The 56,069-nt window shown below is 41.1% G+C and overlaps 1 protein-coding gene and 1 long non-coding RNA gene across 19 annotated transcripts; both read left to right on the top strand.

Annotated features, from left to right (window-relative positions):
• The first annotated feature begins 1,052 nt into the window (after nucleotides 1-1,052).
• LOC109889238 (serine/threonine-protein phosphatase 6 regulatory subunit 3) lies at nucleotides 1,053-26,864 on the top strand. Of its 18 annotated transcripts, none has more exons than XM_031822653.1 (26): nucleotides 1,972-2,163; nucleotides 13,186-13,350; nucleotides 13,479-13,712; nucleotides 13,931-14,117; nucleotides 14,238-14,375; nucleotides 14,461-14,526; nucleotides 14,611-14,723; nucleotides 14,843-14,956; nucleotides 15,543-15,672; nucleotides 16,045-16,197; nucleotides 16,433-16,591; nucleotides 16,670-16,734; nucleotides 16,937-17,052; nucleotides 20,065-20,150; nucleotides 20,300-20,386; nucleotides 20,713-20,759; nucleotides 21,277-21,331; nucleotides 21,639-21,769; nucleotides 21,902-22,023; nucleotides 22,170-22,365; nucleotides 23,415-23,512; nucleotides 23,604-23,778; nucleotides 24,100-24,117; nucleotides 25,137-25,256; nucleotides 25,504-25,596; nucleotides 25,714-26,864. In XM_031822653.1, exons 3-26 carry the CDS (start codon nucleotides 13,486-13,488, stop codon nucleotides 25,763-25,765), a joined length of 2,748 nt encoding a protein of 915 aa, XP_031678513.1. In that variant the 5' UTR covers nucleotides 1,972-2,163; nucleotides 13,186-13,350; nucleotides 13,479-13,485; the 3' UTR covers nucleotides 25,766-26,864. The 18 variants fall into 18 exon arrangements, with proteins under 18 accessions (XP_031678516.1, XP_031678508.1, XP_031678509.1 ...); XM_031822651.1 differs by having other exon boundaries at nucleotides 22,155-22,365; XM_031822647.1 differs by having other exon boundaries at nucleotides 20,680-20,759; nucleotides 22,155-22,365.
• Nucleotides 26,865-29,285: 2,421 nt separating this feature from the next.
• Nucleotides 29,286-55,814, top strand: LOC116373970 (uncharacterized). The gene is made up of 3 exons (XR_004209672.1): nucleotides 29,286-29,519; nucleotides 54,769-55,136; nucleotides 55,300-55,814. It is a non-coding gene; the product is annotated as an uncharacterized LOC116373970 (long non-coding RNA).
• Nucleotides 55,815-56,069: the final 255 nt, after the last annotated feature.

Raw genomic sequence — 56,069 nt, 5'->3', positions numbered from 1 at the left:
CTCTGCTTGCACTGAACCCAAGAGAAGTGACACAATTTCCCTAGTTAATATTGCCCGCTAACATGGATTTCTTTGAACTAAATATGCAGGTTTAAAAATATACTTATGTATTGATTTTAAGAAAGGTATTGATGTTTTTGGTTAGGTACATTGGTGCAACGACAGTGCTGTTTTGCAAATGCGCTTGTTAAATCATCACCCGTTAGGCGAAGTAGGCTGTGATTCGATGATAAATTAACAGTGTTAACTGTTAACTCCTCCCAAGTGTTAACTCCTCCCACATTGATTATTTGCAACGCAGGACAAGCTAGCAATACCATCAACCATATGTAGTTAACTAGTGATTATGTTAAGATGTATTGTTTTTTTAATACGATACGTTTAATGCTAGCTAGCAACTTACTTTGGCTCCTTGCTGCACTCGTATAACAGGTAGTCAGCCTGCCACGCAGTCTCCTCGTGGAGTGCAATGTAATCGGCATCCAAAACTGCCGATTAATTGGGCGACCTCTACTCTTTACCTACGTGTTCTGGCTTTGGCCCAACCCATCGGTTTCTGGACCAATCAGACCCCCTGAGTGTGTTCAGATTCAGTGACAGGTTGGGGAGTTACTCAGATCCAGACTCACTGCCAGAGAAGAAACTAGTGTCTGTGTGCATGTAGTATCATTTGCCCGGAGCAAGGAGTCTAAGTATCCTTTATGTTACCAATTCATAACGCTGAGTGGAAATCTTATGCTAGAGTGAACCACAGACCATAACCACAGGAGGCACTTATATGCAAGACATCCTGTAATTGATACAATTGTGTGTGTCCCACTCAAAGCAAGGCCTATTGTGTGTTCGAAGAGTGTTCCAACATAAGGGCGTGCTAAACTATAGTTTAGTTTAACGTTGTAGATAAGTTACCAAAACAAATCCATCTATCTTTACCTCTGCAATGTGTTGAGAAAAAGTCCCGCTATTCCCTGCAGCTGCGTCCAATTTTGGCGAGAGTGAAACCTCCTTGTTAGCTAGTTTATTAGTTAACATTTCAAACAGGTTGCCTGGGTCCAATAAGCAACTAAGGCATTATAACTTGAAGAACGGTAAGGAGTCGTATACCAGTTAACGTTAATACTATAGCGAATTGGTTAGGTTACTAACGTTAACTCATCTGATGTTGTGCTGTCTGACTTTATTAGCCAGCTAATTTTCACAATAAACTCAAATATTTGATCAGTTAAGTTGGCTAATGTTGCTCAACATTTCTCTGGCTAGCTAACGGATAATTCGATCCAGCTAGCAAGATACTTAACAATGCTAACAATACTTGTTCCACCACACGTTCTCCCTCACCTAAAACGTTCTATTTGCCAGTTGTTTTTACACTTCATCACCTTCTCACCAACCTCTTCGTTATCGTTCAGGGGCCTGTAGCTGGCAAACTGACGGCTTTCCGCTGTCTTTCCAGAGTGCACGCTGATACTGTAACTATGTGAACGATTGGCTGAGCCTTGGGAACAGCCAGTATTGCTCCAAACGCGTATCACTCGTTCGTTTACAGCCAGTAGTGATTCAAAGCCTCTTCCCCCAAAACTTTTCTCATCGGATGTACACGAATCACATAGGTCATCGATTTTTTTATTTTATTAAAAACGGCACATTTCGCCGAAAGGTGACTAGTTTACATCCCTGCAGTCCAGCTCCAAAACGTAAGAAATCACTTTTCACTCAGTGTTAACTCCTCCCACATAATCGAATCCCTTCCTTGTTTTTTCACGCGTTCCACCCTCCTCTATCTGCGGAAAATGGGAGTTTCTCGACGCAACAATGTTTTTTACCGCAAAGGAGTGGACAGTATGCAGTGTACAGTACCAAATCACAAGACTGAACTCGCTTGAAGTAGGTCTAATTGGCGTAATTCATAGCCAATAGAGCGCCACCAGTATGTTTGATTGACAGGTAGATACTTCAGTTGCGGTGGGGGAAGGGGTCGTTGAAGTTGATGGAACCGCCATCTTGAAAAGTGCCCTCTGATGGTCTACCTTTTCGCGCCTGTCAGAATCACTTGTAAACATTATTTTTTTTTCTTAGGATTCGAATGTTCCTCGCTTTTAACACTTTAGGCTAATGGATCAATAAGCTACATGCCGGGGACTCGCCATATACCGCTGTTTATCGGTACGTACTTGCTTGCTATTCCATTCAGTTCTGAGGAGACACGAACAGCACTGGACCAGCTAACTCGCTAACCGGAGCAACACTAACTTTAGCATTTTCCCTTTAGCTCCCGGTAACGTTGCTACACCGATGTATTTCACTTGTTGTATCTTGTAGTCAATAGTTAAGGTAAGTTAGTGTTATGTAGGACTGAAAGTCGACTGGGGTCGATTGAAATACACAATATTGTTAGCAAACGTTAGCCGTATTTTAGTGTTCGACACCGTTTGGTTTGGCCTGTGCTCTGGTTAGGGTACTTCCGAAAATGCTAACGTTAGCTAACCAGAGTTAGCTAGCTAGTTTGCATGTTATCCAACAGTGTTTATACCTCTTTCCTCTTTACAGATGTTGGTATGTTTTAGCTAACTAAAGTAGATACCATAGTCAAGTCTTCCAAAAGAACAACCTTGTTGACACCTATGTTACCTAGCTAGCTAACCAATATCCGGCTAGGTGGGTAACATTAATGTTTGTTGGCTAGTTAGCGTTTGCTTTTCGGGTAAATATGCTTTGAAGTAGTTAGCTAGATAACTAGTTAGTAGTTTGGAGATACCGGGAAAACACTTTGTATTTTGCTAACTTGTTGTTTTGTTCTCAAAATCCAGTTAGCCAACTTGGCTAGCTAGCTATCAATTAGCGGTCTATTGATGTTTTGTATGTAGCTAGCTAAGTCGTCTTTGAATAGTTTTAAGATTCTCCAAGTCACGCGAAGTATTGCATTTAGCTAGTTCAGTTTCTGATCCCAATAGTTAACGTTACATAACCAGCTAGCTAATTCCAGCTTGTCCTGATATATCTCTATATTAGTTAAGTTACCTAGCTTGATAGCAGACACTGAACAGCAATTAGCCCCACTTGTTAGGGAAAACAGCAATGTAACGTATATGTAGCCCTTTGCTCTGGGCAATGTATTACACTTGGCAAACAAAAGTAAGCCTATAGCAAAACACATTACCTAGGTTAGATGACACGTTCTAGTTTAGTTTACATGGAACAGTAGCTACAGGTTGTACACCTGATAATGTGTCCATATTGGGCGTTACAGGAAAGCCCCATACAATAGTTTATTCCTTCTAGATTCTGTGGGGGGGGGACAGAACAGAACTGGGGGACAGAACAGAACTGGGAACGAAAGTGACCTATATTGTTCTGGAACAGAACTGCTATTTGGGGCGGCAGGGTAGCCTAGTGGTTAGAGAGTTGGACTAGTAACCGGAAGGTTGCAAGTTCAAACCCCCGAGCTGACCCTGACCCGTTCTGCCCCTGAACAGGCAGTTAAGTTAACCCACTGTTCCTAGGCCGTCATTGAAAATAAGAATTTGTTTTTAACTGACTTGCCTAGTTAAATAAAAGTTTTAAAAAATATATTAAACCATGGGAACACAAACAAATTAAACAAAATGCTTACGCAAAGCACTCCCCCCTGTCAATCATTAACTTCTTCCAGTGTCTGGCTGCCAATTGAAAGTCTTTAGCTGTGTTTGCAGCTTGTAGGCTACCTGCCCCTTCCTCTGAGGTAGCTGATGTTAACTGATGTTATTCAGATAATGGGAAGAGGTTTTTAATTAGACAATGTATTAACTTTTTGAATGCTAGCTAGGGATACTATAGTTATCACATTTCACATTGGCCTCGTTAACCACAAAAAGGTAAGATGTGGTTTTATCTCTGGTGCCGCTCTGCACACACAAGCTTGTTAGATAGCTAGCTCTGGTACAAAATTAAGACAACTGAAGTTCAAAGACATTCAAAGTTCCTCCATAGAAGCCGCTCCTCTGTTGGTATAATTCTGTGGGCTTTATTAAGTGTGTCATCACAAGATGCCCAGTGCTTCAAGCCCAGCCTCATTCATCCTCTCACTCTCTCTCCACTTGCAAAATTTCAGTTTCATCTCGCACCCTACACTTACTTGTCTGTCCATCATCCATGTAAACAACTTACTGAGCTATAGCTTGCGTGCTCCATAGCAAGCTGCTCTATCTGCTCTATAGAACCGAAATTCTTGGAAAGGTCATTTTTCACCTGCAATTGTAGACAGACATTTCAAAGATACTTCCTTAGTTCTCGATTCATTGAAAAAAAAGTATTTCCAAGGACAGGTTAGTTGAAAAATCTATGATGGATGTTTGTATGGGGCATTCCTGTAACGCCCAGTAATGGACACCAACCATCTTTGTACACCAATCTGTAGCCAATGAAACTAAATATGTTTCCTTTGGTAACCCCTAAGGTTAAGTTTTACACTTGTCACTGGAATAGGTATACATGGATGTTTGACTGAGTATACATTGTTTTGTACAGTTATGATTTTATTTGACATATTGCATGTTTTTGTTTTCACCCACTGGGGATTGGCTATCCAGTATTCTTTGAGTGTCCTGTCTTTTTCAACTGGGACTGATGGGGTTATCCCTTAAATATGCACCATGCAGAAATCACTCTGTCATTTCCTGGTTGCTAAAATTCTAATAGTTTGCCTAGTTTAAGTTTGTAGAGAATCATTGTACCATCTAAACCCCTGTGAAATATAGTTTTCATATTCAGCTGTTTGAAGTTGGTGTACAAAACCCAAAAGTAAAAGATGCAAAAATGAAACTTCAGCATAGAAATAGTACACATATCTTTCATTCCCGTTGAAAGCAAGTCTAAGAGGTGGTAGATCTGTTAGAACTCACCTTTCTATGTGAATTTGGTGTGGTCCCCCACAAAGTTACACATTGTAGCTTTAAATTATGCAAATTGGAATTAAGTGCTCTCATAAGCCTTCTCAGTAGCTGCTGTTTTCCAAGGAGAGCAAACACTTTTGCCATACCAGAGGGCTACTACAAAGCAGGATCAATAAGTTAGCCAGCTAACTTTGATAAATAATCTGGTTCATCAATAGTGCTACACAGGATTTTTTTGGTGGGGGGTTGCATTGTAACAATATATCTGGCGATAATAGTAGAATTATAGTGTTTAACAGTATTACTTACCTGCCAGTGTTGTGATATTTCACCTATTTATTTCTCCTGCCGGCATGGCATCTGTCAAAATACTAAAGCTGGTTTGACTAGCTGTTTTATCTAGTGGGAATCGCTGTCATTTCCTGGTTGCTAAAATTCTATGCTGTTCGCTCAATTTCAGTTTGAGAAAAGAAGCACTGACTAGTGTAGGGAATCATTGTACCATCTAAATCGCTGTGAAATATATTTTCACTTACCAAAAATAGCTGGTTTTACAGCTCTTTGAAGCTGGTGGACCAAAACCGAAAGTAAAAGGCTCAAGTGTGAGTTCAGCCTTTTACTTTTGGTCTATCAACTAGATAGTACAATGAATATCACAGCCAACCACAACACTGGCAGGTAAGTAATACTGTGCAACACTATTTTTGTTCAGTATAAGTTGAACTTTAAGGTGCTAGACTGGAATTTAAAAAAGGTTTACATTGTAATTTTAGAAAATGTCCAGAATATATATCTGGCGCTAACAGTGGAAAGATAAACTCAACATGCAATAATTTTACAGAGTTACAGTTCATATGAGGAAATCAATAAATTTAAATAAATTCATTTGGCCCTAAACAATGGATTTCCCATGATCAGGAATACAGATCTGCATATGGTCGTCACTTCCTGAAAAAAAATGGGCCTCAGGATCTCGTCACTTTATTGTTGTGTATTGAAATTGCCATCGATAAAATGCAGTTGTGTTCGTTGTCCATAGCTTATGCCTGCCAGTACCATAACACCACCGCCACCATGGGGCACTCCGCTCGCCCACACAACGCCATACATGGGTCTGCAGTTGGAAGGCCGGTTGGATGTATTGCCGAATTCTCCAAAATGACGTTGGAGGAGGCTTATGGTAGAGAAAGTTACATTAAGTTCTCTGGCAACAGTTCCTGCAGTCAGCGTGCCAATTCCACGCTCCCTCAAAACCTGAGACATCTGTGGCATTGTGTTGTGACAAAACTGCACATTTTAGTGTCCTTTTATTGTCCCCAGCACAATGTGCACATGCGTAATGATCATGCTGTTTAGTCAGCTTCTTGCTATGCACCATGCCTATTTTAAGTTTATCTTTCTAAAATGTAGAAAGTTATTTCAGAATATTAAGGAAACTTAGCCAGCTAACTCATTTATCCTTTGTAATATACCCCTCTGGCCATGGTTAGAATTAAGGATGCACAAAATATCGGTGAACAATTTTTTGGAATCGGCCGACATTAGCTAAAAATGCCAACATTGGTATTGGGCCGGTGTCTAGTTTAACACCGATGTCAAAGCTGACGTGCATACCTATAGTGGGGAGAACAAGTATTTGATACACTGCCGATTTTGCAGGTTTTACTACTTACAAAGCATGTAGAGGTCTAACTTTTTATCATGGGTACATTTCAACTGTGAGAGACGGAATCTAAAACAAAAATCCAGAAAATAGCATTGTATGATTAAGTAATTAATTTGCATTTTATTGCATGACATAAGTATTTGATCACCTACCAACCAGTAAGAATTCCGGCTCTCACAGACCTCGCAGACCTGTTCGTTTTCCTTTAAAGAATCCCTCCTGTTCTCCACTCATTCCCTGTATTAACTGCACCTGTTTGAACTTGTTACCTTTACAAAAGACACCTGTCCACACTCTCAATCAGACTCCAATCTCACCACAATGGCCAAGACCAGAGAGCTGTGTAGACCTGCACAAGGCTGGGATGGGCTACAGGACAATAGGCAAGCAGCTTGATGAAAAGGCAACAACTGTTGGCGCAATTATTAGAAAATTGAAGAAGTTCAAGATGACGGTCAATCACCCTCGGTCTGGGGCTCCATGCAAGATCTCACCTTGTGGGGAATCAATGATCATGAGGAAGGTGAGGGATCAGCCCAGAACTACACGGCAGGACCTGGTAAATGACCTGAAGAGAGCTGGGACCACAGTCTCAAAGAAAACCATTACTAACACATTACGCCGTCATGGATTAAAATCCTGCAGCGCACGCAAGGTCCCCCTGCTCAAGCCAACGCATGTCCAGGCCCATCTGAAGTTTGCCAATGACCATCTGGATGATCCAGAGGAGGAATGGGAGAAGGTCATGTGGTCTGAGACAAAAATAGAGCTTTTTGGTCTAAACTCCACTCGCTGTGTTTGGAGGAAGAAGGATTAGTACAACCCCAAGAACACCATCCCAACTGTGAAGCATGGTGGTGGAAACAACATTCTTTGGGGATGATTTTTTACAAAGGGGACAGGATGACTGCACCGTATTGAGGGGAGGATGGATGGTGCCATGTATCGCAAGATCTTGGCCAACAACCTGCTTCCCTCAGTAAGAGCATTGAAGATGGGTCGTGGCTGGGTCTTCCAGCATGACAACGACCCGAAACACACATCCAGGGCAACTAAGGAGTGGCTCCGTAAGAAGCATCTCAAGGTCCTGGAGTGGCCTAGCCAGTCTCCAGACCTGAACCCAATAGAAAATCTTTGGAGTGAGCTGAAAATCCGTATTGCCCAGCGACAGCCCCGAAACCTGAAGGATATGGAGGAGTGTACAGGAAACGTATGATCTCTGTAATTGCAAACAAAGGTTTCTGTATCAAATCTTATGTCATGCAATAAAATGCAAATTATTTACTTAAAAATCATACAATGTGATTTTCTGGATTTTTGTTTTAGATTCCGTCTCTCACAGTTGAAGTGTACCTATGATAAACATTACAGACCTCTACATGCTTTGTAAGTAGGAAACACTGCCGATTTTGCAGGTTATCAAATACGTGTTCTCCCCACTGTATATGACGTAATGACATCACGTAAAAGTTTGCGCTACACGTGCAACCCAGCATTCCTAACATAGCAGACATTGTGGGCTATGTGGATCGAGCAGTCAACAAGTAGAGCAGTCATTTGAAAGAGTACGACATATTCAGCGAGACAACTCAAAGGCGAAATCCATCAAGAGCATGGAATTCATTGCCTTTGACGATTAACCGTTCTCTGTCATGGGGGATGTTTGCTTTCGTGACTGGTCGAGCACCGGTACGCACTACCAAGTGCGCTATTTTTCAGATATTGCCCTACCGGAGTTGCACAGTAATAGCGTCACTGCTATTAGCTTCACGACATACTATGGAATGCCATTTTGGGTCTTTGCGTGTCAAAAAAAGAAACCCGTCAAATTGCGCAATTTGACGGGTATCTTTTTTGACACGCAAAGACCCAAAATGGCATTCCATAGTATGTGCGTACCGGTGCTCGACCAGTCACGAAAGCGTGTCAAAAAAGATACCCGTCAAATTGCGCAATTTGACGGGTTAAATAAGCTTTAGCTTATTTTGAGGGCTAACGGCGTAGTCCACTATTGTGGCTAATCCTTATTGTGGCTAGCTTCACATAGATGGGTCCAACCACCATTAATCATATAAGAACTGTCTTAAAAATTTAAAAAATTATTATTATTATTTTCGATGATGAGACCTAGCTATATACTGAAACAGATTGACGTTTTGCTACGGTTGAAGTCAAAGTTTACATGCACCTTATCATTTAAATACATTTATACTCAGTTTTCACAATTCCTGACATTTAATCCCAGTAAAAATTCCCTGTCTTAGGTCAGATAGGATCACCACTTTATTTTAAGAATGTGAAATGTCAGAATATTAGTAGAGTGATTTATTTCAGCTTTTATTTCTTTCATCACATTCCCAGTGGGTAAGAAGTTTACAAACATTCAATTAGTATTTGGTAGCGTTGCCTTTCGATTGTTTAATTTGGGTCAAATGTTTCGGGTAGCATTCCACAAGCTTCCCACAATAAATTGGGTGAATTTTGGCCCATTACTCCTGACAGAGCTGGTGTAACGGAGTCAGGTTTGTAGGCCTCCTTACTCTCACACGCTTTTTCAGTTCTGCCCACAAATTTTCTATGGGATTTAGGTCAGGGCTTTGTGATGGCTACTCCAATACCTTGACTGTGTTGTCCTTAAGCCATTTTGACAGAACTATGGAAGTATGCTTGGGTTCATTGTCCGGTTGGAAGACCCATTTGCGAACAAGCTTTAACTTCTTGACTGATGTCTTGATGTTTCTTCAATATATCTACATCATTTTCCTCCCTCATGATGCCGTCTATTTTGTGAAGTGCACCAGTCCCTCCTGCAGCAAAGGACCCCCAAAACATGATGCTGCCACCCCTGTGCTTCACGGTTGGGGTGGTGTTCTTTGGCTTGCAAGCCTCTCCCTTTTCCCTCCAAACATAACTATGGTCATTATGACCCAACAGTTCTATTTTTGTTTCATCAGACCAGAAGACAAAAAGTATAATCTTTATCCCCATGTGCATTTGCAAACCGTAGTCTGGCTTTTTTATGGCGGTTCTGGAACAGTGGTTTCTTCTTTTCTGAATGGTATTTCAGGTTCTGTCTATTTATAGGACTCGTTTTACTGTGGATACTTTTGTACCTGTTTCCTCCATCGTCTTCACAACATCCTTTGCTGCTGTTCTGGGATTGATTTGCACTTTTCGCACCAATGTACATTAATTTCTAGGAGACAGAACGCTTGTCCTTCCTGAGCGGTATGCCGGCTGCGTGGTCCCATGGTGTTTATACTTGCGTATTATTGTTTGTACAGATGAACGTGGTACCTTCAGGCATTTGGAAATTACTCCCAAGGATGAACCATCCTTGTTGAGGTGTACAATTTTCTTCTGAGGTCTTAGCTGATTTCTTTTGATTTTCCCATGATGTAAGGAAAAGAGGCGCTGAGTTTGAAGCTAGGCCTTGAAATACATTCACAGGTACACCTCCAATTGACTCAAATTATGTCAATTAGCCTATCAGAAGCTTCTAAAGCCATGACACAATTTTCTGGAATTTTCCAAGCTGTTTAACGTCTTGAAGCTACCCATCCCTTTAGCGGGATAATTTTCATCAACAAGCGCTGAATTTGCATACCGTTACATTCAAATAATATTACTAAAAATATTTATATTCATTAAATCACAAGTGCAATATAGCAAAACACAGCTTAGCCTTTTGTTAATCCACCTGTCGTGTCAGATTTTAAAAATATGCGTTTACAGCGAAAGCAATCCAAGTGTTTAAGTTTATCGATCGCTGGACAAAGCATTATGAACACCTAGCATCAAGTAGCTTGGTTACAAATCAGAAAAGCAATCAAATTAATCGTTTACCTTTGCTCTTCGGATGTTTTCACTCACGAGACTCCCAGTTACACAATAAATGTTCCTTTTGTTCCATAAAGATTATTTTTATATCCAAAATAACTTGTTTGGCACGTTATGTTCAGAAATTCACAGGAAAGAGTGGTCACGACAACGCAGACAAATTCCAAATAGTATCCGTAATGTCCACAGGAACATGTCAATCGTTTTTTATAATCAATCCTCAGGTTTGTTTTTAAAATATATAATCGATAATATATCAACTACAACTGTCTTTTGCAGTAGGATCGGGAAAGGCAATGGCTGCCCAAACTCTGTTGCGCCAAGCAAAACGCTGCTGGCACCCGGCCATACAATGACGCAATGTTATCTTTCTCGCTAATTTTTCAAAATAAAAGCCCGAAACTGTCTAGACTGACACCTTGAGGAAGCGATAGGAAAAGGAATCTGGTTGATGTCCCTTTTTAAATGGAGCAAAGGCAGGCTATGGAACATGGAGTTTTCAAAATAGAAGCTACTTCCTGGTTTGATTTTCTTCAGGGTTTCGCCTGCAATATCAGTTCTGTTATAGTCACAGACAATATTTTGACAGTTTTGGAAACTTTAGTGTTTTTAATCCTAATCTTTCCAATTGTAAAAATAGTGCCCCCTAGCTTCAAGAGGTTAAAGGCACAGTCAACTTAGTGTATATAAACTTCTGACCCACTGGAATTGTGATAGTGAAATAATCTCTCTGTAAACAATTGTTGGAAAAATGACTTGTCGTGCACAAAGTTGGTGTCCTACCCGACTTGCCAAAACCATAGTTTGTTAACAAGAAATTTGTGGCGTGGTTAAAAACCCAGTTTTAATGACTCCAATGTAAGTGTATGTAAACTTCTGACTTCAACTGTATGTTTTTGGGGAAGAACACTGTTTGCATCCGTGAGCTAGCTAGCATTTTTTAATGACCAGCACTGTAGGTGCGCGAGACAACTTTACCAGCATCATAGTGTACGTATCGATGACATATGAAATACGAGTGATAGTCTAATCGATGTGTAATAACTGCATACATTTATGAACACGTTAAATTATAATGTGCAGTCATATTCAGGTCCTGATTGGTCAACAAGCTTATTTGACATTTCAAATAGTGTTATTTTACATATTTTTTGACATTCAAAGACTCAAACGGCATCCATTAGAAATCCCGGTTCAAAATTAAAAGACTGAACAATGAAACAGCACAGCAAGTAAGTGAAAGAAATCGGTTTTGATTGTTTTACTGGTTATGGGGACATATGTAAATGCCAACAAAATGGCAACTTTTTGGTGTGTGTGTAACCTTTTATTTAACTAGTCAAGTCAGTTAAGAACAAACTCTTATTTACAATGAAGGCCAAACCCGGACGACGCTGAGCCAATTGTTCGCCACCCTATGGAACTCCCGATCCCGGTCGGATGTGATATAGCCTGGATTCGAATCAGGGACTGTAGTGACGCCTCTTGCACTAAGATGTAGAGCCTTAGACTGCTGTGTCCGTGTGTGTTCATTATTTAACTCATGCTTAAAAGACTGCAAAAATGTTAAATATCGGTATCAGGGTTTTTTTGCATGGAAAATATTGGATATTGGTATCGGCCAAAAATGTAATCTTGCATCACTATTTAGAATAGATGGAAACTAATGGCTGACAGTGCCTATTGCTGTTTGTGGCACGGGACTTTGTTCAGTCTTCGGTTGTGTTCCTGGTTGATGATAAAATAATTGTTTTACACTCATTATTTGATTGCCTATGGTAGACAGAATTAATGCCAGACAACCAATGTTATCCATGTCATTCATTTTGACCTCTGTGTACTGGTGTTTTGAAAATCACATTGTTTTGTATTTCATATTGCAATGATTTGAGTTGCACACTTTCATCAAAGCATGCATGTGCCTGGACAGGGGCCAATTTCAATTCTCCCCCAGCCCCCGCTTAGTCTATGAATATATAAGCTTTTTTTAACTCATGTTTGTAAACAAACACTATATAGCCTCAACATGGTTAAAACTATGATTTTGGTATCATCACGGTCAGTCCATGCATCCAAAGCTTTCTGAATTTGACTGTTACATATTTCATGCCCCATCCCTCTGTCCTTTACCGAAACAGTGGAGGAGAGTTTGCTTTATTGTTTCCGCTCAAACTACCGTTTGGTGTTGTATTCAGTAGTCCGCTCTTAACAGTCAAAGGTTTTTGCATGTCACGATAAGATATTGGACTGATGATGCAAAATGCATCATGATGATGATGTGACACTTTGCTTCTTAAAAATCCTATAATTTGACTGCTGATAATCGCATGCAAAACATTTTGGGACTATGAACTAATTGGAGGGGTGGTGGTACCAATAGGTGTTTGAGTGGTATTTTCCTTTAAAATGTGACAGTGATTTGACCAAGTTCTGTGCAAGCAATGACGTTGCCAGTATGTTTGCATGAGGAGAGATTTGCTGAGTAGAGCTTCTCTTAATGCTTTTAAGTTTAAACAAAAAGTGCATACACCTTCTGTTTTGGGCAAAGTTGTTGGGATGATGACAAGGAAGTGCAGTCTTTTCCTAGGGCTTTGTTTGTCTTATGACCTAGGCTAAATATTTGTTTTCAGCAGTTTATCATATTACTTATTTTAGAAATGAATGTAAGCCCAAATGAACATCTTTAAATTGCTACTTGTTTCAGTAGCACTTAATATTTAACATAATAAATCTCACATAGTAAATACCAAAAGTTGTTTCCAGTGCAGGGAGTAATATGCTCTGATGGCTAAATTCGGTTCTTTCTTTCAGGTGTACGTTGATCTGTTGAGGCCGAGGTGGTCGTTCTGCTGCATGTGTCCTGTGTCCAAAGGTCTCTCGTCACTGCTGTCTGTGAAGCCTGTAATGGGCCAGAACTCCCAAAGAGCACAAGCATTATTTTATTTTTAACCTCTGGACGGACTCTACCCCAGTCAGGTACTTTTGTGAAGCTATCAGTTTGACCACCTACTTTCCATTTGACTACCTCCTCTCAACCTGTGCCGTGTACTTTTAGTCACTGAGTGTTTTCCCATTTGCCTTATGACCATTTTCCTTCCTTGCAGAAGCATCATGTTTTGGAAGTTTGATCTACACACAACGTCTCACATTGACACCCTCCTGGAGAAGGAGGATGTGACTCTGACTGAGGTGATGGACGAGGAGGATGTTCTGCAGGAGTGCAAGGCCCAGAACCACAAGCTGGTGGACTTCCTGGTGCGGCCTCAGTGCATGGTGGACCTGGTCACCTACATCACACAGGAGCCAAGTGATGATGTAGAGGAGAAGATCAAGTACAAGTGAGTGAGATTCACACACACGGTTTTGAGAATGATTCTGAATTTCTTTCAGCTTCCCTTGCGTTCATGTGTTTTTACGTCATAAGGGAATACCCTTACAACCCCAAGGGGGCAAGCATGACTTGCTAGGCTGTCAATTATACAGGAACTTTGTGTTTTGTGTGGTTGGCCAGCTTTACCGGGCAAATCACCAAATTATGTATTTGCGCTATTTGCAGGTACCCCAACATATCGTGTGAACTCCTTACCTCGGACGTTGGACAGATCAATGACAGACTGGGAGAAGATGAAAGTTTGCTGATGAAACTTTATGGATTTTTGCAAAGGGACTCTCCACTCAACCCTTTACTGGCCAGCTTCTTCAGCAAGGTCCTTAGCATCCTCATCGGCAGGAAACCAGAACAGGTGAGATCAGTACAGACCACTAGTCATAATCAGTGTGATTTTGAAGAGTTTATGACATGCTGCAGTGTCTTGTTAAAGCTTGAGAAGAAGAGTGTCTTCTAAACATACCATCTCTTGTAGATTGTGGAGTTTCTGCGGAAGAGGGAAGACTTTGTGGACTTAATGATTAAACACATAGGGACCTCCGCCATCATGGACTTGCTGCTCAGAATGCTGACCTGCATTGAACCACAGCAGCTCAGACAAGATGTCTTAAATGTGAGTGTTGGAGTTTTAGTTTTGAAGTTTCTGTCCATTTTCTTAATGATCAATCATCATCAACCTGTAACTTATTCATCCACAGTGGCTGAATGAGGAGAAGGTGATCCAGAGGCTTGTTGATATGGTCCAACCTTCTCAGGATGAGGATGTACGTTGCATTTCATTAACCATTTGTGTGGAGTACTGTTTCTTCAGACAGTGTTTTTACAAGTCTCTCTCTCTCCTCACGCAGAGGCACTCCAACGCATCCCAGTCTCTGTGTGAAATAATCCGCCTCAGCAGAGATCAGATGTTCCAAGTGCAGGGCTGCTCTGAGCCTGATCCCTTACTGGCCACACTGGAAAAGTAAATCAACAACCTCTGCTTGATTCTTTCAGCGAAAACTTGTTGCTATCATGATATCCAAAGTATGACTTTATTGTCCTGGCAAAAGCATGATATTTTATCCCCCTCCCATTTCTCAGACAAGAGACTGTGGAGCAGTTGCTATCCAACATCTTTGACAAAGAGAAAAACGACTCTGCCATAGTCAGTGTAATTCAGATTCTCCTGACACTCTTTGAGACACGAAGACCAGCGTAAGTTCACAATGTCCTGTTTTGGGTTTAATGTTGGTTTGGTTGTGTGGTATAGTGTTTTAAGATACTATTAGTGTTGAGTTGTTAGACTTGTCTGATATGCTGCTCTTTTGTTCAAGTCCTGGTTATTTCTGCATGTTCATGAATGTTGCATTTTACCTAATGATACCCATAGCGGGTGGTAACTGTAACAAAAGGCTTGCAAGTTTAAGAGATTACATGTTACCTCAAACACATTGCAGGTGATAACTGTAAAGTCTATAATACCCCTGGAGACCCAGTTACTATAGAAACAAGGTGGCTTTATTCATGTCGGGAATCTAACGAGAAGTGTCTGCCGGTTTGACAGCGCACCTCCTTATTGCATTTCCGTTTTTGTGTGTTGCACTTGCATTCAGTAGTGTCTATGAATCACATTATTATTATTATGATGGCATAAATGTATGAAATTGTTTTGTTTTTTAAATGCACATAGTTCTGTCCTTGTGATGCACTTGTCTATTAATGTGTTTTATGTGGACCCCAGAAAGAGTAGCTGTGGCTTTGGGGATCCTAATAAAATACTTTTTTTTTTTTACATGTACAGGTTCGAAGGTCATTTGGAGATCTGTCCCCCTGGTATGAGCCACCCATCCTTCTCAGTCAATCAGAGCATTCTGGAGGCTGTCAGGCCCAGGCTCAAAGACTTCCATCAACTGCTGCTGGAACCCCCAAAGGTAATACTTTACATACCTATAGTGTCACACACACACACACACACACACACACACACACAGTAAAAAGTGCACACATTTCTTAGATTAGTAAGCTCATTAGAGTAGGTTGTCCTCCTTGCCTATCCACTTGAGTGAAATATAACTACCACCATATTTTCAATAAACTTATTCTACATTTCTGTCTTAGATTTTTTTTTGTGATCCTGCTATCTCAAACTTTTAAACTTTGAGTCATATTTATCTTCAGTGGGTGGTTCTTCTTGTAATTTACTCTACATGTGCACTCCAATGGTGGTTTTATTTGCATTACCAAGTTAAATGAATATAGACTGAACTAGACCCTGATTGTTCCTTTCATCCCCACATTTGCAGAAGAATATCATGAAAACCACATGGGGCATGCTGGACCCCCCAGTGGGCAACACCCGGTTGAGTGTGGTCCGTCTTGTGGCCAGCCTCCTGCAGACCAACACTCATATTATCAACATGGAGCTGATCAACCTCAACACTCTTGGAGTCATACTTGTCAGTTGCCTGTCTTTTTGTGTTTTTTACTTGTTTTGGCGTACTAGTTTTTCCTACCAAAACCAGCACCATGATCTAGACTTAATGCTGTGCACAGGGTTTTCACTTTCTTTTGACACTGGTTCCATTACTACCCCCATCTCATAACCATGGTCAACAGGAATGATGAGCATTTCAACAACTAGTTTTGGGATGTGTAATTAATGGCTGTCTTTCTCTCTCCATTTATTCTCAGGACATGTACTTCAACTATATATGGAATAACTTCCTGCATATACAAGTTGAAATCTGCACTGCGATGATCCTAGCAATGCCCCCAGCCCAAAGTGAAAACCCCGAAATCAACAGAGATCAGGACCAAGAGCCTGTCAGAGAAAGCCACCTCATCAAACACGTGAGTCTTTATCATCCTTTACATCGATGGCATTCATGTCAGACAAGTCAATTAACTGCTTTTTGCTCTGTGTTTTAGCTGTTTCAGAAGTGCCAGTTTATCCAGAGAATTCTTGATGCATGGAGCTCTAATGAGAAGGAGCAGTAAGTACTGTTGTCTTTTTTCTCATTCCACTATGAATTTAGACCATAATGCTGTTGTTACTAGACCACTGGACTTTGCATATTTTTCTAATTCTCTTGTGAGCAGTTTGGTTTTTACCCTTAACAAGGCTCAATGTAGTGTAAGAAATGTCACCATAATGTTCATATAGGCTTCAATGCGCGTTTTTTTTTCCTGTTTCAGGGGTGAGGGTGGACGTAGACGGGGCTACATGGGGCACTTGACCAGAATAGCCAACTCAATAGTGCACAACAGCGACAAGGGCCCCAATGGTGCGAAGATACAGCAGCTCATCTCGGGTGAGTGTGCTTTGAGGTGTCATGTCCCATCAGAAATTTAAGTTGGAGGTCCTAAAAGGAATTACTCTATTAAGGTGGAATAGACTAATCTTGTGTTATTTATATGTGTCACTCATAAAATGGCCCTGGAGAAGGTTGGCGTTTTTACGTGCCCCCAATCGATCGTTTATTTGTTTGTTTATTTGCAACTTATTTTTTCACAGATTTTGTACATAATGTTTCCGCTACCGTCTCTTATGACCGAAAATAACTTCTGGACATCAGGACTGCGATTACTCACCACGGACTGACAGAATCCTTTTTTCCCTTTAACGAGTCTGACAAGCCCGACGCGAACAATATACCCGAAGAGGAGGCGGAGGAAAAGTGGCCGGAGCACAGGCTGCCTTCTGAGAATTCGTAGGCGATCGAATAAACCCCCACTGCCTTCGGTTATGCTAGCAAACGTGCAATCTTTGGACAATAAAATAAATTACCTACGCGAAAGATTAATCTACCAACGGGACATTCAAAACTGTAATATGTTATGCTTCACGGAGACGTGGCTGAACGACGACACTATCAACATACAGCTGACTGGTTATACGCTGCACTGGCAGGATAGAACCATGGTGTCTGGTAAGACAAGGAGTGGCGGGCTATGTATTTTCGTAGATAACAGCTGGTGCACGATATCTGAGGAAGTCTCGAGCTATTGCATGCCTGAGGTAGAGTATCTCATGATGAGCTTTAGACCAAACTATCTACCTAGAGTTTTCATCTGTATTTTTAGTAGCTGTTTTACATACTGCCACAGTCAGAGACTGGCACTAAGACAGCATTGAATGAGCTGTATTCCACCATTAGCAAACAAGAAAACGCTCACCCAGAGGCGGCGCTCCTAGAAGCCAGGGACTTTAATGCTGGGAAACTTAAATCCGTTTTACCAAATTTCTATCAGCGTGTTAAATGTGCAACCAGAGGAAAAATAACTCTGGACCACCTTTACTCTACACACAGAGATGCGTACAAAGCTCTCCCTCCATTTGGCAAATCTGACCATAATTATATCCTCCTGATTCCTGCTGACAAGCAAAAATTAAAGCAGGAAGTACCAGTGACTAGATCAATAAAAAAGTGGTCAGATGAAGCGGATGCTAAGCTACAGGACTGTTTTGCTAGCACAGACTGGAATATGTTCTGGGATTCCTCCGTTGGCATTGAGGTGTACACCATCAGTCACTTGCTTCATCAATAAGTGCATCGTTGACGCTGTCCCCACATTGACCGTACGTACATACCCAACCAGAAGCCGTGGATTACAGGCAACATCCGCACTGAGTTAAAGGCTAGAGCTGCTGCTTTCAAGGAGCGGGACTCTACCCCAGAAGCTTCTAAGAAATCCTGCTATGCCCTCCGATGAACCATCAAACAGGCAAAGCGTCAATACAGGACAAAGATCGAGTTGTACTACACCGGCTCTGACGCTCATCGGATGTGGCAGGTATTGCAAACCAATACAGACTACAAAGGAAAGCACAGCTGAGAGCTGCCCAGTTACACAAGCGTTCCAGACGAGCTAAACTACTTCTATGCTCGCTTCGAGGCAAGTAACACTATAACATGCATGAGAGCATCAGTTGTTCCGGAAGACTGATCACGCTCTCCGCAGCCGATGTGATGACCCTTTAAACAGGTCAACAGGGCCAGACGGATTACCAGGACGTGTTCTGCGAGCATGCGCTGACCAACTGGCAAGTGTCTTTAATGTCATTTTCAACCTCTCCCTCTCCGAGTCTGTAATACCAACATGTTTTAAGCAGACCACCATAGTGACTGTGCCAAGAACACGACGGTAACCTGCCTAAATGCCTACCCACCCGTAGCACTCACGTCTGTAGCCATGAAGTGCTTTGAAAGGCTGGTCATGGCTCACGTCAACACCATTATCTCAAACCCTAGACCCACTCCAATTTGCATACCACCCTAACAGGTGGTATGCAAATTGGAGTGGGTCTAGGGTTTCTATTAAGGTGGAATCGCTATTGCACTCCACACTGCACTTTCACACCTGGACAAAAGGAACACCTATGTGAGAATGCTATTTATTGACTACAGCTCAGTGTTCAACACCACAGTGCCCTCAAAGCTCATCAATAAGCTAAGGACCCTGGGACTAAACCCCTCCCTCTGCAACTAGGTCCTGGGCTTCCTGACGGGCCAACCCCCAGTTGGTAAGGGTAGGTAACAACACATCCTCAACACGGGCTCCTTGGGTGCGTGCTCAGTTCCCTCCTGTACTTCCCGTTCACTCATGACTAAACAACTCCAACACCATCATTAAGTATGCAGATGACACAACAGTGGTAGGCCTGAAAAATGTCAAGACAGCCTATAGGAAGGAGGTCCTAACCTGGCTATGTGGTGCCAGGACAACAACCTCTCCCTCAACGTGATTAAGATAAAGGAGATTATTGTGGACTACAGGAAAAAGAGGACCAAGCACGCCCCCATTCTCATCGACTCTGCTGCAGTGGAAGCAGGTTGAGAGCTTCAAGTTCCTTGGTGTCCACTTCACCAACAAACGAACATTGTCCAAGCACACCAAGACAGCTGTGAAGAGGGCATGACAAAACGTTTTCCCCCTCAGGAAACTGAAAAGATTTGTCATGGGTCCTCAGATCCTCAAAAGGATCCACAGCTGCGCCATCGAGAGCACCCCCTCTCCCCCTCTTTTACACGGCTGCTACTCTGTTATCATCTATGCATAGTCACTTTAATAACTCTACCTTCGTGTACATATTACCTTAACTAACCGGTGCCCCCACACATTGACTCTCTACCGGTACCCCCCCTGTGTTTTGTCTTGCTATTGTTGTTTTACTGCTGCTCTTTAATTACATGTTACTTTTATTTCTTATGTTGTTTTTTAACTGCATTGTTAGTTAGGGGCTCATAAGTAAGCATTTCACTCTAAGGTCTACTGTTGTATTCGGTGCCTGTGACTAACATTCGTTTTGATTTGTGTTTCAGAGCTCACAGAGGATGACAAAGAGAGATGGGAGGCCTTCACTTCTGGTCAGCTAGCTGACACAAACAAGAGAAACACTGTAGACCTAGTAAGTCTGATCCAGACACCTGTTACTCGATGCCAAAATGTTTGCAAAGTACACAGAGTATTTACACTGGAAATTGAGGTGCCAAAGCTGTTTGAAGAAGGTCTAATGGTTGTCCTCTTAGTAATAAGGTTGTTTGCATTGTGCCCTAGGTGAACACACACCATATTCACTCATCCAGTGATGATGAGGTAGACTTCAAGGACAGTGGATTCCACCAGGATTCCTCTCTACAACAGGTAAGTCTGTAACTGGATAAGACTGTAGACGCACTGCTAAATCTGCATATTTATAGTGTTTGTAATTGTTGATAACATTATTATACTGGACTTATGTCTCGTAGTAGTACTGATATATGATTTAAACTAACATTAAACATGTAAGTATGCATGTGCTCTTAATCTTAACTATTAACCAATAGCTACAGTACTAGCCAATTGTTTTGAATTGTAGAACTTGAAGACTTTTGTAAGTGCCAAGACTATATCATTATCGTTGGTCCTGGGTTTGCCAGGCCTTTTCTGATTATCAGATGCAACAAATGACGTCCAATTTTATTGAGCAGTTTGGCTTCAATGACGAAGAGTTTGCCGATCAGGATGATGTCGTGGAGTGAGTACTGATCCTGCATGATGTTTTGTTCATAACCTACTATTACATTGGTTGTGTTTTTTTAATGAGGGTTTGGGGAGACTAGAACTCTCAAATTTCTTTATGATTCCATTTAACTAGCTGTTATTATACAGGCCAACCATTAAATTTGATACATGACTGTAAAGTTCAAAATGCGTGTCACTGTCAATAGACTGGTGGTTTGCTTGGACCAGAGTCTAGACTAACTTTGTAATTGCAAAATTCAGTTTAGTTTGGAGTAAGTAGCACACTTCTGCCCTCCTCTATGCCACTTCTGTCTGGATCTTGTTATTATGTGGGAATCTGCTGGTGTTTGGGTTCCTGTGGAGAATGGCTGATGGGGTTTCTGCAAAAGCTGTTTTTAATGTGAGTTAGTGTGCCATCATTGTCCTTCTACCTGTTACTGGGCCTCTGTCGGGAGGAGTCCTGAAGCCATTTTGTGAAGTCATTGTCTCACTAATATAACTAAACTAAACTCTTTTCTTTAACATTTCAGTATTCCCTTTGATAGAATATCAGACATCAATTTTTCCTTGAATACAAATGAAAGTGTAAGTATTTTAATGTATTATACAATTATATAGAAATGATTATCTTTTCCAACTGTGCTCTAGGCTAGATGTAGTAAAAATAAAACTGCTACACTAACTCCCAACATATTGAAGTTCACCATTTTTATAATGCTGTACATAGTATTAGCCAATGCTGATGTTTGAAATTCCGTTATGTATGAATATGAAAAAGGTGCACATACTTATGTTTGTTTTTTTCTCCATGTACAGTAAATGAAGTGGAAGCAACACAGCATGTCTTTTTGTGCATCTTGTGCTTTACCCTGTTACTGGTGTTGTCTTCCAGGCAAATATAGCTCTGTTTGAGGCCTGCTGTAAGGAGAAGATCCAGCAGTTTGAAGATGCAGGCTCTGATGAGGAGGACATCTGGGATGAGAAAGATATCACTTTCGCACCTGAAGCTCAGAGATGTCCTCGGTACGGCAGTGCCTTTTGGTCATAAGTAAATTAAATATCTGAAATGACTAACGGCTTACCTTCTGAGGCCTATTCAAGGCACCTGCTGATTATTTTAAAGACTTCTTTCCATTTTGTGACTTGAACCATTAGGAGCTCTGGCAGTACAGATAGTGAGGAGAGCACAGACTCTGAGGAGGAGGATGTGAAACGTGATCCCTTTGAGCCTAACAACGCCAGCTCTGATGACAGAATGGAGGTGGACACGGGTGAGGGTGAGTGATTGTCCCGGACTGACACGGTTGGGTTGGTGGTTAGGTAGGTCTGTTTGGTGTGCTCTCCTCCAGAAAATGCTGCATGATTTGTCTTGGCTGGCTTTTTTGTGACGGTTGCCCTGTCGTTTCAGGGCCTGTGTGGACAGCTAACTTTGACGACATACCCATGGACACTGGGAGTTCTACGTCGATCAGAGCACCTGCCCCAGCCACCACTACTGCCACAGCATCCCCTTCCTCCCCTGCAGTCCTACCAGAATCTGCTGGCTGGAGCTCCCCCAATGCTTCCCCTGACACAGCCACGGGCTGGGCAGACTTCTCTAGCAACTTCTCACCAGTCAAGTAAGGGTTCATTCCACCAGCCTCAGTCCCAAGACTTAATGTGGCACAATTGCCACACACATTTCCATATTGTTATCCTCCCATGTACATGCTATATAGAAATATGTGGACACCCCTTCAAATTAGTGGATTTGGCTATTTCAGCCACACCCGTTGCTGACAGGTGTAGAAAACCGAGCACACAGTCATGCAATCTCCATATACAAACATTGGCAGTAGAATGGCCTTACTGAAGAGCTCAGTGACTTTCAACATGACACTGTCATAGGATGCCACCTTTTCAACGAGTCAGTTTATCAAATGTCTGCCTTGCTTGAGCTACCCCGGTCCACTGTAAGTGCTGTTATTGTGAAGTGGAAACGTGTAGGAGCAACAAAGGCTCAGCTGCGAAGTGGTAGGCTACACAAGCTCACAGAACGAGACCACTGAGTGCTGAAGCGCTTAAAAATAGCCCGTCCCCGGTTGCAACACTCACTAACGAGTTCCAATCTTAACGCTACAGCATACAATGACATTCTAGACGATTCTGTGCTTCCAACTTTGTGGCAATAGTTTAGGGAAGGCCTTTTCCTGCTTCAGCATGACAATGTCCCACTGCACAAAGCGAGGACCATACAGAAATGGTTTGTCGTGATCGGTGTGGAAGAATTTGACTGGCCTGCACAGAGCCCTGAATTCAACCCCATCAAACACCTTTGAGATGTATTGGAACGCCGACTGCGAGCCAGGCCTAATAGCGTGGAATCAGTGCCTGGCCTTGCTAATGCTCTTGTGGCTGAATGGAAGCAAGTCCCTGCAACAATGTTCCAACATCTAGTGGAAAGCCTTCCAGAAGAGTGGAGTCTGTTATAGCAGCAAAGGGGGGACCAACTCTATATTAATGAGCATAATTTTTGGAAAGAGGTGTTCGACAAGAAGGTGTCCACATACTTTTGGATGGTGGTGACTGGTGTTCAGTTTATTCCCTTGCCTTTCCATGCATTTTATATTTGAATTTGGCTATTTTAGGAGGACAAATTAAATACCTTTTTTTGCTTTTGATCTTCCAGCCCCAAAGATCCCTTGAGGAACAATTCCCCAGTAGCGATGGAGACCTGCATAGGGACAGGAGACCCCTTGGGTGTCAACGCACCAATGCAGCCTGAAGGTGAGCTTTGCCACAGTGCCATACAGGAATAAGCATTTGACTTCTTACTCATTGATCACTGTAATAATGCTATCCCTGTGTGATGTCCCAGTTTCTGACCAGTGGCCAAGGGACGAGGCAGCCCAGCCAGCCAACTCCCCTGGAAGGAAAGCCGGAGGCTCGGACGCGGAGGAGACTATCACCACTGAGACGGTCACCAATGGATCCATGAAGGAGACAGTTAGCCTTACTGTAGATGCCAAAACTGAAACGGCTGTTTTCAAGAGGTAAGGCTTCTGATAACACACCATACCCCTTTCCCCCTGTCACCAATCCTTCCCTTACAACACAGCCATTCACCTCACAGTGCATGTGGAATTGACCTCTGTGCCTTGCCAAGTTTTCTCCCTACACTGGGTGATTTCCAGCCAGGCAAGGCAGGGACACTCCAGTTGACTTGTATAAATATCTATGTACCATTTACGTATCACCAAATCTTCCCAACCTACATTGCTGTCCTTTTGTTGTTTGAGAAACTGTCCTTCACTTTAACTGCAACACTTACAACATGAGCTTCCTCTTTCTCTCTGGTGTGCGTGTGGCTTCAGAGTGTTGAAATCTTATCGGTATGTACAGCCAATCGGGGGGGGAAAAGTCTGCTGTGTCTTGTTTTCATGTCAGCCACTGAGTTTTAGTTGTATTTATTTTTAAATTATTAATTATTTTACCATCTCCATATGCATGTCTATCTCCGATGTAATGATTTGGTCGTTGCTCGTCGTCAATGATGTCATGAAATGGCCATCGGCCCTCAGGATTAGCCATTCCCAGGCTTTCTGAATTGGCCATTTTCTTTGTGGTGTGGATTGGCGAAAGCGGTCTTCATTATGTATCCACCCCTCCCTGTGCTGGTATCTCATTGGCTTCAGTTCGCAGCACATGGCATTGAGGTGGCTGGAATAAACTGGAGAGATGAGTCTTAGACTAGCAGTAGGCCTGTTATCATGCAAAACTCGGCTCTACTTGAAATTAGCTTCATTTTTTAAAAATTGCATGTAAAAATCAAAGACCTTCAAAATGCTATCTAGGTAGTTGTTTTTAGTGAATACACTTAACTTTGCCAGGTTATTGTGAATTGGTTCTAAATGGACTTGCCTGGTTAAATTAAATAGCCTACCTTACAACTTCCTCTTCAATGATTATGTAACATTGGCTGTAGATCCCAAATACATAACGTCCTGGTGCGTATTAGTTTTGCATAGTAATCGCGGTGGTTTAATGACAAAAAGCAAGACTGATGGCTGACATGAGTTTGATCCATTCAGTGAGTTTCTAAAACGGTCATAATCACCCCATGCTCTGCTCCTCAAAGCAAGCTCACCCATAAAGAGGTAAACTCCTGTAAGTGGATGGTCAGAGAATTTGCTGCTGCTTTCCATCTAGTGTACATTATGATCCTTGCATCCATTTTTAACCGCCAACCACATTTCAACACTTTTTTCTTTACCCCATCGCTTTGTGGTCTTTCTGTCCCATTCTGCATGCGTCCGTCTTTTCTGGCCATTGTCTTAACGGGGGGGGGGGGGGGGGGTCTGTATATTTAGAAATGGCAAGAGCTCTGTAAATGTGTTACTTTCTTCTGCAGTGAGGATGAGAAGTCTACCTCAGAGGACACATCTGCGAAGTACACTGTGGGGGAGAGTAGAACACCAGAGAAGGGTGTGTCTGCATCAGTCCAGCCTGCCAGCAACTGTTTGAAACCAAGGTCTGGCTCCTTCTACACCTGCATTGCTTGCTGTTTGGGGTTTTAGGCTGGGTTTCTGTACAGCACTTTGAGATATCAGCTGATGTACGAAGGGCTATATAAATAAATTTGATTTGATGACCATACAGTGAACTCATACCTTCACTGGAACGGTCTAGCACTAGTGAGCTGTTTTCAGACATGATGTTGTACCTGTTCTAATTGTCCACCAGCAGCTCATGAGTTCCTCTAATTTCCTCCCTTTCAGCAGTGCAAAACATTCAGATACAGAAAAATCTAAAGTCTCCAGTGATGCTGTTAATGGTCCTCTAGAAGAAGGAACAGCAATGGACAAAGCCAAGTAAGTGGCAGCTAGAATCAAAGGTTGTGCTGCGGATTTCCACAGTCTGGCATGTCTTATAACTAGTGTAGTCATCCAGAATTTTACATTGTAGCCTCTCTTTCTGCACCCCTACAGAACACAGCAGAGTGTGACCTCACCAGAGGCAGCTGTGAACGGCCCGGTGTGATATGTGGTTCCTGCCAGCCTGTTCCTGCAACTCACAGCTCTCTGCCTGGATCACCAGTAGAGGGCAGTGCAAGCCCAGTCAGAGCTGCACTAACTTCAACAGATCAGGACCAGCAATATTCATAATAGGCTATTACAGACAGTTGTACAGAAAGTTGGAACTGAATGAAGAGCGAAATGTAATGGATACAGTTTTTTTTTTTTGCATTCGTTTATATACTATTGTTATGAGGTTCTGTCCATCTTGCCACTCAGTTAAATAGTAATGTTGATATAGTTAAAATGATTGTATGAATAAAATATTTTATAAAAAAATGTATACATTAACAGAAGATTAATAACTGAAATGTACCAATTGGAACACTTAGTGTGACCAAAAGCTGTTTTTGATAGGGTTTCCTCCTGCACAAAATCAAAAAATTAAATTTCCTACTAAATACAATAGCTGCCATGAAATGTTAATTGGAAAACAATGTTGGTCTATTTGTCAGTACGCTTGTTGGTAGGGATTCAGAATGATTTTTAAATATTCAAAGTTTATTTTGCCACAGGTATTATTTTGTAAATGTTTCTTGTATCCTTTCAACATGAGCAAGATTTGAAAACCTTTGGTATAGTTTTTAACTTAATTTATTATTAAGGTAGATGATACTAAGAGCCATACACATGGGGTGTATGCATTCCGCAGTTTCTGTTGCAAAACATTTTTTTTTAATTAAGCATTTCTTAACGGAACGGGGAGGGACCTACCTGAATTTGTCCAATAAACTCATTTAAATCTGTTTTGGTTCTTAACTAAACAGATTGCGTAATGAATACACCCATGTTCTCTTCCCCCTTGAAAACATTAAACTGTACAAACCCCAAGATGAATAACTGTAGAAGATGGTTTCCAGTTGCATGTAGCTAGTGAGTGTTAACACTGTCTGAAGGCTCGTGGTAAATGGGTCCCATTTTAAAACTTTTCCCGTATCACTCAAGTCAACCTTTCTACCTGCAAAATGATGGGGATGTAATGCATATTCTTGGTATTGCTTCAATCATGCATCAACCATTGATTCTTTTTTTAATAAAAAGGTATCTGTGCCAGCAATGGGAAAGGGGTAAACTATTTATATAAGCACTTTTCTACCCTATTTTCCCAGATATTACATTTCACCTTGTATTGTGTTAATCTCAAGAGAATTACTCCTAACATGACATTGACTCAGGGCACTGTTTGATTAATCTCCTGTCAGGAGACTCCTGATGTCTAACTGTAATTACTAATTGTGACTTGTCTCAACTTGCTTTCAAGGTTATTCAATGGTAAATTCTCCAAGAGTATTGCTCAACTTCTACATCTCACACCTCCTTGTGAAATAGTTCAGAGTTGAATATGAATGTTAATATAAGATTTAGTTAATGACATTCACTTAAACTGTTCTCAGCAGCCCTGATCTATCACGCAGCAGGTAGCCTAGTGGTTCAAGTATTGGGCCAGTTACCAAAAAGTCGCTGGTTCAAATAACCGAGTAGACAAGGTGGAAAAATGTCTGAACTTAACCCCAATTCGCTTCAGGGGTGCACTACTACTATGGCTGACCGTGTAAAACACATTTCACTACATTTATCAGCAGTATGTGACAAAACAAACATGTCTAAATGCTGCAGGGAGAGGGGAGGAGAGTCTGTCAGTTAACTTATATGTGTAAAGCTAGTTGTTGGTCTGTACTTAAAACATATCAATTTTATAAAGCCCACATGAAACACTAGTCAAGGGCTAGGTAAGAATGTGTGAAATTCTAGGTTCAGAAGAAAAATACCCACCACTCCTCTGAGCTGCACGTCTCAGATTGGGAGCACTGTCCAATCCCAGAAATTCTGAGATGATAACTTCACTTTAAAGGCACAATTAAGAGTGGTTGTTTGCTGTACCCTGTACCTATACCAAATTGAGTAAAAAATAAAATGTTAACACTTAATCTAACTGAATGAAGAGGTCAAAACAATAGAAAGACCTATACATAACAATTATCAATTGAGTTATATTGCAACTTTTCTGAGGATGTTGACCATTTAGTTGTCATGTGATTATGTTGCACTGACAAAGTTTTCAGCAGGTCGCACTATTTCCCAGTGACGGCCTGGTTTTCCAAAAGCATTTTAAGGTTAAATTCATCGTTAACAACTTCGTAGGAGGATCATTAAAAGCCATTGCTACTAAAGTTGCACTTGAAAACGGACTACTGCCGAAAATGCACTACTGCCTCAGACCACTCACAGAACAGTGAAGTGCGTTGTTAGATGCGTTTTTTCCCTACCGAATCACTTAATACACTGAAGATCTCCGCTAAACTGCCGATATAGACCGCTGTTAACTTCACTACAAAGTTGCCAGTGTCTGAAATTGTTATAAACGTGAAGGCAAAAAAATTATCTTAAAATGAAAACCAAGATGATTACCAGGGGTTTATGCATCAGATTGAGCAACAACAATAAGTATACATTACTATAAAAAAAAAAGACTGAGCCCCACCCCCACACTCGCTACATACAGGTATGCAAACTAGTCACCTTTCGGCGAAATTCGCCTTTTTTTAATCCAAAATTCGGTGACCTACAGTTGAAGTCGGAAGTTTACATACACTTAGGTTGGAGTCATTTAAACTCGTTTTTTAAACACTCCACACATTTCTTGTTAACAAACTATAGTTTTGGCAAGTCGATTAGGACATCTACTTTGTGCATGATACAAGTCATTTTGCCATAATGACCATCGTTATGTTTGGGGGGGGAAAGGGGGAGGCTTGCAAGCAAAAAAACACCATCCCAACCGTGAAGCACGGGGGTGGCAGCATCATGTTGTGGGGGTGCTTTGCTGCAGGAGGGGATGGTGCACTTCACAAAATAGATGGCATCATGAGGGAGGGAAATTATGTGGATATATTGAAGCAACATCTCAAGACATCAGTCAGGAAGTTAAAACTAGGTACCAAATGGGTCTTCCAAATGGAAAATGACCCCAAGCATACTTCCAAAGTTGTGGCAAAATGGCTTAAGGACAACAAGTCAAGGTATTGGAGTGGCCATCACAAAGCTCTGACCCCCCTCCCATTGAAAAATTGTGGGCAGAACTGAAAAAGCGAGGAGGACTACAAACCTGACTCAGTTACACCAGCTCTGTCTGGAGGAATGGGCCAAAATTCACACAATTTAAACAATTTACAGGCAATGCTACCAAATACTAATTGAGTGTATGTAAACTTCTGACCCATTGGGAATGTGATGAAAGAAATAAAATCTAAAATAAATCATTCTCTCTACTATTATTCTGACATTTCTCATTCTTAAAATAAAGCGGTGCTCCTAACTGACCTAAAACAGGGAATTTTTACTCGGATTAAATGTCAGGAATCGTGAAAAACTGAGTTTAAATGTAGTTGGCTAAAGTGTATGTAAACTTCCGACTTCAACTGTATGTGATTCGTGTAGATCCAATGAGAAATGTTTGGGGGGGGGGGGGGGGGGGGGGGCTTTGGATCACTGGCTGTATGCGAACGAGTGATGAGCGTTTGGAGCCAATCATTCACATAACAACAGAATGCAGCATGTTACTGAAGAGATACGAGACAGCCAATGTGCTAGTTACAGTATCAGCGTGCGCTCTGGAAAGACAGAGGAGAGTGGAAAGCCATCAGTTTGCCAGTTAAAGTCCCCTGAATGATATCGAAGAGGTTGGTGAGAAACCTGACCACAGAGACAGGGGTGAGAAGGTGATGATCAAATATTTGAGTTTATTGTGTGAAAATTAGCTGGCTAATAAAGTCAGACAGCACAACCTCAGATTAACTAACGTTAGTAACCTAACCAATTCGCTATTGTATTAACGTTAATTGGTATACGACTCCTTGCCGCTCCTTGCCGTTCCTCAAGGTATAATGGGTTAGTTGCTTACTGGACTAACACACTAGTTAACTAGCTAACAAACGAACTACTCCCTGTGCACTAATGTTTTCCCTCTACAGTATGTGGTTAATTCCGAATGAGAGAATTAGGTGAAAATTAGGCGTTGCTTGTTAAACACGTGGATTCAGGGATCAAGTGTAGCTGGAGCTGGGCCTGGCTTAGGCTGGATGCCACTATGGTGAAAAGAACACCACACACTATCCCTCTTTCTGACTTTTTCAATACAGTGAAAGAGATCAATTATGCCAACAAAGGGTATCATTCTCTGCTGGAACATTGTAGAACAGATGACCACAGGCAGAAAGTGTACAATGTAATAATGTGCAGTGTAGCCCAAAAATATTGCTTTTGTTGTGTTACTTGACAGTAACACTTGTGTGTGAGTGAGGGGGGATTATTACATTTTGTACTCAGTGAATGTTATTTTTGCACACATGTAGCCTTGTACACTTGATCAATATCTACTATAGTGACCACTATAATAGAGCAAAAATAGAATGTATCTATTTCTACTTTAATATGTTTGTTTTTCCCAAGTGCAATATTTAGATGTGTGTGGTCACACGCATTCTGTTATAAAGGCTGTCATGGCTAACTGCAATATTAGTGTATTGTTTTTTCTCAAGACTTGAGTGTCATTTGCAGTAAAGTCTAGGCAACACATAACATTGGATTGCTTTCCTTACATTTTCTAGCTGTGAGTTAGGTTCACCTGAACCACTTTTTATTTTACACACAGACTGATCATGTAGATCATATTATTTGTTGTATAATTAAAACCTCCCCCTAGCAGGGACTTGTTGCATGTTTCAGTGCAAAAAAAAGTGTCACCTTTTTGGGCCCTCGCCAGTTTGCATCCCTGTATACAACGTAACATTTTTTTGTGAAAAACCATCAGTAGAGTGGGAAAAAAACATTTCACTTGTTTCGGTACATGCAAATTTAAACGTAAAAGGTATTTTATGTGCACTACATCATCCCCAACAGCCTTTTATCCGCAACAAGTAAATTTGATGGAAGAAACATCTCTGGAGGGAAATGAGCTTATGCAGATTTTAGAATATTCGCATGAAAATCTGTCGCCAATTGGATGGAAACCTAGCTATAGGCCTATATATTTCAATTATATTATAGAAATATTTTCACAAAGTGTTTCCACCAACATAATTCATTTTACTGAAACAAAACAATCCCACCTTGTCTAGTATATTTTCTTTTGTCAACATTTGGAAAGTTTACTGAAAAATGTTCTGTTTCCATTAGGCCTGTCATTACATTTTTTATTCGTCATGTACTTTACTTGCTTAAAAAGGTTGGATGGAAACCTGGTTAAATTTCATGTTTATTCAATTGCATTTTATTTTGGCTTCTGCCTTAATGGCCATGTACTCTTTTAATCTATTTCAATCTCCACCCGGCACAGCCAGAAGAGGACTGGCCACCCCTCAGAGCCTGGTTCCTCTCTCTAGGTTCCTGCCATTCTAGGGATTTCTTTTGCTTGCTCTGTGGGGTTTTAGGCTTGGTTTCTGTATAAGCTCTCTGGGACAGCTGCTGTTGTAAAAAGGGCTCTATAAATACATTGTATTGATTGATTGATGATTACGTGGCGCAGTTGGAGAAGAGGCCCTATGGCTGGTTTATCAACCGCACGGTTGAGCCCTTAACCACTGTGCCACCCGGGAGGCCACTCAGTACTTTGTTGAAGCACATTTGGCAGCGATTACAGACTCAAGTCTTCTTGGGTATGACGCTACAAGCTTGGCACACCTGTATTTGGAAAGTTTCTTCCATTCTTCTTTGCACTCTACATACAGTGCATTCGGAAAGTATTCAGACCCCTTGACTTTTCCACATTTTGTTACGTTACAGCCTTATCAATCTACACACAATACCCCTAAATGACAAAGCAAAAACAGGTGTTTATAAATTTTTTCACATTTATAAAAATGTCAAAACTGAAATATCACGTTTACATAAGTATTCAGCCCCTTTACTCAGTACTTTTTTTTTACCCCGTTTTCTCCCCAATTTCGTGGTATCCAATTGTTTTAGTAGCTACTATCTTGTCTCATCGCTACAACTCCCGTACGGGCTCAGGAGAGACGAAGGTTGAAAGTCATGCGTCATCCGATACACAACCCAAAAAAGCCGCACTGCTTCTTAACACAGCGCGCATCCAACCTGGAAGCCAGCCGCACCAATGTGTCGGAGGAAACACCATGCACCTGGCAACCTTGGTTAGCGCGCACTGCGCCCGGCCTGCCACAGGAGTCGCTGGTGAGCGATGAGACAAGGATATCCCTACCGGCCAACCCCTCCCTAACCCGGACGACACTAGGCCAATTCTGCGTCGCCCCAAGGACCCCCCGGTCGCGGCCGGTTACGTCAGAGTGGCACAGCTGGCACTGCAGTACAGAGCCCTTAACCACTGCGCCACCCGGGAGGCCACTCAGTACTTTGTTGAAGCACATTTGGCAGCGATTACAGACTCAAGTCTTCTTGGGTATGACGCTACAAGTTTGGCACACCTGTATTTGGAAAGTTTCTTCCATTCTTCTCTGCAGATCCTCTCAAGCTCTTTCAGGTTGGATGGGGAGTGTCACTGCACAGCTATTTTCAGGTCTCTCCAAATATGTTAGATCAGGTTCAAGTCTGGGCTCTGGCTGGGCCACTCAAGGACATTCAGAGACCTGTCCCGAAGCCACTCATGCGTTGTCTTGGCTGTGTGCTTAGGGTCATTGACCTGTTGGAAGGTGAACCTTTGCCCCAGTCTGAGGTTCGGAGCATTCTGGATCAGGTTTTCATCATTTGGCGCACGCGACAAATAAACTTTGATTTGATCAAGGATCTCTCTTTACTTTGCTCCATTCATCTTTCCATTGATCCTGACTAGTCTCCCAGTCCCTGCCGCTGAAAAACATCCACACAGCATGGTGCTGCCACCCTCATGCTTCACCGTAGGCATGATGCCAGGTTTCATTCAGACGTGACGCTTAGCATTCAGGCCAAAGAGTTCAATCTTAGTTTCATTAGACTAGAGAATCTTGTTTCTCGTGGTCTGAGAGTCTTTAGGTGCCTCTTGGCAAACTCCAAGCGGGCTGTTGTGCCTTTTACTGAAGAGTGGCTTCTGTCTGGCCACTCTTACATAAAGGCCTGATTGGCGGAGTGCTGTAGAGATGGTTGTCCTTCTTGAAAGTTCTCTGGAGCTCTGTCAGAGTGACCATTGGGTTCTTGGTCACCTCCCTGACCAAGGCCCTTCTCCCCTCTACAGACAATTCCTTCGACCTCATGGCTTGGTTTATGCTCTGACATGTACTGTCAACTGTAGAACCTTATATAGACCGGTTTGTGCCTTTCCAAATCATGTCCAATCAATTGAATTTACTAGTGTCAATCTTATCTTCTCCCTGGGCCTCTTGCCTCCAATGTTTGGGCTTCATTCAGTCATTTGGAATACAGTATAGTATGGGAATTCACATTCATACACAGGGTAATGACCACAGAGCGTCAATCAAGCGACATTGGGCTTGTTTGATGATTCGGGTAGCTAACAATTCGAGACAACCAGCATGTGGTATTAAATTGGCTCATAAATAATACAAATAACATAGTTGGAAATAGAGACACTTCAAGGTGCAGCTTCCATTTGAATAAACGGAAACCCTTCCATGTAAACTACAATGTAGAAATGTAAGCAGGTGATGTGTACATGTTATTACACCTCTTGAAGAGTAAGTATCAACCAGCGTCATCAATGTGACCCAGGGAATAAGGATGGGAGCTCTGAGAGGATACTGCTGTCTGTAAGTGTGACAGCTGGCCTACATCATATGCTTTTATGCCCATCGTGCTGCTCCATGACTCACCAAGAGTCATAATGCTCATTACACACTCTGTCTTCATACAATGTGAAAAGTACCTGTCTTGGCACTGTAAATCATTCTAGGATAAGGAGATAAAACCATAGCAAAAGACAACTTGGTAATACAGTAACAAATGGGTGTTTGTGAAGGTTGTTTGTGCTTAAAAAATGTGACAACCTTTCTGTTTCAAAAAAGAACGTCTAACTTGCTAATGCAGTACTACAATACAGGCTGCCCCTTCTTTTACGGCATAGAGATTGTTGTTGCATTCAACATTTCTATTTCAGATTTATTTTTGTGTTTTTTTTTTTCTACTATCCTTGATAAAGCTTCAACACCAAATTGTCCCAGAGGGTTCTTCAGCTTGCTGTATCAGCCGAATGAGTAATTCAATATAAAGAACATTTAGGAAACATGTTCATTAATGTTTCTGACATTGCATAATAATCCTGTTCTGAAACTAATGCCTTATACTGCCTTAAAAACATGTGACAATTGTACTTTATAATGTCATTTTCTGATTACAACATGCAAGTCCAGTTTTGTATTCAGAGGTAAAGAAACACAATTTGGTATAGAAAATGGACATACAAAGCTGATATTGAAATGTAAGATCACAAGGCAAGTAAAGGTGTCTCTACAAAGAGGGCTATTATGCCCGCCTTTCTAAATTACCCATAATTGCAGTGTCACACTGTAATGTGTTGAAATAGCTTACATTGTGTTACTTTTTAGGGTGACCAAAATGACAGGTGATTAACTGTAATTTACACATATTAACGGCATTGACTGTATACTTGATATTGTGTTCTACAGAGTTATAATGTGACGGAGATGGGTAATTAGTTCACAGAGTATATTGGGAAACTACTGGTGAGTAGTAGTCAACTTATGATCTGTCAGTCATTATTTAGTTGCAATGAAAATAATGAAGTGTCATGCCACTGACATTCATTCCCAACTATCACGTTCAGCAGTGATGATTCAAGTTTTTTGTGTTTGATCATATACCAAACCAGCTTGATACAAAAATGGGCATGTATGTTCAGAACATTAACCAATTATTACCACAACATAAACTCAGTAAGATGTTATTCATTTTGCACCTTACCTTTTGTAGTACACATTAGTACATACCTTACATACTGCCCTGTAGCCTAGTGGTTAGAGTGTTGGGACAGTAACCCAGAGGTTGCTAGATCAAATAATCTGAGCTGACAAGGTAAAAATCTGTCATTCTATCCCTGAACAAGGCAGTTAACCCACTGTCCCTAGGCTGTCATTGTAAATAAGAATTTGTTCTTAACTGACTTTCCTAGTTAAATCAAAAAAATAATTAACTAGACAATCAAGTTGTATTCCTTGAAGGGCTTCAGGTTCTTGTGTGATGGTGTCTCCAAAGTCAAAGAAAATAAGCATGGCCACTCTGAAATAACACACATGTTTTGTTGTTGTTGCAAACATGAAAGTAACATGTTCATAATATAATACAGAAAATAAAATGCTTGTCAATCAAAGGCAATGGTCTAGGAGATGTGTGCTCTACCTTGATGAACTCAATCTGGGTGCTATCTTTGTTCAATCAATGTAAACTCTGCAGAAGTTTCGCTGCTCTTGGTGCTAGGATTATTGTTGGAAACTTGGTCATTTACAGTACCTGCAAAAAGTATTCATACCCCTTGACTTATTCCACATTTTATTGTGTTACAGCCTGAATTCAAAATGGATTCGATATATTTTTTCTCACCCATATAATACCCCATAATGACAAAGTGAAACATTTTTTGCACATTTATTGAAAATGAAATACAGAAATATCTAATTTACATAGGTATTCACACCCCTGAGTCAAACTTTGCAGAAGCACCTTTTGCAACTGTAGTAACATGACAAGGAATGCCCGCACATAATTCAATATTACTTCCCTTTACTTTCAACCTAATAATTAAAAGGTGTACAGCCATGTAGAAACGGTACAAACACAGCAAAGCGATACAGCCTACTCAACCTGTGGTAGAGTCGTATTGAACAGGTACAACTCTGGGTGATGATATCATCAAAGGGTAAAAGGTCAAGGCCAATAATAACCACGAACACATGAATAGTAATCATACTATAAAGCAGGTAAGTACAATAACATATTCAATGTAATTATTTATATAGTGTCCACACTATAACAGCAACGATTACAGCTTTGAGTATTTCTGGGTAAGTCTCGAAGAGCTTCCACACCGTTAGGATTTTGCCTGTGCTTAGCTCCATTCCGTTTCTATGCTTGAAAATATGGAGAGTGTTACTCAGTAAAGTGTTGTGTTGGATTTGACCCAAACCTAACACTTTGTATTCAGGACAAAAAGTTAATTGCTTTACCATTTGTTTTGCAGTATTACTTTAGTGACTTGTTGCAAACAGGCATGTTTTGGAATATTTGTATTTTGTACAGGCTTCCTTCTTCACACTTTGTCAATTAGGTTAGTATTGTCGAGTAACTACAATGTTGTTGATCCATCCTCAGATTTCTCCTATCACAGCCATTAAACTTTTAAAGTCACCATTGGACTCATGGGGAAATCCCTGAGCTGTTTCCTTCCTCTCTGGCAACTGAGTTAGGAAGGACACCTGTATTTTTGTAGTGACTGGGTGTATTGATACACCATCCAAAGTGTAATTAATAACTTCACCATGCTCAAAGGGATATTCAATGTCTGCTTTTATGGGGTACCTACCAATAGGTGCCCTTTTTTGTGAGGCACTGGAAAACCTCCCTGTTATTTGTGGTTGAATCTGTGTTTGAAATTCACTGCTCAACTGAGTGACCTTACAGATAATTGTATGTGTGGGGTACAGCAATGAGATAGTTATTCAAAAATCATGTTCAACACTACAATTTCACACATGAAAAGTTATTATGTGACTTGTTAAGCACATTTTTAGTCTTGAACTTATTTAGGCATGCCATGACAAAGGGGTTGAATACTTGTTGACTCAAAACAGTTCAGCTTTTCATTTTTAATACATTTGCAAAAAAGTAGAAATCCATTATTCCACTTTGACATTAAGGGGAATGGTGTGTAGTCCAGTGCCAAAAAATCTCAATTTAACCCAATTTAAATTCAGGCTGTAACACAACAAAATGTGGATAAAGTCAAGGGGTGTGAATACTTTCTGAAGGCACTGTACTTCATCTTTATTTCAATCATCTGCCAAAGGGAAACATTAAACATTCATTAATTTCTAGAATAAAAATCACTCTCTGAATAGTCAGAAGTAACAAAGTATATATGTGAAAATTAGTTGTAGGTATTGCAAATAGCAGGTGAGGAGCAAACTGAAATCACTTTCTCCAGTATTGATGCCTCTAAGTTGTCTAAGAGCCCCCCGGAGATGAGTGTATGGATGACGTCTCTCTCGTCTCTCTCGCATGGCTCGTATGGCTTGTCTGGTCTTCACTGAGATGGCAATCTTCGGATTGGTCTCTGCAGCTAGCCTGAGAAGGGATACCACAGCGTCGTGATCTTACTCACTTTCCTGGCAGTGGTAAACTTTGCACAGTTGTGGGTAAGCTTCCCCTCACATAACAACAAGAACTTTCCACTGGGTACAGACGTCAGTCTATTTTTGATTAACGTTTGGTTGAGGTGACAACTAATGTCAATTCAATGTGAAATCAACAAAATGTCACCATGACATTGGATTTATGTTAAAAGTTGGGAGAAAAAAATACAAAATTCCCTTATGTTGATATTCCCATGTTGATTTAGCATCATCGCATAAACATTTTTGTTGTTGAAATGATGTGGAAACAATGTTGATTCAACCACTTTTTCCCCAGTGGGTTGTGATGCACTAAGGGCTACATATTTCTATTTCACAAATATAAAATCAAGCTGTTTTACATACACTTGTAGTGTGTAATCCTGCTTTGTGTCTGTGATGACTCCCTAAGGTCACCACAGATCTGCTTTTTCTAAATGCTAATGAGATGTGTTATATAGTTTCCAGAAAGACGCATCAATTTCCTCTGGCAGGAGAGCATGCAGGGAATCTGAGAAAATGCCTCCTTAAGGCACTATTACCACACAGTATCCTACTGAGCCCCTGTACTCTCCCAGAAGACATTTAGGTCCCCTACTTTAAGGAGTCACTTATATCCCTTCTCTGGCTTTTATGGGGTACAATGGAATGGTAGTTACATCCCATTCCTTTCCCCCCCCCAATCATGAGTATTTGCTGATGTGTCCCGTTTCCTTTGCTGGTTCTATCTAAGAAGATAGTTGCTCTAAAGGTACCCAGCCTTGATCTCCCAGACTGCTCCCTCTTTCTCCCTCTCAATTAAGCCTGGTCAGGACTTGAAATAGTGAGGTGTGTAGAACCACTACATGCATAAGTTAAAATGACGGTATATCTTTAAAACATGATTGGCTAGCAGTGCATTTTCATCAATTGACCCAGGTACACAATTAGAATATCACACATTACACCTTCCACTCCAGAGCATCGACATCAGTCCATTGAAGGTTTCTGTCAATGTTTCATTGAATTATTTTTTCATCTATATCCATTTAGGGGAGATTCAATGTAGGATACTTGACATGTAAATAGGACTGAAGGATTGTTGCTGTCAAAACAGGCACAGTAAACTTATCACATTATGGTGAGTTAAAGCCAACTATACTATACTGGCGACCCCACAGTGACCCTAGTTAAAGTGATTGCCTTGATTTAAAGTGATTGCCTTGATTTAGCATGACTGATAAATACCAATCTCCCAGACAACCTGCTTGCGGTTTCTCTCCAGTATACTTCTCAATTCAGGCGGTGGCAGGTAGCCTAGTGGTTAGAGCATTGGGCCGTTAAACCAAAAGATTGCCAGATCAAATCCCTGAGCTGACCAGGTAAAAATCTGTTGTTCTGCCCTTGAACAAGACAGTTAACCCACTCTTCCTAGGCCTTCATTGTAAATAAGATTTTTTTCTTAACTGACTTGCCTAGTTAAATAAAACATTTCTGCAACACAATATAGGGTTAGAGAGTAGTTATTATTTGGCTAGACTCATCTCTGTGTTGCAGAAACAGCAAGAAAATATTACATTAGGGTTGTACCTGAGACTTATTCAATCAAATGTATTTATAAAGCCCTTCTTACATCAGCTGTACAGATACCCAGCCTAAAACACCAAACAGCAAGCAATGCAGGTGTCAAAGCACGGTGGCTAGGAAAAACTCCCTAGAAAGGCCAGAACCTAGGAAGAAACCTAGAGAGGAACCAGGCTATGAGGGGTGGCCAGTCCTCTTCTGGCTGTGCCGGGTGGTGATTTTAACAGAACATGGCCAAGATGTTCAAATGTTCATAGATGACCAGCAGGGTCAAATAATAATAGTCACAGTGGTTGTCGAGGGTGCAACAGGTCAGCACCTCAGGAGTAAATGTCAGTTGGCTTTTCATAGCCGATCATTCAGAGTATAGGTTAGGTTTGATGTGATTCTCAAAGTCTTGAGTGTCCTTGGTAGTGGAGAACGTGCATGTGTGTGTTCTGAAGGTAAAGATGAGGTCATACTTATTGAGTATGAGAGGTCTAAACATGATATCATGTTGTGAAAGATCAACAGCTCTTGTTGTGTACTGTATTGTAAATGTAATTTAAAAACACCTTAGATATGCTTTTGCCATCAGAGATAGGGTCAATACTCTTGCTTATGCGCTCCTCTCCGATGACATTGCCTTTGCCGATGTCATACCCAAAGCTGAGCTTCTTATGGATCTGACGGTTTATGATTTCTATGAGCCTGGGAATGATGATCTGAAAGACATACTGTATATTCAACAATTATTATGATTCATAACATTGATAAAAGGTAACCCTAGAAAACGTTACTGTAAAGCTATTTCAAATCTATATAACATATGTCCCATCAAACCATAACATACCACACGAAGAGCCCCGGTATCATGTAAATATTGACAATATATTCTGTGATTCTAAAAAATATTGGTCCAGGTCCAGAAATATGTCATCACAAGCCAAGATGATGAAGAGATCAAACTGTTTCCAGTGATTGAAGATAAAGGCCTTCCTCGTGGCAAAGCCTGCCCAGCTAACAATTCTAGGGAGAGAGAACATTTTTTTTTTATGTTTCTCATGTTTCCCTAATGTTTGAGTATCCAGTTTTCAGTTAGTTAGAGGAAAATTTTTAGCATGTTTTGGCGTAGAACATTCCCTTAATTTCAAACAGAAATTATCCCACCAAACATTCACAAAACATGGTTGCCATGATCTCAGAACATAAGATATTAATGTTCTAGACACGTTTCATGAAATGTTGCAAGAACATTTCTGTGTATCAGTTGTCAGGACGTCGCCTGATGGTCCCAAAGAAACGTTCTCCCCCAAAAATATGTTTCATTACACATTACGCCTTATTACGGTTGCCAAACTAATCAAGGACCTGATTGGTGAACCACTGATCCATTCATAGCTCTTTGTCTGTTGGCAAGGGATACTCACACACTGTGCTTTTAACATACAGTGTTTTCGAACTAAATGTCATTGATTTAATTTAGGCCTAGTTATTCCAGCAATTTAAGGGCTTTTAGTATAATTGTCTAATGCTGATAGGGAATGTTAACCTGTTTTATTAATACTCCTGAATCCCTATGATCAATAAAGAAAAATATTGAGCGTACTTTGAACTAAATCTCAGCTATGTTAAGTGCATACACCTGATTGTTTAGAGCCTTACACCTATCGTGTTGTTTCCTATCTACGCAAGTGCATAGGGAGGAGGGGGTTAGGGTTTCTTCTAAACAGAACAGGACCTAACGATACTGATCCTATACTTACATGTCCTAAATATATCCCATATTGGGACAGTGTTTAGGGCATTTGTCATTGGTGTTGGTGGCCTAGGGTTGAGACCTGCTGGGGTAGTCACCCTACTCTCACAAAATATGTTCATGTAATTATTTTAGCAAAAGTTTAAACACACCTATCTGATCTAATTAAAATTTGTTTCTCATTGAAAGATTGGAATCTGCAAGATTTCTCCTTGAGCATGAATTATTCTACTACCTCATAAATGATCAGTATTTATTAGTTCTATATAGCTGAGCATCTCAAAGAGAACTCTATCATCTTTTTGAAAATCTTATGTAGCAAAATTTGAAATGTTTTTTTTTTACATTGGATAAAAGTACAGTCTCAGAGCTAGAAAATGGTATATCATACACTGAACAATAGGAAAGTGATTCTGCTTTGAAAGTTGATAAACTTGTAATCCCACTTTTGATAAAATGGCCCTTGAATGTTTTCGTACATCTACTGGAGAGCACCCATTCAGCATCGTTCACACACTCTTAAGCCTTAGCCCCACCTATCTCTTTAAGGATTCACGAGGCCATGTGGTAAACACAAGCTATATGAAATAAAATATATGTTTATTTGTCACATGCACAAGATACAGAAGGTGTAAACGGTACAAACATTGTCATAGCTGTAGTTTGAATCTGCAGGTAGCTAACGCTAACAAAGTAGGTGAAATTTTAGGTAGGTGAAAATTAGAAACTTATATCTGAAAATGTAGCTAGACTCTTACCCATATACATGGATGAACGTTTCATGGCAGACTGTAACTATTTAACTACATTTTGTTTGTAGCTACAACTTGTCTGGCCAGTGTTGTGTCAAGTCACTCAGGTTCACACTGACCGTGGCGTGTGCAGAAAGTAGCCCATCACTTTTTCCAACTGATCTGTCAATAGCGCCTACTAAATTCAGGGCTTCAATGTTGTTGAGAAAAGTAGAAAATCTTTTGTAGTTCTCGATGGCTAATGTTATATCTTTCAAAAACGGCAAGGTAGAAAGGACTGTCAACACATACTGAACAGCTCATGTTATAGACAGAAGCATGCTACATGGGAGACCAATCCAAAACTCATCTCTCTGCATGTACAGCCCATCCATTATCTCAGCCAATCATGGCTAGCGGGAAGGCTCCTGTCTTTTTCCGTGGCTAAACCAACTAGGCTCATCATTTAATAATTTTACTCTTATTGATGGCTGGAATACAAGTTTGTTATTAAGGCACATGAATGTTCACATGTTCCGGAAGGCATTTCTGCCAAAAAATGCATTTAGATAAAAAAATGAATGTTTACTTTCAAATGCCGCTCCTGTGAAGTAGTGATGTGCGTCATTTGCCTCCTGAAACAAGTCACATGTACCATTTAGAACAAACATGTCATTAAGAAAATAATTTAAATTAGAACAGATAGCTGTGTTGTAACTGTAACTAAATAATTCCATTAACATACAGTACCAGTCAAAAGTTTGGACAGACCTACTCATTCAAGGGTTTTTGTTTGTTTTTACTATTAGAATAATAGTGAAGACATCAACACTATGAAATTACATATGGAATCATGTAGTAATCAATAAGGTGTTAAATAAATCAAAATATACAGAAGATAGCCCTATTTGGTGAAAGACCATGTCCATATTATGGCAATAACAGCTCAAATAACAAAAGACAAACGACAGTCCATCATTAAAAATCAAATCAAATTTTATTTGTCACATACACATGGTTAGCAGATGTTAATGCGAGTGTAGCGAAATGCTTGTGCTTCTAGTTCCGACAATGCAGCAATAACCAACGAGTAATCTAGCTAACAATTCCAAAACTACTACCTTATCCACACAAGTGTAAAGGGGTAAAGAATATGTACATAAAGATATATGAATGAGTGATGGTACAGAGCGGCATCGGCAAGATGCAGTAGATGGTATCGAGTACAGTATATACATATGAGATGAGTATGTAAACAAAGTGGCATAGTTTAAAGTGGCTAGTGATACATGTATTTCATAAAGATGCAGTATATGATATAGAGTACAGTATATACCCTACATTATTTATCTCATATGTAAACATTATATTAAGTAGCATTGTTTAAAGTGGCTAGTGATATATTTTACATCAATTCCCATCAATTCCCATTATTAAAGTGGCTGGAGTTGAGTCAGTGTGTTGGCAGCAGCCACTCAATGTTAGTGGTGGCTGTTTAACAGTCTGATGGCCTTGAGATTGAAAAACAGCTTCTGTCTCTCGGTCCCAGCTTTGATGCACCTGTACTGACCTCGCCTTCTGGATGATAGAGGGTGTGAACAGGCAGTGGCTCGGGTGGTTGTTGTCCTTGATGATCTTTATAGCCTTCTTGTGACATCGGGTGGTGTAGGTGTCCTGGAGGGCAGGTAGTTTGCCCCCGGTGATGCGTTGTGCAGACCTCACTACCCTCTGGAGAGCCTTACGGTTGTGGGCTGAGCAGTTGCCGTACCAGGCGGTGAAACAGCCCGACAGGATGCTCTCGATTGTGCATCTGTAGATGTTTGTGAGTGCTTTTGGTGACAAGCTGAATTTGTTCAGCCTCCTGAGGTTGGAGAGGTGCTGCTGCGCCTTCTTCACGATGCTGTCTGTGTGGGTGGACCAATTCAGTTTGTCTGTGATGTGTACGCCGAGGAACTTAAAACTTACTACCCTCTCCACTACTGTTCCATCGATGTGGATAGGGGGGTGTTCCCTCTGCTGTTTCCTGAAGTCCACAATCATCTCCTTAGTTTTGTTGATGTTGAGTGTGAGGTTATTTTCCTGACACCACACTCCGAGGGCCCTCACCTCCTCCCTGTAGGCCGTCTCGTCGTTGTTGGTAATCAAAAACCATCCAGCAAAAACCATCCAGTGCTATGATGAAACTGGCTCTCATGAGGACCACCACAGGAAAGGAAGACCCAGAGTTACCTCTGCTGCAGAGGATAAGTTCATTAGAGTTAACTGCACTTCAGATTGCAGCCCAAATAAATGCTTCACAGAGTTCAAGTAACAGACACATCTCAACATCAACTCTTTAGAGAAGACTGCGTGAATCAGGCCTTCATGGTCGAATTGCTGCAAAGAAACCACTACTAAAGGACACCAATAAGGAGAGGAGACTTGCTTCTGCCAAGAAACACGAGCAATGTACATTAGACTGGTGGAAATCTGTCTTGCTCTGATGAGTCCAAATGTAAGATTTTTGGTTCCAACCGCTGTGTCATTGTGAGACGCAGAGTAGGTGAAGCGATGATCTCCGCATGTGTGGTTCCCACCATGAAGCATGGAGGAGGAGGTGTGATGGTGTGGGGGTGCTTTGCTGGTGATACTGTCAGTTATGTATTTAGAATTCAAGGCACACTTAACCAGCATGGCTACCACAGCATTCTGCTGCGATACGCCATCCCATCTGGTTTGCGTTTAGTGGGACTATCATTTGTTTTTCAACAGGACAATGACACAAAACAAACCTCCAGGCTGTGTAAGGGCTATTTGGCGGGTAAGAATGTCGAATTCCCCTGCCATATTTGTGGGTGGTCACACTCAGGGCTCTACACAGTGCAAGCATTGCATAAAAATAGTCAAAAGTCAAGTATGGGCACATGTGCGAGTTGTGATTTATAGCTAAATAAATTCTGCAGTAGCTGTTTTCAAAGTATTTCTGCCATTTTGTTTCATATCTGGTAATGCAACAAGAATATGAATCCTAACGTTACAGCAGACTTTTCAGGACACCTATGTCCAAACAATAAAAATAATAATCAGTTTGCTTTCAGTGTACACTTAGAAATGTTTTCAGTGTAAACTAAACGACTAAAACCAGACAGAAAGTATATAGAAAATATAATGGACCTATATATTTTATAATAAGATAATATTTGAGAACTAACAATGACTAACAATAACCAAATTATGCATTCAGGAGTATTTTGTTATGAAATTGTTTTGATTTTGTTATAATCTTTGAATCACTTAGATAGCATTATAACCAATGGCAAAATGTGTAGAATTACAGTAAATTAGCTTTAAAACGGCACTTTTAGCTCCCAGTATTTCATGATATCCTGAACACTCTTGAACATAGATAAAGGCAGAAACATATCCATATACACTATATTCAGTTCCTTCGAGAAGTATTCAGACCCCTTGACTTTTAAACATTGTTATGTTACAGCCTTATTGTAAAATGAATTAAATAAATACAAATTGTCAGCAATCTACACGCAATACCCCAGGTTTTTGGGAAAAAAATTAAAATCGATAAAAAAACTGAAATACCTCTACATAAGTAATCAGACCCTTTGCTATGAGACTTTAAATTTAGGTCAGGAGCATCCTGTTTCCATTGATCATCCTTGATGTTTCTACAACTTGATTGAAGTCCACCTGTGGTAAATTCAATTGTTGGACATGATTTGGAAGGCACACACCTGTCTATATAAGGTCCCACAGTTGACAGTGCATGGTCAGAGCAAAAACCAAGCCATGAGGTCGAAGGAAATGTCCGTAGAGTTCAAAGACTGGATTGTGTTGAGACACAGATCGGGGGGAAGGGTACCAAAACATTTCTGCGTCATTGAAGGTCCCCAAGAACACAGTGGCCTCCATCATTCTTGTGGCCTCCATCATTCTTCTCATCCATCATTCTCCATCATCACTTGTTAAATCCACTTCAATCAGTGTAGATGAAGGGATGGAGACAAGTTAAAGAAGGATGTTTAAGCCTTGAAACAATTGAGACATGGATTGTGTATGTCTGCCATTCAGAGGGTGGTAGTAGGACTGCAACATTTCTGGGCTTTTCAAGCTCAACAGTTTCATGTGTGTATCAAGAATGGTCCACCTTCCAAATGACATCCAGCTAACATGGCACAACTGTGGAAAGCATGGGCCAGTATGACTTTAGAATGCTTTTGACACCTTGTAGAGTCCATGCCCCACCAAATTGAAGCTGTTCTAGGGGCTTTTATCCAAAGCAACTTAGTCATGCGTGCATAGACTTTACACACAGGTGGTCCCGGGAATCAAACCCACTACCCTACCCTATGCTCTACCAACTGAGCTACAAAGGACCACTTTCTCCTCAATAGCTGTTGCTAAGTGATAATTGACGCATCTGCGTTTTGCTGTTTATTTCTTATAGTTTTCAAAACCTATGAAGATGTCCAGTGAAAGCAGGTATGCAGTTTGTTGACACCACAACACAGTACAGACATGAATACATATTATCCCAAATGCTAACAAATGGTCTTAAATTAGCTGCTCTGTTTTGCTTGTTGACAGTGGGTCATTTCATAGGGAATTGTCTGAGGCGCTCTCGTATTGTTACATCACCAACATTTCAGAAAGGTGCTAACATGGAAGCGGTTCTTAAACCTGGCTGAATTCTCTCTCTATATGACTTTGAACATAGCCATAGGCCTCTAGGACTATGACATGAAAAAGAATAGACTCAAGACCCTGAGATATCAAATATTTAAAGGGTGGTTAAGCTAAGTACATAATAAGGTGCAATTACTGAGCTTAGATTCTTCCAAGTGGTGCCGCCTTTTCCAAAGTGTGCCCCACACTAGCACAATGACAATCAAAAAACAGAAGATGGTTGTCAATCATAGCCCCCATTCTAATTCTAACCATTTTTTCAAATAATTATAAGCAGTATAGCTAGATCATTCAAAGAAAAAATATTATGCATTACACCGGTGTTACTCAAGGGTTTGAAGTTGAACATGTAATCATCTAATCAGTTGCTGTCTTAGGTCAGCATTTGTGATTATTAACACATCATAAACCCATACTGAACCAAGTGGTCCTAGGGCTGGGTGATATGGCAAAAAATAATGTTATTTAGGGTGGCAGCACATGAATTCTAAGTGATTTCAAAGGGTCTTTCTCCATTCTGTTTGTTTCATTTGACATTTCCACACTGCCACATAGTGCTGCACGATATGGGCAAAAGAATTGAGGCCTTATTTTTAACCAAATATTGCAATTGTGATTTGACTTGTGATCTTGGAAATAGAATGTTTCTTCTAATTATGTAGTTAGAATGTAATAGTGGGCACTTCGAATACAGTGTTGTTCCTATATCTTTGAGTGAGTGCAGCGAGAGCAATACAACATTTCCTTGTGGTTTGTCATGTTCTCAGCTGTATTAATCAGGGTCCTGGCTGCCTCTCTGTTCAGAAATCCAGCACTGTGCTGCTTCTAGTAGCTTGTCTGGTAGAAAACCAACACCAGTTCCCAGTTTAAACACCATTTATACTGGACTCTTAATGGTTCATCTGTCATCTTCATGCTAAACCTATTACATTCACCAAAGTCAATAGTTCCTTCCCTGTGGACTAAAAGTTCATCATAATCTAATGCGTCATCCTAAGCCCTAACCACATTGTAGGAGTGTATCGACAAGGCTACAACTAAGTGAAGGAAAACAGACGTACAGCCTGTGATTAAAGAAACAAAAACAACTTCTAACATAATATCCTATCGAACACATTGATTTCACATATTTGAAAAATGCTTTCCTTCCACATGTTCTACTTTGAAAGGGCTGAACGAGAAATCAGGCTCACCACTTTACGTGAGGTCAGGGTTAATATGATGGCATCATGAATATAGTTTTGAGTGTGATCCAGTGAAGTGACCCAGACCTGTGCCTTCAGGATGCGCATGCGAGCCTCCTCCATCAGGTCCTCCTGCTCCTGTGTTGATGGTGGACACAGAATGTTCCTGTCAAAGTGTGGGAACTTGGTCATCCTGGCTGTAGGGGAAAACTATTCAATGCTAACCTGGAAGGAAGAGCACGGGGGAAGATATATGTTTTTACTCATATGTGAAATACATGCCCATACGGTTGGGCATCACATAGGTCTGGGAACACAGGACACAATGTGAGAGAGACACAACCTCTTTCAGTGCTACTAAGTGCAGTTTAGTTGGCTTTGCATACATTCTGAACAACCTGTCCAATAAGACAACTACTCAACACAGTACTCCTTACCTAGAAGTCTAAAGAACAAGGGAATTGATGTTGCATTAATAAGACGTGTTAGGGCCTCCATTCCAGAAGACGGGACCAAAATCTGCAACAGAGATGATAACTTCAACTGTCAAGATTATGATTATATTAACAGAGGTCATAACATAAGGACACTGCTGTCATCATGGTACCCCGCTAAAGGGGTAGGAAAGTAAAAATAGAAAGTAGTAAATACACAAAAAAAATCCCTACATTCTCTCTCACTTGCACTTCATCCAAATCATCTGATTGAAAATCTATGAGCTTAAGAAGTAGAAGCTCTATTCAATCTGTTATCGCGGAAATTCGGCGTTACAGCATGACTGACATTTAAAGGAAATGTTCATGCGTTAGTGGAGACTGCATTCACGGTAAACGCTGCATATGTCGGCTCAATCTGGAATTACTTTTAAATTTCTAGCACATAATCTGTAATACTTCAGCGATAGGTATTGATTAGAGCCCATACACAAAAGGCCCATTTGGTCCCTCCCTAGACACACACTGCTGCCCACCTCCAGCTGAAGCCACAGCCAGTGTGTACCAATAAGGGTGACAGTGCAACTAAAGTCACATGTCTGTAATAGAGAAAGAAGAGTCTCAAATAGATACCTCCTCTGGTTCCTTGCCAATGATCACAAGAACAAACTGATACATAACATAATTATGCGGTAGAAAAACTGGTTAAATGCCTGATGTAAACTCAATAAAAAAGTGCTGTGTTGTACATAGCAAAGTAGAGCACTATAATGTTGAAGAAATCATTGAGGCCCAAATGTTACCAAATAATACCAATGATGAAGACAATTAAGGTGTTGGCCAAATAGGTCAGCATTTCCCAGGACCTATGGAAAGCTGGGCCATGCCTAGCCATTCAGCTAAATTACATGAAATCTGTACTTAAAGTGTGATGCATTTAGCCTCTTGGACCTAGACTTGGCGCTCCGGTACCGCTTACCGTGCACAGTCTATGACTAGGGTGGCTAGACAATTTCTAGGGCCTTCCTCTGACACCGCATGGTATAGAGGTCCTGGATGGAAGGAAGCTTGGCCCCGGTGATGTACTGGGCCGAGCACACTACCCTCTGTAGTGCCTTGCGGTCGGAGACCGAGCAGTTGCCATACCAGGCAGTGATGCAACCCGTCAGGATGCTCTCGATGGTGCAGCTGTAAAACCTTTTAAGGATCTGAGGATCCATGGCAAATCTTTTCAGTCTCCTGAGGGGGAATAGGTTTTGTCGTGTGATTTTTCAACACCGATACCGATTATTGGAGGACCAAAAAAAAGCCTGAGGATTTTTATATATATATTTGTAATAATGACAATTACAATAATACTGAATGAACACTTTATTTAAACTTAATATAATACATAAATAACCATCTATAGTCTCAAATAAATAATGAAACATTTTCAGATTTGGTTTAAATAATGCAAAAACACAGTGTTGGAGAAGAAAGTAAAAGTGCAATATGTGCCATGTAAAAAAGCTAACGCTTAAGTTCCTTGCTCAGAACATGAGAACATATGAAAGCTGGTGGTTCCTTTTTGACATGAGTCTTCAATATTCCCAGTTAAGAATTTGGAGGTTGTAGTTATTAAAGGAATTATAGGACTATTTCTCTCTATACCATTGTATTTCATATACCTTTGACTATTTGATGCTCTTATAGGCACTATATTATTGCCAGCCTAATCTCGGGAGTTGATAGGCTTGGAGTCATAAACAGTACTGTGCTTCAAGCATTGCGAAGAGCTGCTGGCAAACGCAGGAAAGTGCTGTTTGTATGAATGCTTATGAGCCTGCTGCTGCCTACCACCGCTCAGTCAGACTGCTCTATCAAATACAAAATCAGACTTAATTATAATATACACACAGAAATACGAACCTTAGGTCATTAATATGGTCAAATCCGGAAACTCATTTAGAAAACAAAAAGTTTGTTCTCTCAGTAAAATACAGAACCATACTGTATTTTATCTAACGGGCGGAATCCATAAGTCTAAATATTGCTGTTACGTTGCACAACCTTCAATGTTATGTTTTAGTTATGTAGAATTCTGTCAAATTAATTACGGTCTATGTTAGGAAGAAATGGTCTTCACACAGTTCGCAATGAGTCAGACGGCCCAAACTGCTGCATATACCCTGACTCTGCTTGCACAGAACGCAAGAGAAGTGACACAATTTCCCTAGATATTATTGCCTGCTAACATTAATTTATTTTAACTAAATATGCAGGTTTAAAAATATATACTTGTGTATTGATTTTAAGAAGGCATTGATGTTTATTGTTAGGTACATTGTGCAACGACAGTGCTTTTTTTGCGAATGCGCTTGTTATATCATCACCAGTTTGGCGAAGTAGGCTGTGATTCGATGATAAACTAACAGGCACCGCATTGATTATTTGCAATGCAGGACAAGCTAGTTAAACTAGTAATATCATCAACCATGTGTAGTTAACTAGTGATTATGTTAAAGATTGATTGTTTTTTATAAGTGTTCAGTAATTTTGTAATCAATGTTCATAAATTCCAATTATCTTTATCTGTCTGATACCCAGAGGTTGTAAAGTTCTGGTCTTAAATAAAAGACAGAATTCCCAGCTCACAATTGATCAGATCCAGGTTTATTTGCGTATGCTCTCTCGTGCATACACAAATCCTTTTATACCATTCTAACCTATGCACATACATACACACAAACATAGGGATTTTCTCATGAGTCTCACCACAGTTTATAACCACTCGGCTGACAGTTCCAGTCTCCCCCAGATACTAGAGCTCTGGAGGGGCTCTCCCTGTCCTATCTTATCTCCCCAGATTTACAGCCAGGTAGGCTGTTTCATCGTTGTCTGTGATCAGGCCTACCACTGTTGTGTCATCAGCAAACTTAATGATGGTGTTGGAGTCGTGCCTGGCCGTGCAGTCATGAGTGAACAGGGAGTACAGGAGGGGACTGAGCACGCACCCCTGAGGGGCCCCCGTGTTGAGGATCAGCGTGGCAGATGTGTTGTTACCTACCCTTACCACCTGGGGCGGCCCGTCAGGAAGTCCCGTATCCAGTTGCAGAAAGAGGTGTTTAGTCCCAGGGTCCTTAGCTTTGAGGGCACTATGGTGTTGAACGATGAGCTGTAGTCAATGAATAGCATTCTCACATAGGTGTTCCTTTTGTGAAAGGTGTGAAAGGGCAGTGTGGAGTGCAAAAGAGATTGCATCATCTGTGGATTTGTTGGTGTGGTATGCAAATTGGAGTGGGTCTAGGGTTTCTGTGATTATGGTGATGTGAGCCATGCCTTTCAAAGTCAGCCTTTCAAAGCATTTCATGGCTACAGAGGTGAGTGGTATGGATCGGTAGTCATTTATGCAGGTTACCTTAATGTTCTTAGGCACAGAGACTATGGTGGTCTGCTTGAAACATGTTGGTATTACAGACAGGGAGAGGTTGAAAATGTCAGTGAAGACACTTGCCAGTTGGTCAGCGCAGTCCTGGTAATCCGTCTGACCCTGCGGCCTTGTGAATGTTGACCTGTTTAAAGGTCTTACTCACATCGGCTGCGCAGAGCGTGATCACACAGTCGTTCAGAACAGTTGATGCTCTCATGTATGCTTCACTGTTACTTGCCTCGAAGCGAGCATAGAAGTTATTTAGCTCGTCTGGTAGGCTCGTGTCACTGGGCAGCTCTCGGCTGTGCTTCCCATTGTAGTCTGTAATAGTTTGCAAGCCCTGGTACATCCGACGAGTGTCGAAGTCGGTGTAGTAGGATTTGATCTTAGTCCTGTATTGACGCTTTGCCCGTTTGATGGTTCGTCGGAGGGCATAGTGGGATTTCTTATAAGCTTCCGGGTTAGAGTCCAGCTCTTTGAAAGCAGCAGCTTTAGCTGAGTGCGAATGTAGCCTGTAATCCATGGCTTCTGGTTGGGGTATGTACAGTCACTGTAGGGACGACATCCTCTATGCCCTTATTGATAAAGCCAGTGACTGATGTGGTGTACTCCTCAATGCCATCGGAAGAATCCCAGAACATATTCCAGTCTGTGCTAGCAAAACAGCCCTGCAGTTTAGCATCTTCTTCCTCTGACCAGTTTTTTTATAGACCCAGTCACGGGTGCTTCCTGCTCTAATTTTTGCTTGTAGGATAGAATTATGGTCATATTTGCTAAATGGGGGGCATGGGAGAGCTTTGAATGCATCTCTGTGTGTGGAGTATAGGTGGTCTAATATTTTTTCCCTTCTGGTTGCACATTTAGCATACTGATAGAAATTTGGTAAAACTGATTTAAGTTTCCCTGCATTAAAGTCCCCGGCCACTAGGAGCGCCGCTGGATGAGTGTTTCCCTGTTTGCTGATGGCGGTATACAGCTCATTGAGTGCGGTTTTAGTGCCAGCATCGGTCTGTGGTGGTATGTAGACAGCTACGAAAAATACAGGTAGGTAGATAGTGTGGTCTACAGCTTATCATGAGATACTTTACCTCAGGCGAGCAAAACCTTGAGACTTCCTTAGATATCGTCATTGCCAGGTTGATGGTTATTTCGATCAGTCCATTGTTGAAGATGCCAAAACATTATGATTTTAGACATGATGAACCCTAAAAGAGGACTACTGAAGATTTTCAATATCAGCTTGATGGTGAAAGTTGTTGATGTGGGACAAAAACATTCACATAGAATTTGCCTCCTTTGTACCCAAACATGGATACAACTGTAATTTGACAGATACTGTTCTATATAGAATATAAAAACAATCAAGTTCAGCGGCAAGGTCTTTGAAAGTATCAAATGTAATGGAGGTGCCATCACTGAACAATGACTCTCCCTCTAGAAGAGTGCTTTGGCGGTTCCTTAAGGAAACAAAGGGGGATGAGCATTGCAAATTAAGACCATGTTTAGCCATTGTTCTCTCTCTTATGTCTGTTCTTCACAAGAGAATTTCACAGTTGCTTATATGGGTATCTTTCATTTATTTGGCGTGGGCTGCGGCCAAACAGTAGCCTGTGTGGAGTTTAATTTAATTAAATTTTTTAAATTTGACCCCTTTTTCTCCCCAATTTCGTGGTATCCAATTGTTTTAGTAGCTACTATCTTGTCTCATCGCTACAACTCCCGTATGGGCTCAGAAGAGACGAAGGTTGAAAGTCATGCGTCCTCCAATACACAACCCAACCAAGCCGCACTGCTTCTTAACACAGTGCGTATCCAACCTGGAAGCCAGCCGCACCAATGTGTCGGAGGAAACACCGTGCACCTGGCAACCTTGGTTAGCGTGCACTGCGCCAGGCCCACCACAGGAGTCGCTGGTGCACGATGAGACAAGGACATCCCCACCGGCCAAGCCCTCCCTAACCCGGACGACGCTAGGCCAATTGTGCGTCGCCCCACGGACCTCCCGGTCACGGCCGGTTACAACAGAGCCTGGGCGCAAACCCAGGGTCTCTGGTGGCACAGCTGGCCCTGTTGCGCCCTTAACCACTGTGCCATCCGGGAGGTCCGCCTGTGTGGAGTTTGAGGTTACGAATTCATGATTTATTAACCCATCAATTGTCTGGACAATTGTTCCTTTACGATCAGGCCAGGTCATTACAATTTTAAAAAAGAGCTAACGTTAGAAAGCTAGCTCTTCACCTCCAAAGAGACATACTCCAAACACAGTGAGTATGATCCCTGGTTGATTCTGTTGACTGAAAAGGTCCCAGTGCATGTGGATGTTGTCACTGTCTCAGCCATATTTCTGATTCCTGAATGGGATTCGTTGTGTACATAGGCTGGTAGGGAGAGATAGGGAAAGGGTTATTGACAATGGCCGGGCATTTTCAGCCTGGCAAACTTAAATCTAAAGAAATATGGCTTCCTATGGATATCTGATGGTTAGACCGCAACTAACCACCGCAGCTAACAACAGCAGACTAGCAGTTACCTAGGAAAATATTATTATTATTATTATTATAACTACAAGCTATAGCTAGCTTTCTGTGTTTTTAGATAGCTACAACTCCTAACCTTAACCTACTTATCCTAACCTGCTACGAAAAAGTAACTTCCGGTCGTAGCTATATCAAAGTGGCATGATTTTAGTGAATCTCGCGCTCAATCAACTTTTGTGGGCAAGGTAGCTAAAAACACTACTCAATTAAATTTAGCTCATGGAATTATTGTTGGCAATTCAGACACATTTTTCTCAAGTTTATCCACATTCTGAGAGAAGAGTACAAACGTTTCCATTAACGTTGCTCAAAGCTAGTTGTTGATAGCTAGGCCAAATATTTTTTAATTGTTCTATATGAGTTACAGGCTGGCCACACGTGAGCGTTGCAAAATAAAAATAAAAATCTACGTTATTCAATTATTGCACGGGCTAAAATAGATCGGCTGCAAGTCCTGCATCTTCCATCTCGTCATTGGTTTATTGAAGCAGGTACCCACGTGCCATCTCCTCATTAGTTATACCCACGTGGGTGACTGAAAGGCGAAGGTCAGTGGCGGTAATGCACCTAATTTATGAAAGTTGCCAATTGCAATATAAAGTCAAGAGAAGAAAAGGCCTGGAAGAAAGAGAGATGACTATAAACGATTCGGTTAACCGTTTTATGTGTGGATTAATTGACTGAGTAGAGGACCTTGTGCATTTCAGGTAAAATAACAACTCAATTTTTATATCCCAGGACAAATTAGCTAGCAACAGCAAGCTAGCTAAATGGGACAAATTAGCTAGCAAGTGCAAGCTAACTAGCTAAATTGCCATAAATGCTTTTCGACCTGTCCCCAAATTAATATAATTGTTTCAGAGTTTGTTTTGATATTTTAACCTGCTTGTTGTGATCACGATTGGTGTGGGGGGACAAAATAAATGTTTGCACGATGGCGCACGCGCGCAGCCGGTTTGGATTCAGTGATAGACAGCAAAAGAACAAGAACGACGTTTGAGCGTCACGCTCACGTGACGTCATCATATAATGATTGACAACCCTTGCACATTGGATGAACAGCTAGTGTGCTGTGCGACTCTTCTCACAGCCTCTGTCTCCGAGAAGCGAGACAAGCGCGCTGTCTGTCTACATCGGAAAACATCATTTTAGTCACTGCTATAATCTATAATAAGCAGTCTTTCACCTTCAGAATTTGTTTAATTAATTCAGCCAACATTGGAAAAATGTCTGATCATTGCAGACGCAGAGGACTTGGGGTCTCAAAAAAAATAATAAGGGTTTGTGTAAATATCTGCAGATAATGTGTTTTCGGCCGACTTGACTTTATAAATCAATCACGTTTCTTAACTTCATCTATGATATTTAATCTTGCAGGAGGTGAGGAGAAAACTGTCAGGCTTCGATTGTCAACTTGCATTGGTTGAAACAATGTTGCCAACGGGATTGTTTGCCAAAAGAATGCATTGTGAACGACGAAGAAAGGCCTCTTCTGAGCAACAGAGCCCATTACCTGCATCGGAAGTTGCACCTGTCGCTATAGCACAGCCATGCAGAGTCCAGCTTAACAGTGACGGCAGATGTGGATGTGTTGCTATTACGAAGGATGGAATTATAGCCCTGTTCCTTCCAGACAAGAGCCCCACCTGTGCAAGAGCCCAACCTGGCATCCAAGAGCTAAGCCGACCATGTTGTGATAGGCCTATACAATTAAATACAAGACAAGGACAAGAAATAGAATGCAGGTAGGACTTAACTGGAATAGTTAGTGGTTGTAATGCATCTACTCTTTATTCACAATCAAGGTGTCCAAATAGAGCTGTCCTGTATGGTTGGTATATGATGCTTGTAGACTGTATAAAGGTGTTGAGTCAGGAGTGTTCATAAAAAAATGTATTATCTCTTCAGCAACCTCTCCCTGAAGAAAACTTCAACAAATGGATTGTGTGGTGGTGTGATCAACATTCATGTCATCAATATGAAAGAAGGCAGCCATATATCTTCAGGATTGAGTTCTTCAGATGGAGTTCCTTTCCCATGTCATAATGGATCAGAACATTGCTCAATGTGTGATGTATGTTACAATGGAGGATTTTCCACACAGACCAATGACAAATGGACACAAGAACTTTTAGATCTGCCAGTAGCCCTTGCTGGATCAGACCAGACAGCTAAAGAAGGACAAACCATTTTACAAAGAGCCCAAAGGTTCCTGCCTTTGTTACACGCTGTTGGAATCCCATTTTGCTCTCTCTTGGTTGCTGCTGACCTGTACTTTCATTGGAATGGAAGTTCATGGTGCCCTGGGAGTGGCTTTTCTAGTGTACTCTTTGGTCCAGCCTGTAACTACCATCCTCCTCCAGTATGAATGGAAACTGTCAATGATAGGATGACATTTTCATGTCATTCAGGCTCTTGTTATATCTGATCTGTTAATTCAATAAAGAACTTAATTTAAAGCTCTGAGTGAGTTGTTTTTCTCCTTTTTGTAACCTATCACCATATCTAAAACACTTCTTTTTTTCAATCTCCTTTTAGTCGCATTTTAAGGTAACTGTTTCTTGATAAAGGCTACAGAAAAGTTCCAATGCATTGTTACGAAATAGATATCACCCTTCCATTATGGAATTCCTGCTTTTCTGACTATTAAAATTGACCTGTCCACAAACCCATGGAAA

Source organism: Oncorhynchus kisutch, linkage group LG4, assembly GCF_002021735.2.
Source record: "Oncorhynchus kisutch isolate 150728-3 linkage group LG4, Okis_V2, whole genome shotgun sequence".
NCBI classification, from domain to species: domain Eukaryota; kingdom Metazoa; phylum Chordata; class Actinopteri; order Salmoniformes; family Salmonidae; genus Oncorhynchus; species Oncorhynchus kisutch.
Note: the sequence above shows the minus strand (reverse complement) of the source record. Positions and strands in the feature narration are given on the sequence as shown.

Coding starts and splice junctions, on each gene's coding strand:
- LOC109889238 (XM_031822643.1), top strand. CDS start 13,486: ATGTTTTGGAAGTTTGATCTACACACAACGTCTCACATTGACACCCTC. Junction 13,713..13,930: donor GAGGAGAAGATCAAGTACAA/GTGAGTGAGATT, acceptor CGCTATTTGCAG/GTACCCCAACATATCGTGTG. Junction 25,257..25,503: donor AGCAACTGTTTGAAACCAAG/GTCTGGCTCCTT, acceptor CCTCCCTTTCAG/CAGTGCAAAACATTCAGATA.